Below are 72089 nucleotides of genomic sequence, written 5' to 3'. Positions count from 1 at the left end.
AAGGTTATGCTTCATCAAATCAGAATCAAGGGTTAATTAGGTTCAGTAAGAGGTGTTCTTGCATGTTTAAAGCTTCAAATTTTCGAATCTGTTAGAAAATAATTGTTGGAGATGAACAAAAGAGAATGGTTCAGATTTAGGGTTTTCTATTGAATCCGAAATTGAGCCTCCCACGCATTTCAGAAAATTGAGTCTTTTCTTTTATTTTAATTTTTTGCAGATACCATTTGCAGATACCTTGAGGATGTTCTGTATTGGATTCAACAAGAGGCGAGAGAAACAGGTCAAGAGAACCTGTAATGCTCAATCTAGCCAGATCCGACAGCTTGAGTTATATATTTCAATTTCAATGGTTTCTTATATTTTTCATATTATTCATTTGTGTAAATAGGTAACATCTGTACTTTGTTTTGTCAGATTCGTCGCAAGTTGGTTGAAGTCATGGTAAACCAGGCCTCCTCGTGTGATCTTAAAGAGTTGGTGGCAAAATTCATTCCTGAAATGATTGGAAAGGAGATTGAGAAGGCTACATCAAGCATTTATCTATTGCAGAATGTGTTTATTAGGAAGTTCAAGATCTTGAAGGCTCTAAAGTTTGATCTTGGAAAGTTGATGGAGGTATATCTCACTCTTGTTTTATGCTTTCTTAGAAGACGCTTTAACTTAAATATTTACGTGATTTATGGTATTTTTGGAGTGGCTGTTTTAGTTTCCGTACGACGAACTTTTTTTAGCACATATATATTATCTGGAAGTTTAGAAAATTTGAAGTTGTGAAAGAATAGACGGCCTCGTAACCTTGTAGAGAGCTTTCTGAATAATTATTTGAAAGTATCCAGTAAAATAGAAGTTTACGGAATGCACCTGAAGTTTAAAACTTCAGTTCTCACTCTGAACTCTCTGTGAAAGGTTGCAAAGCAAAGCTGATGTGTATGCGGTGATTGTTTTATTTTCTAGGTTCATGGTGACTACTCTGAGGATGTTGGTGTGAAGGTGGATAGGCCTGCTGAGGAAACAGTACCAGAGGCTGAAACTGAAGTTGTTGGAGCTTAGGTTCATGGTAACTTGTGCAATAACATTTTGATTAAGACAAGTAAGTTTAAGCAATAACAGTACATGAATGGTGATTGCTTTGTCAGTAAAACATTTCTAAGAGCCGGGTTCGATGTGAATGGTAAGAAACAATCCACCACTTGTGAAATCTACGTGAATGTATTACCTACATGCCGACATAAACTTGTAAGAGCTGAAGGAAGTGGTCACTGACCTGTGTTCTAGTTCTATGTGAATGCATTGTGAGAATATATTTGGCGATTAGCAACACTGAAAATAATCTAGTGTATTTGGTGAATAATTACATTGTAAATTGTTGAATTTTTGTTGTTTATTAAGCTAGTTCAAACTGGTGGAATATATTTGGTTCAATCCTTTAATGGGTGTGACTTGTCTTGTTCTAATTTTTAGCTGGAGCGATTGATCATGAAGTTCGTGGATCTCTTGCGTTTCCTATAATCAACCCTGAAGACCAATCTTGTCGCATTGTCCTTGAGCTTGTCACTGTGAAGGAGAAGCCTAATTTGATCCTGAGTTTGATAATGTTTGCCGCGCTCTTCAGGTCTGTTATGCTTTCCTGACATTTATGTATCTACTTTTTTTTCTTTGTAGTGATGTTTATCTTTATTTTGTCTGGGTCATTGATTTAAAGTCTATCCAATAACAGATTCTAGATTTATTAGGGTTAATCTACTAGTTGACTTGGAAAGATCAGGACTATAATTGTATTGGTCTGTCCTCGAGATAGTGAAAATATGGTGTCATTTGATTTGGCGTTTCACTAAGATCATTCTCCTATGTTCCTTTTGCAGAAAACTTGAAAAACTTTCCCCAGAACCAGCGCTTTCCCCGGAGGACAAACGCTGCTACATCTGGGCATCAAAGAAAGCCCTGCCGAGGCTGTCGTAGCAAAGAAAGCCTTGCACCTGCAGCCAAAAAGAAAGAAGAGCCCAGTGATGATAGCTCTGATGAGAGTGATTCCAAGGATCTTATTGTTTTAATGCAAAAAACTGATTAGGTATTTTCATTCAATTAAACATGAAGTGAGAGGGATAGTCTTGAAACTTTTGATGGACATGTATTTGAGGAGAGGTTTCTGAGGTTTGAAACCAAACATCTATATCACTGCCATTTTTTGAATGTGTGTTTAACACTGGCAGGTTAACTTGAATGAATGTAAATGTATTACACTGGTAGGTTAATGTGAAAGTGAATTATTTTCTGAAATTCCATTTCAGCTATGATCTTTTTTTTTTTCAAAATATTTTTATGCACACAACTTCTAACAAATGTTGTTACTTCAAATATTACAACGTTCTAGGGATTTTGTGTTAGATATTATGACTACACAAGACAAAGGTTGTGACAGAATGTTCTACAACTCTAGCAAGTGTAGTGACACTAGTATACACAATATTAATAGATGTTGTCTTTCAATTTTCAACTATACAAGCCAGATATTGTGAAAAGGTTTTCATTTACTTTACAACATAAGTTTGTGTTGTCCAAGATAGTTCGAAAATTCATACAAGTGTTGTGCAAATATTATTCATAATACTGGTAATTGTTGTTGTATATGTTTCTACGATATGCTACTTATGTTTTCCACGATTGTTCTACAATACAAGCAAGAGTTGTGTTAGTTATCAAAAAAAATCGAAAGAGAATCACAACATTGACAAACTATTGTCGAACCATGAATCACATCACCCTTTACAACACTTGTCATCCATTGTAGAAAAACTTGGACTTTCTACAATACCCCCGTTCCACAATGCATGAAATGGAGTTGTCGTAGGGGTACTGCAACTCTTATCTTGTGTCGTCAATGATGATTTTTCCCGTAGTGTCCACAACACTTTCATTTTCGCTCTTCGCCTTTTGTTCGTGAGGTCTGCAATTTCATATTAAACTTGCTTCACACAAACGAATCCATTTTGTCAGTTATATTGGATGATAGCCTATGAAATCATTTAATTTAGTGGTTAGAAAAACTAAGCACGAGGAACATCAATCATGCAGTGGTTGCTGCAATTCCTCGATGAGCAGAAGAATGAATTTTATTAGCTCTATAATCTGGCTTAAGTCAATCCCTCAATACGGCACTTAATCTATGTAGCTTATGTATCATCAAAGCGATCAGAATGTTTTCCTTTCATGACAAACGCTATCTATGAATTCCATATTTCAAAGAAATACAGGGGGAAGACGAAGAATAGTAAATATTTGTTACGATTACATTCTATCGTAAAAGAAAAAGTAAAAAGAAAAAACTACCTCAATAGTTTTCATCTCTTTGCAACTGTTTCCCTTCCAATATCAATCAACTAAGGAAACATCAAACATTTCTTCTTAGTGTTTAGGTGTAAATGTGACCATTCCATTGCAATAGTTTGTTTGACAGAAGATAATCTGACACCACCAAATGAAAATGAAAGTATGGAGTATGTTCTTCTTTTGAAAAATCTCTCATCAATGCTCTTTTTGGAAGAGAGAAAAACATTCTTGAAATATATGTTCTAAATATCATAGGGGCCAACCATCCTCAGAGAGGTGAGAGCGTGGATCGGGCGATCGTTTAGGAGTCGACTTAGCTGTTTGTTTTAGGTAGCTTCAATGAAGACCATCTTGTTTTCTCAGAGTGATGAAGATGGATGGAAGACGGTGAAGAGTAGGAAAACTTCTAGATCCGGTAACTCTCGTTCTTTTCTTAACAAAAATTGTGAACACATAAATCACGAAGCCATCCACGTGTTCACAAACAATATTCGCATACATCCTAATTCTGGAATTGTACGTCGTATGCGTAACGGGGATGATTATATCGATTCATCGACTCGAAGCCTTCGGGCTTGTCATTGTCTAGTCGAGTATTATCATAAATAATGTTCGTATAAAGGAATAAACCAAGAATCAAGTATAAATATAAAGCATATGAAGTTTAACGCTGAATGTAAGGTGCTGAAATGTAAATGAGACAGATTTACGTGGTTCATCACTAAGGCCTACATCCACGGGGTTGGTGTTTCACTATGTACTGAATGGTTACAAAGATAGTCGAATGACTTTAGAATATACATAGGTCGGCGGAAGTAGGGGGATTACCTACTCTTCCTATTTCTCTCTCCTATATTGTCCTATAATTGCTCTCCAAAATGGTCGACCTCTCCTCTCTTAGTGGAGAGGGGTATTTATAGGGTTGGAATGTGGGTCCCATTTCTGAGGTGCTGTTGTAATCTTATCTTCTTGTGCTTTGTGCCTACTACACATAGGTCTTCGGCATATGCCGCGGCCTGAGCTTAAATACGAAGGGTTGTCCTCGCCTCTTCCACGAGCTGATTGACACGTGTATATCTCTTTGGTATTTAATGCGGGTAGATGGATGTCTACTCGTGTCAGAAAAGTGTCTCTTTTTCTGGTCACATCTGTGTCAGCCAAACTTCCTCTCGGCCGTTGATCTGGGATCTTCCTCGGGATTGGGTGTGTTAACACCCAAGGGGTATTATCTGGTGCTCCTCTGAGCCATCATACCTCTGTGATCCTCTGTCCCTGACCGTCAGATCTGCTGACCGATGGAATCTTCTGATGAGATGCTTGCTATCAAGTTATGATGTCTCTCTTTGCATGCCTTCCACGTGTATTTTTCTGTACACGTGGTGGATGATGAATGGTGTACATACAAAAATGGTATCTGTTGTTGGATCGAAGCTAAGGGTTTTTCGTTTACAAAGGGGTATGGGAGTAAGTCTGGAAAGTTTCAAATTATTGAATCCAAGGTTGATAGGTTCTCTACTCTATGGGTTAATTAAAAGGGGTTATGTTGGTTTCGAAAGGGCTTATCATTGGAGATCACTAAATCATGGTCAAAATCTCAAATTTGGCAGTTCACCGATTCAGATGAGTGGTTAACAGTAACAAGGGGAAAAAACAATAATGGTGAATACATAAAATTATCTGGTCCTAATGCTTGGGGAATTCTATAGATATCTACTTCCCAGCAGGTGATATGGGGAATGGATGGAAACAAATTATAACAATTATCAATCAACTCAGTCCGATTCAGGAAGTTTCAATCCAGAAACCTCAGTCTTCACCATCGTCGGTTCATTTCCCAAACCCTCAATCTGTTTGGAATAAACTCATATTGGAGACTGAAGTGTTACCATTAAAAAGGAAAACTTGAATCATATGGTGGTTTTATCATATGATGCTAACATGGTATCTTGGGATTTAATTGGTAAGCATTTGGGTAAGTGTTTGGAGAAGAACGAGGTATTCTTTCTTCAGTCTTTCTCGAATTTTAAAGCTTTGTTCAAAGTTCCAAATTCAGAGATGAGGACTGAGCTTCTTTTAAAATCTGGTTGGAGTTTTAATGGGATTAAATTCAAATTCTTTCCATGGACATCAAAACTTAATATGTTGTCCGAGGAGGAAGTGCTTAAAATTCAGTCATGTTGGATAGAAGTCAGAGGAATTCCATTTTCTCTATGGAATCAAAAAACTTTTGAAACCATTGGATCAAAATGTGGTGGTCTCCTTGAAGTTTCAGAGGATACGAGAAATGGTTGGAATCTTTCTATGATGAAGCTCAAAGTACGCGGCCCGGTGGACAGTGTCCAAAAAATTGTAGAAGTTAATTTCAAATCTTTACCATTCAGGGCTTTGATTGAAAAGGCTAAAGATCAATCTTCAAATATCAATAACGGTCTGCAGCGTATAAAAGTCTTCAACCCGGTTTCCGGTGCAGGCATCCTTGATGGAGGGGTATCTTTGGATCCTGTAATATCTGCTGGTAAAGATGATAAGTCAGTGTCAGATGGCTCTGCAGACACGGGTAAACAACAACATCAGTCTGGTGCTGACAAAGGAAAGTCAAAAGCAAACTCGAATCAGTCACGAGATTCTTCAGACTCGTGTAGTCACAGTTTTTCCTACAGACCTAAAGAAAGACCATTAGTTGGCAATGAAGAAATTATTAACGGGAAAATTAGGGATGTGGGCTCTTCTACAAGGTCTTTGGGCCCAGAGCAGTGGGCTAAAGCTAAAAGTGGTGGAAAATTTCCCCCTGGTACTATTACGTCAATTTCAATGGGAAATACAAAAAAACTGGATTGTTATTCTTCAGATTCTCCGTCTGGATCTGAAATTCAGAACATGGTTCTTATCTCTGTGGTGAGTCAGGAATTCTTGCAGATGATTATACCTCTGATTCCTCCGTTGAACGTGAAAGGTTATACAATAGACTCAATCTGGAAGCTGCTAGGGATTCAATTGGTGAATGCATTGGATGTCCGTGTACTGCTCACAAATGCAATGTTAGGGATGTCTCGATTACCAATTCAGACTCGCAACCTAAATTGGTGGTATCCATTCCTTCTCCTTCTTCTTCCTCTCAGTCCAGTGATGGCAACTCTAGACACACCCCTCCTTTCTCTCCAACTGGTGAATTTTTCATGAAAGCTCTATCAGATTCTGAAAAAGAAGCAATGGTAATCTCTTACCTAGATTCTAAATATATACAACTTTTGAATTTATTAAGAAGGTTGGTGTGTCAATGCAATTGGGTTTACCACAGTCTGATTAAGAGTTTATAAAAATTTTGATGCATGCTGCCGTTCAGAACCCATCTGCTTTCAATTTCGAATGTAGGGAACAAGAGCAGGTGGCTCTAGATAATTGATAAGTTTTATTTTTTTCTTCAGGGTTCTGTCTTGTTTTTTTGTTTATCATGTTGAACATCATTTCATGGAATATAAAGAGTTTGAGAAACTCTAAAAGAAGAGGGGTTGTTAAGAGGTGGATTGTTGTTCATAATCCTGACATTATTGTCTTTCAAGAGACACCTTTAGAGTCTTGCTATGACTCTATAGTGTCTCAAATTTGGGGAGGGAGAGCTCATAATTTGGTTTCTTTGGACTCTATCGGTCGTTCTGGTGGGATACTTGTCATATGTAACCCTAATATAGTAAGTATGGAATCTCATATTGTAGGTACTTTTAGTATAAACATTCAGTTCAGAAATCTTATAGATAAATTCAATTGGTTATTTTCTGGTGTTTATGGCCCTTGTGAAGTTTTGGAAAGGCAAAGAATGTGGAATGAGTTGAATCTAATGCACACTATTTGGAGTCTACATTGGTGTATAGGGGGGATTTCAATGAAGTCAAATTGATGGATGAAAGAAAAGGTTGCTCTAATATTTCTAGAGGCATGAAGGATTTCTGCGATTTTTATGATGCTAATGAACTGATTGATATCCCCATTCATGGGGCTAAGTACACTTGGATTAAAAAAGAATCTCTCACCTCAATGAGTAAAATTGATAGATTCATGACAACAGCTGATTGGGATGATCATTTTCAGGGTATTTTGGTTAAAGCTTTAGGCAGGCCTTTTTCGGACCACAAACCAATTATTCTTACTTGTGATTTAGAGGATTGGGGAGCTCCTCCTTGGATATGTGAAAGCATGTGGCTGCTTGAACCAGGATTTCTAGATCTATTGGAGACTTGGTGGGTTTCGTTGGCTAATACTTTCACGGGGTCTTCCGGTTTTATTTTAGCGAAAAAATTACAAGCCTTGAAGGGTAAAATCAAGGAATGGAATAGAAATGTCTTCGGGAAAATTGATAGAAAGTGTGAACAGAACTATCTCCTTATTCAATGGTTGGACCAAAAAAATGATGATGAAGATATTTCAGAGTCTGAAGTTATAACACATGATAACCTGATGCTTGAGAGTGAAAAATTGGCTGACATGAAGGAACAATTCTGGAGGGATAGATCTAGAATCAAGTGGAATGAATATGGTGACCGAAATACTAGTTATTGTCACCGTATAGCAAAGATTCGAAGAAGAATAAATACATTTTGTAGTTTGAAAATTGACTCTGTCATAGTGAAAGACAAGAACCTGATTAAGAGCAGCATCCTAGACCACTTCAGCTCTCGGTTTAAGTTAACGGACAACACTAATATTTCTATTGGGGAGATGCATTTCAAAACTTTATCAGTCGAGGATGCAGTATGGCTAGAAAGGCCTATTCTTTTAGAGGAAGTGTTATCTGCCCTTAAACTTCTTGGTCAAAATCGAGCACCCGGTCCTGATGGTTTTCAGGTTGGTATTATTTTGAGGTGTTGGAACTTTATGAAGGATGACATTATGCGTGTAGTGAAGGACTTCGAAACTTCAGGAAAAATTGATTGGAGTCTTAATCCGACGTTCCTTTCTTTAAGTCCTAAGAAGCAGGTTGTTGAGGAGATTAAGGATCTGCGACCCATCAGCTTAACTAGCACCATCTATAAAGACATATCTAAGATTCTAGCTAAGCGTTTAAAGGATATTGAGGGATTGGTTGAAATATTGGGTTGCTCTTGCGATATTTTTCCAACTCAGTACCTTGGCATGCCTTTGGGGGACAAAACCAACTCCACTGCTAAATGGGATAGAATCATTGAGCTTTGCAAGGCCAGACTTGCCTCGTGGAAGCAAAAAACTCTTACAAGAGCTGGTAAGCTTACTCTTATCAAGAGTGTCCTCCAAAGCATTCCTATTTATTAGTTTTCTCTGTTCATGGCTCCCTCTAAGGTGATAAAATCTATTGAAAGAGTTATTAGAAATTTTTTATGGGATGAATCATCTGAAACTAAAAAGCATCATTGGGTAGGTTGGAGAAATGTGAGTAAGCCTCTCAAGGTGGGAGGTCTTGGTATTAGAAGTTTAAAGCACTTAAACAGATCTCTTCTTCAAAAATGGTGGTGGAGATTAGGTCGTGAATCTAAAGCTCTATGGTCGAGGGTGGTAGCATACAATATGGTTTTGTTAACTTAGGATGGAAAACTATGAAGCCTAAGGAAAAACATGGTGTTAGTCTCTGGAAGAATATTTATTCTACTGCCGATGACTTTTTCAATAATTGTCAGTTCAAGATAGGAAAAAGAGACAAAATAAGGCTATGGGAAGACAAATGGTGTGTTCAGGGTCCCTTATCTCTCCTCTGTCCTGTCCTCTTCAACCTTTCTAGTACCAAGAACAAGTCTATATCTCATACTTACATCTCCGGAGGTGCTGGATTAAATTGGGACTTAGGTCTGCATCACAGAAGAAGACTCTATGACAGTGAAATTGTTGAACTCTCTATTCTTATTTCGTTGCTTGAATCTATTGTGATATCTCCAAATCAGGAGGACCAACTTATTTGGCTTGGCGATAAAAATGATATCTATTCGGTAAAGGAGGCATATTTAAACTACTCGTAAGGTAATATCCCCGTCATTCCTTTTCCGAGTTCTAAGGTCTGGTCTAGAGCTTGGCCTCATAGGGTAGGATTTTTTCTTTGGCAAGTGTGTTTGAGTAGGTTTCCAACTTTAACTAATCTGCATCATAGACATTCTGCGCTAGACTCCCCTAACCGGTGTTACCTTTGTGGAAATGTTGAAGAAAATGAAGATCATTTGTTGTTACAGTGCCAGTCAACTTCTCGTGTTTGGAATTACTTCATCACTGCCATGGGGGTATTCATGTTATGCCCAATACTATTAGAGAGACTGTTGTGGGTTGGAAAAGTTATCCTCTTTCTACCCAAGGAAATCAACTTTGGAAACGTCTTCCGGCAGCAATTTCATGGGGTCTCTGGAAAGCTCGCAACGCTATAGCTTTTAATGATAAAACTTTCAAACTCCATGAAGTTATTCGCGACATCAAAATTGATGCGTTTAACTAGTCGAGAAGCCTTGACTGCTTCAAGGGAATTATCACTTCTAATGTAATTTTGGGTTGGGAACAATTCTTTTTAAACCCACATTGAGTTAGCTTTTGTTGTTGGGTTGTTTGTCTTTTTTTTTTCCTGGGATTCCTCTGTTTGTTTTCAGCTTGTAAGGGTTTCATTTTCTTTCTCTAGTCTCCTTGGCTAGTTGGTTTCTTGTATTCTTTCATTCTTTTATTACATCGTTCCTTCTTTGCCGAGCAAAAAAAAAAAATGTTATGATTGTAGTTATATATGGCATCTGATCAATTATTGGCTTGGCTTGAGCCGAGCTATGTCCACATATTTAATACTGAGGGCTTAGATACCGAACGGCTGGATCTGAAAATATCAATGATCAGAAATTTAAGTAAACTTAAGTCAAAGGATCCTTTCTCTTTATTTAATATATACAAGAAAAAGATAAAAGGTAAAAAAATTAATACTCGATGAAAAAATTCTCAATTCACAACACATATTTCCAGAGAAGAAAAACCTATTTCCACCAACAAGAGATTTGAAAAACTCTGAGTTTTGTTTGTTTTTATGTGCACCGTTGCTAATTCTCCATATATATTTTCTCGGTTAGAGAACAGCAGCGTATATATGTGTCATGCAGAAGCTTAATGCGAATGAAGACCTTTTTAGTCCGATTATATTGCCACACTTATGGTGTTCATTTTTATATATTGTCTATAATTTTGCATAAGCAGTGGAACTTTTATTAGTTAGTTTCTTTCCGAGAAAGTCCTGGAGGGCATTTTAAATTTTTGTTACACACCGAGTACTTGTACAATTGCACCTGTTTATATTTTAGCTTACTCCAATATCTCAGGAAATGCAAGCATCCATCATTATTTTTTATTATCTTATCTCATTTGATCCAGTTCGGAGTAAAATATAATTCTTAGGTAGACACATCATATTTATATCCCCTATGGGCACCAAATATCCACTAACTTCCCTGTAGTAGCCAGGAGTTTTGCTATACGGCGGAAGAAAATATTTTATAGGAGGAAAAAACGGTTCACCCAACAGTCCACACCAGTTAATCCAATAAAAAATTCCTCCCATAAGTTGTTTTTTTGTTCCCTCTTTATAGAAAATCTCCATAGCTAGCATGTAAAGAGTGTTGTAGCTACACAAAAGTGATTAAAAAGATCAAAATCAACAATTTCTGGGTAAAAAGACATCTAAAAGTTGATACTGTTTAAATGGACGAGAATGTAAAAATAGTCGGGATATAAACAGTTTCATCCTACCCATTTTCAAATACTTTTTCTTATTTTTAATTTATATCAGGATGCATCCAGTTTCATCCTCGCTCTTTTTTAAGTTTAAGCCAGGATGAATCCAGTTTCATTCTTACTATTTTTTTGGTGTCCATTTCACCCATATTAATTTTACTTGTCCATAGAACCATGTTTTAAAAATATTTGGACAAATGACTCATTTTCCGTTGTAGCTATGCTATTGTATGAAATATATGTAAATGAAACACATGACTACCCAATTACCCAAGAAGAGAGAGTAATTACATGTTCCCTTTAGCTTTGTGTATCCTAACAGGCAACATCCAGCAGATTAACCTTAGAGCATCTCCAACGAGACATTGTGAACTCCCCATCTTAAAGGTCACGTAGGGTTTATGTTCCTTTTCTTAAAAATGCATCTTCAACGGGAATTTCAAGACATCATGTGAGTATTATGTAGCAAGTGGTTTGATTCACATCGTCTAGTACATCCTCCGAGGTTTTCTTAGAGGATTTAGAAAACCTAATCATCATTATTTGTGGCTATAATTACATAGTCTGATAACTAATTTTAAATCCACTGGCTTAAATAGTTCCCCACAAAAATAAACATAATCATGGTTGGAAATGTTTTCTATTCACCTCCTTAAACTAAGGCACATCGGAAAAGAAGATCTTTTAAACACATCAGATTAGCATTGGAGGTGCTCTTAGTACTCCGGTATCACTTGACCTCAAAACCAAGGAAATCAGACCCGAGTGACACGTTTGGTGGTACTGTACGAGATGTGGCACCCCGGTCAACACTAAGATCATGAGTACGGACCAAAGAATTCCAACATTACAACAACTACAACCATTTTTCCATGCAAATAAAATAGACTGCACTATCCATGTGGCTTATTTACAGAATTAAAGAGCGTAGAATTTCCAGTGAGACATCATGAATCTGGAAAAATCTGGAAAGACGATTTTGTTAATAAAATCCTACACTGAGTACACAAAATACAAGAGTCCAATAGTTCACTTAGAGCAAGTCTTATGGTGGAATCCAACCTATTCCAAGTGTGGAAAAATCATGGAATGTCAAGTTTAATGGCTTCCAAGTTGGGGTTTTCCACAGAAAATCCAAGCAAGGTTCCACCGTTCCGTGGAAGGGTTCGTGGAATCCATCTGAACGAGATAAGAATAGCGTTAAACGCTATTAAAAATAGCGTGTGTTTTTTTTTGTCCGTAAATTTAGAATGAGTTGTTGAAATCTAACGACTGAGAAAAAAAACGCTATTCTAATAGCGTTTTTTTAGCGCTATTAAGAATAGCGTTTTCACTATTCCACCACTACACTTGCACTTCCATCCACGGTTCCAAATGCTGAGGTGGCGTGGAAGATGGAAGATGGAACTCTTCCACCATAAGACTTGCTCTTAAACACAAGAGGAATAATAAGCTCAACTAATTGTTACCCAATGGATGCAAGAATGAAAACACTAGCAACCTCTATCGAAGAGCATTCTTTCCACGCAAAACAATTATGTTAAGATTTCAGCGTATATAGTTTACTCCAACATCTTACGAATTTTTTCTGACCAGGCCTTACACGAGTGTGCTACAACTTTTTGTATTATCAAATCTCGGTCAGATTCAAGTATGATACAACTCTTAAGTAGTCAGTCTACTATAAACACCGATATATCCTATTTTGCAACAGATTTTCACTCAAACTTTGTGGTAGCATGTAGAATGTATTGTAACCTTCGTTATTGTATGAGACAGATGAAACACATGAGGACTAACTTAGAAGAGAGTAACTTCTCGTTGGTTTTGTGAATCTTACCACTTGCAGTACTATCATTTCTCATTTTTACCTCAAGTTAAAAACCAAGAAAAATTAGAAAATTCTTTAGTTTTGACATTTAACATGTTTTCCGGTATTGAACGAGATGTGCACCTCATCCATTGCAAAATGTCACCTATGGCGTAACGTTTTTCAGGTCTAGGTTGCATGGACGGATGGACCTTTAAGCTGGGTGTAGGTGTAGATAATCCACAGGGCTAGGTGGCAAGATCCTAAGCTGTGATACACCAAAGAACAAAGAGCCGCAAAGCACAAGATAGAACCAAACGGCGCAAAGAGCGAGGTATCACGTGGGTCGGACGTGATGGCCCAGTAGTTGTCAGATGTGACGTGACCCTTATCCTCTGACAGGTCGGGCGAACAATCAGAAAGCACTCGGTCAGACGAAGGAAGATGGTCAAACAAAGGAACGAGAAGAGAGAAGGGCGACATCGTGTTAACCAGACGATTAAGACTCGGCCTCGGGTGACGAACTACCGGTCAAACCAGAAATTCGGGCGAGCAGTGAAGGTCCGATAGGGAACAACTAAATTGATGTAATGTGACCAACATTGTAATTCTGTTGTATGTCGACCTTGGCCTATAAATATAAGGGCAGGTCGAGAGAGAGAGAGGCAGGTTAAAAGAGAGAGAAACAAGACACTACATTTGAGAGTTACACCATTTGAGAAGTAGAGAACACCTTGTAATCAAAGAAAATAAATAATAACATTCATCCTTTCACCCCGTGGACGTAGGCAATCATACCGAACCACGTATATCTTTGTGTCTATGTTTGTTGAACATATAGACTTAGTTTTAACTCATGTTCTATACCGTTGGATGTAGTGTGTGGTTTATGCCACTACATTCTGGCGTCGACTAAGGGGAACGTCTAAGTTCTCCGGATACCTTGGCTGCGTGTGCCAACAGAGACGATCCAAAAGCTCCTAAGAACACCTTGTGTGTTAGTTGATGCTATGGGATGAACTCTGTTTGGTAGGTTTGTTTATGTTTGCTTAGTTTTGAAGTTTGTTGATATGGTTGAGTTTTCATTGTTGAAGTCGTGTCGTTAGCAAGTATTTTCAGTTGGGTCAATTCCGAGCAGTCGGGTTGATAGGGAATCCTTCAAGAGCTCCCAGAAAACGCTGTAGCGTTTGGTCGAGGCCAGGGAAGGATCCTGATAACAGATCGACTAGCCATGCTCGGAGGCGAGTCTGTTTTCATGTTTCAATCTTCGTTTTCGTATTAGTTTTCGCACTTATCTCTGTATTTCAATCTTAGTTTTCGTCATACGAGTTCAACAATGGAATACCTCTAAAACTCCCAAATAACATCTTCGATGTGTGGTTGAAGTTGCTTGAGGTTCCATGTTGGCTTGTGAAATTTCCAAAGCAACAGCACGGCGAGATTATTGGTCGCTGGTGAAGGAATCCAAGGAATCAAGGGAAGACATCCCTTTGTAGTTCCAAGGGAGTGCATAAGTCTTAGTCCAGTTTTTTCCTTGGCGTGATGACCTCATAAAAGTACGAATTTGGACCTTTTACCCACAGAGAACTAGGTGTTAATGATTTGGAGTCTAGGGAATGTAGGACAAATTGTAGTTAATGCAGAGTCGTGGTACTGAAAGCGATGTAGCATGATACCCGTCTAAAAGGAGACACTTAGAGTCTGAACATGGCAAATTGACGAGGTCAGCATGGCAGAGTAGAGGGAATCGTACTTTTGAAACTCAGTTTTAGTGTCAGTCACCTTTTTCTTCTAAAACTGTACGTACTATAGAAACTTTTCAAAAACAGGGTCAAAGTAAGGTGTTGTCAGTTTTTACTGACGTAGGTAGGGACGACTCTCGGACTAACAGCACAATGTGTCTGATGGCTAGCACGTCAGGGATGGGAAGAACTCTGAGGAACCGCACGATCTCCAGCAACAACATGCAAGAAGGAGTAACTGGACAAGGCGAGGGAGTGAAGGGCATCCACCACCAGAGGAATCACGATCTGCTGCAAGGGGTATGCCAACTGTGGACGAGGAGATCGATCTTGGACGAGACAATGACCCATCGCCTCTGGAGCGAATCGCCTCGCCCCCAAGGAGGAATGATCAAATTGATGTACTTACCGCGTCAGACACGGAAGATGATGAGGAAGCATTAATCATGCATGCTCAGAGACGAAACATCAGACGACAAGCTGAGTATCAAGAAGCCCTCGGGCGAGAGCAAGAACGACTAAGGAGAGTACAACTAGGACGAGAAAAAACTATCGGAATCGATCCGGCGACATCGACTCAGATACCCCCCCCCCCCCCACACACACACACAGTACCACATCCACCACTTGTGATGACGGCACCACCCCCTTCCCATTTAGGCCATCCAAATGGTCACTCTATCCATGAGAGTACAGATCCAACACTACTCGCAATTCTAGAAAGCCAAAGAAGGCAAGAGGCGGCTTTAAGAGATCTTCAGCAGAGGAACCTAGCTCTAGAGTTCGAGAACTATCAGCTACGGAACTTAAGGTCGAGATCGAGAGGATCTTCTAGCCAAGGGACATCAGGACACCAAGGCCGAATCGGGCAGGTACCTCCTGCAGTAGGACCAAATAATTCCGGTCGATCAGGACCACCCCCAACACCACCTATCGGAAGATACGGTCCACCTGAGGATTCATCGACAGACGACGAAAGGCACGAGAGGAATAATTAACAGAGAAACACAAGGTCCGACAATGCGAATGAAGCCAAGCTAAGAGAGTTAGAGGAAAAGATAAGTAAGTTGTCAGGAACCGGGGAAGAAGATAAGCTCGCCGAGGTCATAAGCGAGGCCGAGAGGACCCCTTTCACCCAAGAGCTAGAACTAAGGGCCTTCCCTCCTAAGTGTACGCTCCCCACCTTCCCATCAAGGTTCGACGTCACGGGAGACGCAGTTGAGCATTTGAAGATGTACACAATGTCCCTAATACAATGGAAAAACCATGAGGTGGTAATGTGCAAGTTCTTCCCTGCAAGCTTGGAAGGTGAGGCAAGGAAATGGTTCTACAACCTCGCACCAGGAATAGTCGACAGTTATGAGACTCTAGTCGAAGCCTTCCTTGAAACATACATGCACAACAGCAGACCTCGGCCCAGGGTCAACAGGTTATTCACCTTGGCCTGACGGTTCATAAAACCTCTCAGATCATTGACCGATAGATGGAGAAATTTGTGTACAGATATTGGGAAAGTACCAGTCGACCAGCAGATATTCGGGTTCGAAAACGCATTGGGAGGTCGGATCCCATCTGGATAGCCATGTTACTAAAAACCACAAACATTGAAAGAAATGAGGAAAATGAAAAGAACATTTCATCGCCCTAGAAGAAATTAGGAAGAATCAAGGGATAGGGGAGTGCAAGAGGCTAGTGTGGCGCCCGAGTCGACATCGGACGATGTTCAAAGGCGCCCGAGAAGAGACCGAGCCCACCTACGGAGGAAATGGGAAGAAGGAATGGGTGGCTAAAGGAAAGAGGCCGAGGCACGAGGCGAGAACATACACCCCTTTGAATGCTCCACTAGAAGAAATCTTCAAAGAGGTCGAAAAAAGGAGTGACATCATATACCCAGCTTCAAGAGGGATACAGTTCGAGGAGACCAAGGATCACCCAGAATATTGCCATTATCGTCAATATCGAGGCCACTCTACAAATAACTATCGAGAAGTGAAAGACATCGTGCAACACCTTATTAGAGATGGTTATCTGAGACAGTTCGTCCGACACCCATCCCAGACGATTGCAGCGCCCGATGCACCCGTTCATCAGGTCCGGATCGACAGATCCACGCAGTTTGTCAACACGATTTCCCATTCCTCCACTCAAGCGTACAATCTGAATCCTGGAATCATGTCAAGGATCCACAAGAGAGATCATAATGGAAAGGAAATTTTCAGTGTAACAAAATCTTTGCCGATGGAACCCTGGATGATGCGACCCATCTTTTTCTCGGCTCAGGATGTCACGATGAACGACCAAGCTCACAGTGATCCCTTGGTTATCACCCTGCTGATTGAGGAATGTGGGGTAAAAAGGATACTAATAGATAGTTGGAGCTCAGTCGAAGTACTCTTCTACGATACGTTCTAAAGGATGGAGTTGTCAGATGATATACTCGTCCCATCGACATATCGTATCTACGGTTTTAATGGGACCATAACCATCCCGAAGGGCGAAGTAACTCTAAGGGTATCAGATGGAGGTGGTTACCTAGATACTTTAACCACATTCTGCGTGGTTGATGTCGCCTCGCCCTATGAAGCTATAATCGGAAGACCATGGATCGTGGGAATCAAAGGAGTGGCATCGTCCTATCATCAAAGGCTACGATTCCCAACGTACAAGGGGATAGATGAGGTCGTAGGAGATCCACAGGCAGCCCGACAGTGCATGCAGGTCGTTGCCCAGATAAATGAGGAGCGGCGAGCACGACAAAAGGGAGAGAAGAAAAAGGCTAAAGAATCCAAAGTCGCATAAGAACTGGAAAGAGTTATTTTGCAGGCGGTCATGACTTACGAAACACAAAGAAACGAGCCTTTATAGCAATTAAAGGAGACGGCACCGGTGAAGGAATCAAAACCAAACTTCTCCGCCGTGGAACCTACTCGGGAGATTAATTTGGGAACTGTAGAAGAACCAAGGGTAGTAAGGATCGGGTCCTTACTATCGGACGAACAAGTAAACCAGCTCGTGGCGGTGCTAAAGGAAAACATGGACGCATTCGCATGGAACATGCACGATATGGAGGGAATAGACCCGGAGGTATGATGTCACCATTTAAAGATCGACCCAAGATCCAAACCGGTCCGACAAAAGATGAGGCGAGTCGCGCCAGAATTACAGACGGCCGTCGAGAAGGAGCTAAAGAAGTTACATGAATCGGGAATAATTAGGAAATCGCACTACCCATAGTGGATATCTAACATGGTCGTGGTACCAAAGAGAAACGTAGGAGTCAGAATCTGCATCGACTTCAGCGACCTGAACAAAGCTTGTCCGAAGGACAGTTTCCCTCTCCCAAGTATCGATCAACTGGTGGAATCTATAGTGGGGTACGAGGCACTAACGTTGATGGACGGATACGCGGGGTATAAACAGATCCCACTGTCTACCGAGGATCAAGAAAACACATCCTTCTTCACACCAAGGGGCCTATACTGCTACACTAAGATGCCGTTTGGGCTGAAGAATGCAGGCGCCACATATCAGAGGTTGGTGGGCGACATGTTTGAAGACCAGATCCACAACACCATTGAGGTCTATGTCGACGATATGCTAGTAAAAATTCGCCTAGCCAAGAATTAAATCCGAGACCTGCGGGAAATTTTTCGAACGATGAGAGAATATAAAATGAAAGTTAACCCGACCAAGTGCGATTTTTGGGTCACATCGGGCAAATTTTTGGGATATATCATCACTCCAAAAGGGATAGAGGCATATCCCGAGAAAGTCATAGCTATACTCGAGATGCCGTCACCTGCTACAATAAAAGCGTCCAAAAGCTAAACGGAAGTATAGTAGCATTGGGGCGATTTTTGTCTCGTTCGTCGGACAAATGCAAGAACTTCTTTAGCACTCTCAAAAAGGGAGAGAAATTCAAATGGACGGACGCTTGTGAGGAGGCGTTCCAGAATATTAAGCTACATCTCGCAATCCTACCAGTATTACAAAGACCCGAGCCATCGGAGGTCCTCACGCTATATCTCGGCGCAACTTCATATGCTATCAGTGCAGTCTTAGTCTGAAATGAAGGGGGTGAGGAAAAACCTGTTTACTTCATCAGCAAAACATTAAGTCCCTCCGAGAAAAATTACACAAGGATGGAACAGATGATTTTAGCACTAGCTTTCTCCACTCTGAAGTTAAGAACATACTTACAAGCCCATCGGATCCGTGTGCTCACAAAATCACCTATTGAGGCGGTACTGGACAATGCAGGCCGATCTGGAAGGATCTCCAAATGTATGGGGGGCAAATTAAACAGTTCAATGTTTACTATGAAATGAGGACAGCAGTGAAGGCACAAGTAGTGGCAGATTTCTTGACAGATTTTCCACTAAGCGACGAAGATGAGGTCGAGGACATACCCGGAATGGAAGAAGATCGAGAAGACCCGACCGACTTACTCGAAGCAAGTAGCCCATCACGTTGGGAAGTATTCGTTGATGGAGCGTCGAACAAAGATGGATCGGGACTTGGGATAGTCTTTACCACACCAAAGGGACGAAAAATGGTTCATTCGTTTAGATTGGAATTTAAGGCGACAAACAACGTCACCGAGTACGAAGCTGCGATTCATTCCCTGAGATTAATCGTTGAGATGAGCCTACAATATGTAAGACTAACTAGCGACTCGCAGTTGGTGATCCAACAAATCACAGGCAAATACGCCATCCACGACCCGATTTTGCAGAAGTACTGGGAGCTCGCCCAATTCTATATCGACCAGATCCCCAACATCAAATTTCGGCACATATGCAGAAAAGATAATCGATACTCGGACGCATTGGCATATATTGCATCCCAGCTCACAGACTCAAGTGTGGAGGGTATTCGTATCATGAGACTCCTCACCCCATCTATACCAGAGACACCCGAGGTGCACGTCGACGTGGCTATCAACACGCCGATTCATTCGTACTTGGAGACAGGCGAGTTACCCAAGGGGAGACCCGAGATCAACAAATTGAAAAGCAAATCGGCCGCTTGCGAGCTAAGAGATGGAATCCTATACAGGAAATCATACCTGGGACCACTCTTAAGATGCTTAAGTAAGGAAGAAGACCATATCTTGAATGAACTACACTGTAGCCGGAAATCACAGCTCGGGATGAAGTATGTCAGCGAGAGCGAAAACGATGGGATACTTCTGGTCGTATATGAACGATGATGCAAAACAAATGGCGCAAGCTTGCGAAGAATGCCAGCGGTTTGGTAAGAAGATACATGCACCTTCAGTAACTCTAAACTCGGTAGTAAGCCCCTGGCCCTTCGCAAAGTGGGGGATCGATATCGTGGGACCATTATATGTAGGATCGGGGAAGAGAAAATGCTTAATAGTAGCGACGGATTTCTTCACTAAATCGGTGGAGCGGCGCCACTGAGACATATCCGTGACAAGGACGTCTTCAGGTTCATTTGGGAGCACATCATACGTCGTTCCGGAGTACCGGCGGCCATCATCTCGGATAATGGAAAAAAGCTCCAGGGAGAAAACATCGACTTACTATTTAACACCTACAACATCAGAAACAGCAAGGCTACCCCCATATACCCTCAAAGTAATGGGCAGGCCGAGATCACAAACAAAACTATCGCCGACAATATGAAGAAAAAATTAGATGGAGAATACGGTAACTGGTGCGAAGAACTCTACAATATTTTATGGTCCTATCGAACCACTCGAAGGGAAGCAACAGGGATATCACCTTTCATGCTGACCTATGGAACCGAAGCGATACTACCAACTGAAGCCATGATACCCACCACAAGAACTGAAGCCTGGAGGCGAAACATATCGGCAGATCTAATATTGGCCAAGCTCGATGACTTGGAGGAAACAAGGGAGATGGCGTTGCAAAAAATGGAGAATTACCAAAGGAGATTATAATACAACAAACGAGTTCGACCAAGAGAGTTTCAACCGGGGCAGTTAGTGTTGAAATATCTAGCCGATTAGGAACGTGACAAAAAGGGCGGTAAACTAGCGGCAATGTGGCGAGGAACATACACAATCGTGTATAAAGCTGGCGAGGGAGCTTATCGATTACTCAAACCAGACGGCAAACCCGAGTTAAAACCGTGGAACGCCTCAACATCTGAAACTCTATTACCCATGAGGGGTTCGAGGGAAACAGGTAAACATACTTGTCATTCATTTCTTTAAAACCGCGAGGGGTAGGAAATATGACATGAGCGACCAATGATCATTCGTACTCTGGGAAAAGCCAGTGAGGAAGTGCCGAGGTGACTTACACTCGAATGGTCATTCGTACTCGGGGCAAAGCCAGTGAGGAAGTGCTGAGGTGACTTACACTCAAATGGTCATTCGTACTCGGGGAAAATACAGTGTGGAAGTGCCGATGTGACTTACATTCGACTGGATATTCGATACTCGGGGCAGTGGCAGTGTGCAAGTGCCGAGGTAGCCTAAGGGTACTGGTGGTTGGAAGCCAGATACCAAAGGTTGTTAAGATACGATTTCTTCTCAGCTAGGTAACCTACTTACATTTGAAAGGTTACCCCCATCGCAGGTGGTCGTGACCACTTGCCCGAGTTGGTTGGTCGATAACCACTCGGGATTATCGGGCCTAGACCTAGGGCGACTATAACCCTTCCACTGAATCTAAAAGATAGTGATGAGATACCTCGGCTGGGACATGGAATCGGACCCGATGACCCTCCTTGTTGAGTGTGTTCGACAGAAAAGGCACTAATAACCAATACATGTGACATCAAATGCCGGTGCGTAACATAAACAACAAGATAAGGCTGAAATTGTCAAGAGAATTGTCAACACAATAGAAAAGGCGGAAATTGTCAAGGAAAATAGAAAAAGGAAAAACAAGATTGGCGACGCATCACCCCATTTAAAGAAATTATTCAAAGAAGCATGAGACAAGTGTTCAAACGAATTACAACCCGCAACAAAGGGCAAATTAATAGCGCAGCACTACAAAAGGCGTGATCAACTCCTGGGTGGAACAGCACCGACCCCTCCCTTCCTCTGAGCAACCTCGCTGCGCTTTTGCGCGATGTACTCGTTTACACCGGCCTTGATCGCCTCAACAATCTCGCTCTGATGAGCGTTTCTCTCGTCCACAATCTGCTGAAAAAGCTGCTCGGACCTCGACTCGGCGGCTTGGAGCTTAACCTTCGTCTCGCCTTCAGCCTTCTTCCACTGCTCCACCTCTTTCCCGAGGTTGTGCACATCTCGCTCCAGATCCTTAGCACGACCCTGCTCGGCTCAAACAAAACATTATAAGCATGTTAAACACGGAATATAACATAACACGGAGTAAAAACAACAAATTAACTTGGTCTTAAGGCCACCCCAGCATGCACTCGAGAGACCTGATAGGGTTGACAACACAGATTCTAACGACTCCACGGACTTGGACAACTCATCCTCGGCCTTAGAAAGCTTCAAAGTTAACTCATTATAGTATTGTTCATTGAATTTATTCGAAGGGCAATATTTCTTGTGATCGCTCCACTCGGCCCCCTGACGATTATAGGACAATTGTAGCATCGATAACTGGGCTTGGGTCCACTCTAGGTCACTGGACATCTTATCAAAACCCTTGGTCCTTTCAAGAAGATCTCGGTTGGACTGTTCGGCCACAGCTTTTTCCCTCAAAATTCGTCGCCGATCTTCATGAAGATCTCGATTTTGAATCCTAAGGGAACCATTTTGACTCTCCAGATTATCGGCCAGTAACATTTTATCACCAGCAATTCTTTGAAACATGCCCAAGCGAGCCCGTAAGTTATCTATATCCTAGGGGACATACTCAAACAGGCGATATCTGTCCAATTCCTCTTGAAGTTGCTGGATCTCGGCCTCCTGTCGGTCTATATTCCCATCCTTATTGGAAATTCGTTGTCGAAGATTCTCCACAAGATCTTTTTCGATATCCTATTTTCTCTTCATAAGCCTATACTCCGAAGAAGCGTCTAGATCTATACTAGATATTTCGGCTAGAAGAACAATAATTGACTCAGGACATTGGTACGAAGAACTCAATCAACACAACTATGTAAACAATATACCTTGTGCATCGGCGAGTTTGATCTCCAGATCACGAGATCGTTCCTTCTCCTGCTGAAGAGCAGCCTCCAACTTCCTAATCTCTTTTCGGCGGAGTGAAGCCTCCAACCTCGACCGATTCAACGCCTACAAATTCCATCCCAAGACGAGATTAGTAAGGCCCTATAACATCAAAATGAAGAGTTCAAACAAACCACTTACCAGCTTATCAAAGACCGGCACAATGTCATGATACAGGGGCACGACAGCAATCATCTGCTCATTAGTATAGGAGCCGAAATCCTCCGAGTGTAATGCGCCAAGAGAATCACACATAGGTCCCGATATGGTAAAGGATGTCTGAACACCCGAGGGAGACCCAACATCCGTCTGGGGCAGCTTTTGGAGCGATGTTTGGGTCGGCCCCTGAGCTCCAGGCTGCACGATAGGAGTCACAATAGCAGTTTCCACAGGAACCTCCCCTTCCTTCTGACCACCGGCATCCTCATCAAACAGTTGCTCGTCCCCGAATATATCGTCCTCATCATCTTGATCGGGAATGTCGATCACAACGTCCGAGCTTTTCAGCACCACTCCCTTTGCCGCCACCTTCCCCCGAGAAGGATTACGCCTTGGAACCAAACTTTCACTACCACGAGTGTCGGACCCTCCAACATCTTCATCCTCGCATCGAGGGAATTTCTGCACAAGGTTCAGCGTCTGAACATGTGAAGGCAAAAAACAGGGGCAAGTACATGTACTTAGAATAAAAGATATATGTTTGTTACCTTCCCCTGATCCTCCTCGACCTTGTGCTAGCACCCCTCTTCTTGTAAATAGAATCCGATTTGGTAGACTCGCCCTGAGGCTTAACCTACGACAAGAAAGTAATCAGTACCCCAAGCCGATACAGCAGGAATCAAAGAAAGTGGAAAGAAAGCAACATACCTTATCATCGTTAATCACCCAAAATGGATAAGGCTCTGCAGGAAATTGAGGAGGAGGAAAGCTACCATGCAAAATTTGGCCGCGAACAAGAAGTGGAACTCGGTCCCAGTATGGGTCATTGGTGTGGCGAGCACGCTTGTCGGAATCTTTACCAAGGGGATCAGCATCTAGCATCAATCTGTCAACATCCTCGGGCATAGATTTCTGACGGTGAGGGCTAGCAGCAAAACCAGCAAGGTCTCCATTGGTAGTTGTGCCGCTCTGGTAGTTCACGATAAAATTGGTAGAAGTGTAATCGGGAGCGTCTCCAGGCTTATAGGTCGACCAATCGGCCGTAGATCCTCGACCCTCGCCTCGGTCTCTCCACTCATTCATCAGACGGAAAGTGTTGCCATTCCAGTGAGTCAATGCCCGATACGTACGAAGCTGCGACAATACCTCATAGTAGAAAGGGCTGGGCAGGGTTGTATATAGGAAAGCGAAGGACAAGTTCCAACTGCCCACGAGTGACGATGACCGCCTCGGACGACTGCTCATGCTTATCGACATTGGTCTTCTTCAACACACCCGTTTGGCCCGAGACTAGGGTCACTTCATAGTTTTAAAGACCGAATTCTTCCTTCAACTGTTCAATAAACTCATCATCAGACAAGTCTTTGAAGACTCTCTTATCAGCCCTACATGAAAAAGAGGAATCATCAGAAAAAAGGGAATTTATAGCACGATAATCATGATGGGAAGGACTCTCAAGCCAAAATAGGGAATCAAGATAAACAACATCGCCCTCAGAGAAGGTATCACTCACACACCTTTTTTCAGTCATTGACGGAGAAGAAGTGGCCATGGCAGAAAGCGAACGGAGAGATACGAACGTTGGTGAAGAGAGAAGCAAAAGGAAGAACTAACCACGACTGTCGCAAACCTCACCAACAAAAACAGCAAAGTCGAAGACGGAGAAGATAAGAGAATCACCGGAATTAATGGCGTCGGTAAAGTGGGAGGAAAAGAAAAAAGAAGAACAACACTTGGTTTCTCTGAAAAATGGCGAGCAAAGAAAGAGAACATGAAGGTAGGTATTTATAGGGTGCAGTGCCTCAACCGACAACAACGGTTACAAGTCATAAAGAGAGAATTAGTGGGAGACTGCATGGCGGAATTCTCGGCATGCTCGAGGACGTGGGAAGGTGGAGCGATTTTCTTTCCCTCGTTCCAAGCACACGAGCGAAAGAAGGGGCATAAATGTAGGTGTAGATAATCCACAGGGCTAGGTGGCAGGATCCTAAGCTGTGATACACCAAAGAAAAAAGAGCGACGAAGCACAAGATAGAACCAAACGGCGCAAAGAGCGAGGTATCACGTGGGTCAGACGTGATGACCCAATAGTTGTCGGATGTGACGTGACCCTTATCCTCTGACAGGTCGGGCGAACAATCAGAAAGCACTCGGTTAGACGAAGGAAGATCGTCAAACAAAGGAACGAGAAGAAAGAAGGGCGACATCGTGTTAACCAGACTATTAAGACTCAACCTCGGGTGAAGAACTATCGGTCAAACCAGAAAGTCGGGCGAGCAGTGAAGGTCCGATAGGGAACAACTAAATTGATGTAATGTGACCAACATTGTAATTTTGTTGTATGTCGACCTTGGCCTATAAATATAAGTGCAGGTCGAGAGAGAGAGGCAGGTTAAAGAGAGAGAGAAACAAGACACTACATTTGAGAGTTTGAGAGTTACACCATTTGAGAAGGAGAGAACACCTTGTAATCAAAGAAAAGAAATAATAACATTCATCCTTTCACCCTGTGGAAGTAGGTAATCATACCGAACCACGTATATCTTTGTGTCTATGTTTGTTGAACATCTTGACTTAGTTTTAACTCATCTTCTATACCATTGGATGTAGTGTGTGGTTTATGCCACTACACTGGGTATTGCATTTTCTTTCCTCGCAAGAAGACTACACTTCTCCAAACGCACGTAAACAATCTAACTACTGATTTCCCGATGGCCTTTCTATTTAATAAAGATTAGTTTTTTTCGGAAAATGGGTCATTTGTCCAAATATTTTCAAATCACGATTCAAATGGACGAGTAAAAAATGGTTTGGGTGAAATGGCCAAAAAAAAATAGTAAGGATGAAACTGGCTTAAATTTAAAAAATAGCAAGGATGAAACTGGATACATCCTGTGTAAATTGAAAATAAGAAAAAAATATTTGAAAAGGGGCACGATGAAACTGGTTACATCCTGCCTATTTTTACGTTTTTGTCCATTTAAACAGTATCAAAATCTAACTGTACATTTCACCCAGGAATTATTGATTTTGATCTTTTTAACCAATTTTGTGTTCTTTTTTTGTTTTTTTTATACAAAATAAAGTGATTTGTAACCGGGTAAATAAAAATTGTGACTCATTTGTATACGCGTCTAAAAATAGCCAAACACAGACCACATACAAACACTACATTATTAATAGCCACCAAAAACAAATTGATTAATCAGTCATTATCATCATCGTATTAATTGTTACACCCTCCGGAGTCCAAAATCTGTTGGACCAGATGAGCCCTCACTGACTCAAGTGGGTCTAACAAAATTTTATTTAAATAAATTTATCAGATGAACCAATAATTCTTCACCTACTATGGGAACGTCCCTTGCAATGACTCAAAAACTGAGATCATCTAATCCATAACATTTATCAATTTTCTTTTTCAGATTTACCACCTAAATCGATCCATATATATTTCATTTTTTTATTTAAAAAATAAATATTTCATTTTTTTGTTTTTGTTTTTTTGGACTCAACTGGCTCATCTATATAGCCCATGTGGATCGGACTTATTGTGTCTGAAACTGACTCATCACATCTGGTTTAAAATTGTTAATTAGAAGAGTTACAATTTTTTTCTTAAAATATATGTGCACAGCGAACCAGGTACAAATAATCTCGGGTCATACGTATTATTAGTCGTGTCATATTTTGAGTCATACATACGATAAATGAAAAATCAAATACTCTGATATTTGAATCGTGCCAAGTCAGATTCAGAGTGCGAGTAAAACCCAAACAAACAAAGGGGTGTTACGTCTAAAGCGAAAGTCAAAAAATTTGAAATTAATCTGTTTTATTCAGTCGAAATCCAATGGCACTCCAACCCAAATTTTCCATATATGAGAGTAAACGTGTTGAAAATGAGCATCCCTTGACTATGGGGAATATAAAAGTGGAATTGTTATGTGGAAATTGGACTCGTATATACACATTCACAAACCTTCTCACAGTTTTACCTCAAACCAGTGACATTTTAGGTTTTTGATTTTAGAACTCAACGGCTGATAATATGGCAACAAAATCCGTCGTGTCAGAATAAGTGCTCAACATTTGGAATAGATTTTGGAAATGTATATCTAATGGTGGAAGAATTCCATCTTCGAAATTCCCTATAAAACGCTAATAAAATTGTCACTAAACGTTATTGAGATTACCAGTCACTCTAAGCCTTTAGATTTGTCTTGAAATATTTACATCAAGTGTTCATAGTTAGTGTTAATTTGAACATTGTTCAGTGGCAATCTGATTACTGTTTCCTAAGAGCAACTGTGGAATGTCAAGTCTAATGGATTCCAAGTTGGTGCCATCTACATTTTTTCCAAGCCATGTTCCATGATTCTGTGAAATGGTGTTTGAATCCAAAGAAAAGTGTGAAATGTCAAGTCTAATGTCAAGTTTATTCTAAATAGCGTGCTAAAAGACGAAAAACACTACCCTGGATAGCGTAAATCAAGGGCAGAAAGTCTATTTTTAATCTCAACCATGCAAATATTTTAGTCAAATACCATCGACCACGTCAAATGTCATTCTTTTAGCGTTAAACGTTGTTTGGATTAGCATTTCTATGATTTCATCATTAGACTTGAGCTTCCATGAACAATTCCAAATACTGAGTTGTATGATAAAAGGGAGGCCCTTTTAATCAGTCCATGAAATAACCAAAGATAAAATTCTTCCACCACAAAACTTGATCTAACAAATTGATCCATATTTCAATTTGCACTTCGCTTTTACTGTTTGTATTCCAAATTGTCTTCCATAAAATCCTGGAATATATCTTGGAAAAATATGCATGACCACAAACAACTTAAAAATCATCAAACTTGATATACCCCAACTTTCCCAAACATAGAATAACTTGGATTGTAGGATTAGAATCTCGCAGCAATAATGCCTCAGCGAAATTATCAACAACACAACAGCGTCGCAGAACAATTTCAGAAATGACATAATAAACGACGTCAGCTAAAATCATGAGAAAAATGTGATGATTATGCGAAGATAAGAGAGTTTGCGAGATTAACATTCGTAAGGTTGCGAGAATGTCGCAAGCCATATCCGAAAATAAAGGACAAATTAACTGTCATCCACTATGTATTTCCCTATAAAAAGTTGTTCAGTTGTAAAGGAAAGGGAGAGATCTTTTTCTGAGTGAGAAGCAAGTAAGTAGGAGAGAGAAAATCTAGAGCAGTGGTTATTCTTGATTCCTTTATCTTTTCTTGTAAGATTGTTCAAAGATTCATCAATAAAATTAAGATTGTTGATCTAAAATGAGTTGAATGTTAATAAAATCTTGTGAGGGGTGTAGTGTAGGATTTCCTGCAACTACGTAATGGCGCTAGAAACAGGGAGGATTAAAGATTGAAGATTATTCTAGAAAAAATTGAAGATTAATATTGATATTTGTGAAGATTTGGAGTGATTGATTAAGAATTTTACATAATCTCTTGCAATTCATTAATATTGAAGAGATGGCTAGAAGAAGAAGAAATACATCAGAACAACCAACTACTGTTAGAAAAAGCAAGAGAATTGCTGGAAGGGAAAGAAGTGAAATGAGAGAATCAACTAGAATGAGAACTAATGGAGAAAATTGAATTCAACCACCAGTTCAATAAACACTAATACAAAGAAAGAATACAGATTATGATAGGGTGAGTATACACACTTGACAATCAAATTCAGCTGAAGAAGTAGAAGAAGAGCAACAAACCAGAAACCATAGACAGGTAGAGAGAAATCAAGAAACAGATGAAGGAATAATTCATGGAGATGAGGAAATTGGACCGTTAGAAACATTGAGACGAAGAATACACGAAGAAAGAAGAGCTGAGGCAGAACAACATGCGAATTTAACAAGGCAAAATCACGAATTGAGGATGGAAAATATGAGACTACAGAGTAGAAGATCGAGAAGTATTATAAAATAATATTCAAGATCGACTAGAAGAGAAATGAGGCGAAACTCACCCACAAGTAATGCTGGAAACAATATTCAAGAATAAATATCAAATCCTAATGAAGAATATCGCGAAAATGGAGAAAGAACTGATGATCGTTACGTTCCAAAAAATGAAACTTTTGATGATAGGAAAAATAGTAGAAATCAAGAGAATGGACAACGTCAGGGACGAAATGATCAAGATAACGAAGGAAATCAAGAGGAAGGAAGGAGAATTTTACATGAAAGAGAAACTCAAAGAAATCAACAAACGATTGAAGAAGAAATTGAAAGACATCATGCTGAACAAGCACGCTTAATTTGCGAACGTGAAAGATTGAGAGCGGAAATGGAAGAACAAGAGCTTCAGGAAACAATTCGCCAGAACAATCACGACAACCGAGAAAGAAGACGAACACAAAATCGGAATAACGGTAATATCAATGAAGAGTATGATAGAATACAGAGGATGGCTGAAAGAAAGCGAATGGAATTAATAAGAAATGAACAAAATCATGAAGGGGAAAATGAGAGACATCATTATATGTGAATTCAAGATAGAGATGAAGAAGAGACTCGCAAAAGAAGACGAGGGTGAGGATAATGAAGAAGAAATGCAAAATTTCGCGAGAGGAGAAAGACATGAATGCAGAAGAAGGGAGGCGAAATTAAAAAGATCAATGGATCAAAATTCAGGTGTAAATAAACAAATCTTGAAAGAGTTAGAAGAAATGAGAGGAATGCTAAATAATAGAGGAGAAGTAGGCAGAAGACAATTGGATGAAGCTATAGAAGAAGCTGCGAAAACTCCATTTACAAGGGAAGTACAAATAGGAGGAATACCTCCGAAATGCAATTTTCCCGCATTAACCAGCATTTTTGATGGAACAACTTGTGCAATTCAACACATTAAATCCTATGTGAGGTGTATGCTGCAATGAGAAAATCATGATGCCGTATTATGCAAGTATTTCGCATCCAGCTTAACAGGGGAAGCGCTAAAATGGTTCGAAGGTCTACCAAAGAATACAATAACATCCTTCAATCATTTGCAGACTACATTCCTGTGGGCATATATAAGTAATAATTCTTCGCGACCTGGTATTGAAGACGTGTTTGGATTAAAACAAAGGATTGGCGAAAGTTTGAAGCACCTAACTAAAAGATGGAGGACTATGTGTAGAGAAATGACTGGCCGTGTAGATGAGAGATATCTTATCTTATCATTCATCAATGCTATGTTTGCAACTAACCTATTGTATATCCAAATTTTCAGAGTCAAGAATACGATCACAATGACTGAATTGCGAGAACTTCAAGAAGAATATATTGCTCTAGCGGAAAGGCAAAATGAAATGGAATCATACCCAGTTGCGAATACCAGTTCACAAATAGCGAATGCAAGCTTATTACACAATCTAATAAACACAGTGGCGAATACTTCGCAAGTACAACAAGAGATGGTGACAAGTAACAATCAACAGAAACTGGTGGCTATGGGAAGCCGAGATCAAGAGGAGTATGAAGGAGAAAGAAATTTCTACAATCGTGGTGGAAATAACAAGATTCAAAGACTCGATCAGCCACAAGAAACTTATGGAGGTCAAAGACAAAACTATAATAGAGAACAAGGAGGTCACAAGGTAGTATGGGAAGAAATCAAGATGCCACCTCTAAACGCAAGTGTGGAGAAAATATGGGAAACTATAATTTTGATGGAGAATATACCAACACCATGGAACATGGGAACGGAACCACCTCCAAACCACAGAAGTCATGAGTTTTGTTCTTATCATCATTTTCATGGACATACTACAAATGATTGCAGAAATGTAAAAAGAATTATTCTGAGAATGATAGATCAAGGAAAACTAAACCACTTTTTGGTAGGGCACCCATAATCTCAACCATTGACACCACCACCAGAACATCACAAAGTAAACACGATGAAAAAGAAGGAAACATTCTTCATAGAAGTTGGTGCAAAAGCAAAGAATCTATTCTGTCACTCTATCGTACATTCATACAAGACAATTGAAGATTTTCATGACAATGTTTTGAGTAGAGTGTTCGCAAGAGATAACGATGGAAGAGAAATTATGAATATTGAGAAAATCTCGCCACTAGAGGAATGGCAGAAACAGGTTATTTCTTTTACCGCAGAAGAAATCCCCGAAGGTGAAGAGGTACATGATAATCCATTGGTAGTAAAATTAGAAATTAATCCAAAACCGAAAGAAGATGAGGATGATGAAACTGAAGATTCATATGCAATTAATAGGATTCTAATCGATACTGGAAGCTCTGTAAACATCTTATTTTATCATACTTATAAAACTATGGGAGGAAGAGATAATGATCTTATACCATCAACATATAAGATATATGGTTTTAATGGTACAACCAACAAGCCTAAAGGGGAGATTAATATGCGAATTCCATTGAAGGGAATATCTTCTGAAATCCTATTCTGTGTCGTTAATGTAGAATCACCATACAATTCATTAATTGGTCGACCTTGGCTACATGGGATTCTAGGTGCAGCTTCAAATTTCCACCAGTGCATCAAATTCCCTCACCCCAGCGGTGTAGGAATCATAAAGGGAGATTGGGTTGAAGGAAAGAGGTGTTACGAAACTGAGATAGAATCTTGTGAAGGGAGAGCAAACAAGAAGGAAAATTGGCGACACAAAATCAAAGAGACACAAAGAAGTGAGAGGTTGATGATGGATGCAATCGATAGAAAAGAAGAAGAGATGTTGTGAAACTAATGCTAGCTCATAATAAAAAAATGGCGAACATATCACTACCAAAGAAACAGTAACACAAAATAACAAAGAAGCAGAGGATAGCAAAGGTAATGTATGAATGATTGATTTGTTGCGACACTCTCGCAATAAATAAAATTCTCAAAAGTACATTTTATTGAATGACAAAATTGAGATTGTGAAATGCAAATACAATATGATGATGTGCAAGAATCTCGCAGAGATAATGAATTCTACAAAAGATAATCGTAGAAGAATGATAAAAGAGAAAGGGGTGAACCTTTATGGCGTACACCCTAGTTCGCGAATACAATTTCGCAAGAGGCAAATGTAAGACCTAAAGTACTTCATATAAGGGGGTACCTGTTACATGGCTCAGGGAAAGGCTACACTTCCACCGGAACCTGAGTCATGGAATTTGGGGTCAATAAAACCCATCCGGGAGAGGCACCTCGGATTCTCAACTTAAGCATATGATTTAGGTTGGGCGACTAAGGTAATAAGGACTCTCCCAAGGAGTGCATAATCTGATCAAGGCGCCGAGGTACACGGTTGAGTCAAGAGTGCCAGGGGCGTTTGAAGCGTACCTTTCCATTCTTGACAAGTCTTAGCTTATACTGCACTCGGCCCGAAGAAAACCCCACTTAGGGTGCAGTCTCGTAACCATAATCCCTATAGGTAAAAGGGACAAGAGGCTGCGAAAACAACTGGTTCTTGTTAAGACCGGATGGGAGGAGCTAACCTTGTATGGTAGAAGTACGCCTCCTTGAAGGGGCAACCAGGAGGGAGATAAGGGCGGCACCCTCCATTAGGGAGCTGATAAGTGTCTTAAGACGCCAATGTCATGAGGCTTTTTACTCGCAAGGGTATTAAGGCTTGTCATATTTGTGCGACAATCCTGAAGAGGCAATAATACTAAAGAGAAAGATAAGACGAGATCAATGGGTCATTACATGAAAGTGTGAAGACGTCATGCGATTTCGTCGCAAGACGGCAATGTCATGGGGCTTTATTTTCGTAAGAATATTTAGGCCTGTCATATTGTCGCAATATTCCTGAAGAGGCAATAATACAAAAGAAAAAGTTAAGGCAAGATCAATGGGTTTTTGCATGAAAGTGCAAGAACGTCCTGCGATTTTGTCGCAATGACAAAAGGTGGCATAATAAGACCTTTAATTAGGAAGGCAAAATAAGACCACACAGGAATGAGATTTTGAAAATAATCGAAATTCACTTCCCATAAGATTGCGAAATTATAAATAAACAACTGCGAAGTTGAGGCACCAAAGAAGAAAAATCTGCAAAATCTCTCATTTGAGTACAAATAACAGAGGCAACTATGGGAACAAATGAAATTAGAAAATTTTATTTGTCTCCACATGATATATTTACACAAAAATTAAAAAATGAATGATTATATTGATTAACCATATTGCAAGGAAGAATTGTTTTAATGAATGCAAGTCAAAATGAAAGAAACTCATATATTAAGGAATATGGAAAACCAAAATAATTCGCAAATATACAGAAAGGAAGAATAAATGTACAAGTATTACAGAAAATTAAAGAAAGAAACAAAGACTACTTCTTAGTTGATCCTTCATCATCTTCATCAGACTTGTTCTTTTCTTCGTCTGTATCAGAATTTTCATCTCTACTAGAACCTTCATCACTATCAGATTCTTCATCATCAGCTTCGCTATCAGAAATAATCAGACTGGGAATGTTCTTTGGGATCTCCTCCAAGAGACAAGGACAATCAGAATGAGGAATACTATGGTCATCACAAACCATTTGAATAGTTTGATTGCGAAAATGCATAGCATCATTCTTGAAGTTCGCAACAGTGATCTTGATTTGATTCTTTAATCTAGAATACTTTTCGTTGCGAGAAGAAAGATTCTTTGCGAGTTCTACTTTTTCAGCTTCAAGTTCCTCAATCCTTTTGCGTTATCTACTTTCAGAATCTGCGAGCAAAAGACAATCAATTAATAACTTGATGAAAATTCATAAGAAACAAAAGATTAGTGTTGAAGAACAATTAATAACCTTCTCTTTCAGAAATCATATCTCTAATCAAGGATGTATGCTCAACTTGGAGACTAACATTTACACCTAAATCTTTTCTGGCATCGTCTAAGATTTTCACAGCCCAAGCAAATTCATCCTCATTACTTATAAGAAGACGAGAACGAATTTGGGTTTCTCTTTCATAGAGCTCGGTATTCTTGCGGTTAGCTTCATCTCGTTCAAGTTGAACTTCAAGAAGGGCCTCTTGGAATTTCGCCAAATCCTTAGCACCTTGATCAGAGATGCGATCCTTATCATCTATGAGACTGCTAATTTTGGTTCTCAACTCATTGATTTTCTCTTTAGAATTAATAAAGAGACGCTTAAATCGGTTGGCTAAGCCTAAACTAGATCTATGGTCAATTTCTAAGAGGCGAAATTTGGATCTTAGTTCATTCAAGGAAAGAGATGAAATTTTATCATTTGAGAAACTATTTAAAGATTTATTAAGACGCTCAAGAAGGGTATCATTATCCAAGGCGTTAGGAAATGAACGAAGAATGGTAGCTTCATCAGAAAGACCATAAATTTCTGTAAAAAAGATCAATTAAATAAGATAAAACAACAGGATGAATGAATGAAAGGAAAAAAGAAAAGAAACATACCATAGAGCTGATTATTAGCTTGATGAAGACTAGAGATTTTGTTCTTGTATGAAGAAGAATCAATTTCTAATTGTCTATTTTTCTCGCGAAGACATTTGACTTCGGCTTCCAGTTCCTCATTCTTTGTGCGAAATTGAAGATTCTTGTTTTTAAGATTTTCGCATCTCCTCTCTAGATCTGAGGCAACAAAAAAAGAAGCTTTTCCAGCCTGCGAGAAAATATAAAAAGTATTAAAATAGAAAGAGATTTTGATCTACAACAATGAAGAAGTAAAAGGATGAAAGCATACCAGACTATTGAGAGAATGCAGGAAATTGGGAGTCACTGATATAGAAACTCCACGAAGAGAACTATCACCATCCAGCAAAGGAACATCGCAAATTGTAGCGAGAGCTTTACAGGTGTTAGCGAATTGACTATCTCCCATTCCTTGCAAAGAATCAGAAAAGAGGCCAGAGAGCTTAGCATAGAAGATTCAGATGGAAAATCTTCATTTGCAGCAAGGTCATCATTATCCTCATCATCCTCGGAGTTTTCATGAGAAGGAATATTTGAAGAAGAAGAACATACTTTTCTTTTCTTTGAAAGATGAGCAGTTGGTTTTTCCCTGCGAAGAGCACCTTTGCCTTTATCACTAATCTTCGCAGCATTGGCAGACTCTTCTAATTCAGCAATAATCTTCACACAACAGATAGAAATAAGAAATAGAGGCAACATAATATTGTTTAAAATCATAAGAGAATATTTCTTACCTCATATGTATATGAGCGAAGAGCTAACAGGGTACTAGCTTTCCCAGTCCTATTATAACTATCTTTCAGTTTTTGGATCTGTAGAATGTCGCAAGAGTCAGCGAACAAAAGAATAAAGACAAATAAAGAAATATAAAATGAGCGAAGCTGGAAGAAACATACCTCTTTCTCCTTCTCGGGCCAAGAGAATACCCAAGGTTGATAAGTAGCGAGATTCTCAGGAAGAACATTTGACCCAGCAATGTAAGGTCCTTTTAGCATTAAGGGAAAAACACACCATTTATCATCTTTGGATTGGCGAGGAGTTGTGTTCTTACCAGAATGCCAATCAATATCTTGCATGAGTAGTTTAGCTTCATCAATGTTATCTTTCCTTTTCAAACGAATACCCCAGCGAGTATTCTCTTTCTTCATGGAGATTAATTCATAATTTTCAAAGAAACTCGCTACTGTGTATTTCTCAGCAATTATCTCCAGGTCTGCAAATTTAGGATCCCTAAGTTCTTTGGAGTACAGAGATCTTTTACCAGCATCATGGTTAGTGATAGACACATTTTTGTGTGTAATTTGATCTCAATACTATATTGTTGGCACTCGATTTTGTACTAATTTCGTTATTTTATGTCTTTGTAGGAAATTTTAGAGAAATAAGCCCTTGCGGCGAAATAGGCTCAAAAAGTAGTGTTTTACACCCCGGAGAAATGCACCGTAGGCACCCCAGAAATGCACCGGAAGCGTCCCAGAAATGTGCCGGAGGAATCCAGAAAAATTACTATTTCCACCCAAAATTACTATTTGCACCCCAACACTTTGGATAAGGGGCGACCTTCTTCCAAAATTCAAAATTTGTTTTGGCGGGAAATGTTTTTACTCTCTGGCAGAATTGTCGATTGATTTCTGATGGTATTCTAGGGAGATTCAATGGCTGAAATTTGGTAGGATGTTGTGATTTAGCCTAAGGAAGATATTGTGGGTATCGAATCTGATCGAATTTGTCTGGAAAACCTGTTTGATCCAACGAGTTGAAAACAAGGGCGTATTGCATGGGAGAATATTCTCCATTAAACTCGAGAAGATTTGGGACATTTTTCTCGCTCCAAGTAGTTTATACCATCCTGTTTAACCGAAACAGATATGGTAAGAGGTTTTAATTCGTGAAAATACTCTTGTGGTGTGATTATTCCCCGTATCTGCATGGAGAGTAAAACCGAATATATTTGATTGATTGATGAGATTTTGGATGATTGCGAGTATATATAAGGTCTTGGGGCATCAATGAGAGGGGGTCGAGAGTTGGGAGGAGAGAAGGAACGCTGCAGAATCGAGAACCATGATTTCTCTCTGCTGCTGCTGCCGCCATTGATGAAGATGAAGAACACGAAGAACGGACTCGCAGCAGCAGTCGTTTATCAACAGTGTCTAAGACGCACACTCGTGGGTCGTAGTTAGTCGTACAACAGCAGTTACCTTTTATCGTTCTTCTTGTAACAGCTGAACAGCGCCTTTGCAACAGTTATTTCTGTTGCGATTTTTCTGTTCAATTGTTTTACACCTTTTCATCATTTGTAAACCACTTTTTGAGCAATAAATAATTATTTTGAGAGCATTTTTACTATGATGAGCTAAAGCCCAACACTGGGACGACGGAGGAGGCCAAACTTCATACTTGGGGTAATTTCATTAATTATTTTTAAGACTTTTGCATTAATTTAAAATTGAAATATGATTTGAATTAATTGGTTGTTATTTAATTTGATGATGTATGCTTGGCTTAGGTGTTTTGATACATCATGCTTAGGACTTACAATCAATTTTTTGAAAATCTACTTTGGCAAAATAAGAGTCCATATAATTTATGTTTTGAGCGATTATTGTTGAGAATAAATCATTGAGCCCTATGTTATGAAAATTGGCCGAATCATTAGTCCCAGTACCTCTCTACCAATTTGTCAATATTTGTATATATTTATTTTCTAAAAAAATTATCCTTCACAAGTCCGAGAGTTTGAACCTCATTACTACAACCACGAAAAATATTAAATCAGTTAGCGAACTCTAGCATCAGACGGATGCAATCCCCACTCAATTGGAAGATAGCTCGCGAAAATCCCGAGTGAGCGAGAATTTCATAGAACAGAGGAATATCTGGGTCATAAAGAGGAATGGGGAGACCTGTGAGAATCTGACCTAGCGAAATTATGATTGATTGATCATCACAATATTGATCAGAGAAAAGTTTGATAGAAAGAATTGACTTGGCACTTTCACCAGGAATGGTAGAAAGTGTGAAACCTTTCTCAGCAAGATCTTTTTGGATGTATTTTAAATTTTTCTCATGTCTATGGCCACTTGGAGGCATATTTGAATATAGAGTATGGGAATGAATAAAAAGTAAGAAGATTAAACAGGAAAGGATTACAATAGCAGAACTTGCAGTAGAACAACAGAGTTGCAGAGGTGAGAGAATAAAAAGAGAAGAGAAAGTAAAAAGAAAGTGGAAAGAAGAGTAAGAAGAGTATATAAAGAAGATTTTTTACTCGAAGAAATAAACACCATTAAGACGAAAAGACGTGAGCGGTTGAAAAGCAGCGGTTACAGAAGACGCGTCAAGAAACAGATGGAAGAAAGAATACGTGTGATAAATGCAGAATATGAAGAGATGAACAACTGCGGCATTTCTCACATCATTCTCTACTTTGCAGAGAATATATGAGAAGAGGCAAGATGTAGGATCAGAATCTCGCAGCAATAATGCCTCAGCGAAATTACCAACAACACAACACAACACAACATCGTCGCAGAACAATTTCAGAAATGACATAATAAACGACGTCAGCTAAAATCAGGAGAAAAATGTGATGATTCTGCGAAGATAAGAGAGTTTGCGAGATTAATATTCGTAAGGTTGCGAGAATGTCGCAAGCCATATCCGAAAATAAAGGACAAATTAGCTGTCATCCACTATGTATTTCCCTATAAATAGTTGTTCAGTTGTAAAGGAAAAGGAGAGATCTTTTTCTGAGTGAGAAGCAAGTAAGTAGGAGAAAGAAAATCTAGAGCAGTGGTTATTCTTGATTCCTTTATCTTTTCTTGTAAGATTGTTCAAAAATTTATCAATAAAATTAAGATTGTTGATCTAAAATGAGTTGAATGTTAATAAAATCTTGTGAGGGGTGTAGTGTAGGATTTCCTGCAACTACATGGATTCAACGGTGCTCTAGCATCACCAAGTTACTACTAAAAATGTTTTTATCAAAAAGTTAGAGCCTGTTTTCAAAAACAGTTTTCCGCTGTTTTAAAAACATACCCTTTTTTCCTTGTTTTCATTTTCTAAAAATTGTTTGGTAAACTGTTTTTGAAAACAAGGAAAATCAACTAAATCGGATCAAATGTAAAGATTCGTCTAAGAGATAGTGATATTAGTCATGACTCACTTGTAGTCATTCCTCCGATCTCTTACTTTTTTCTGAAAAGAAAAAAAGAACCAAGAAAAGAAAAAAGAGAAAACACAGAAAACAATAATTTGTTGTTTTCATTTTTTGTTTTCAAAAACAGAAAATAGAAAACATTTTCGGAATATGTCCCTACCAAACGCGTTTTCTCGTGTGTTTTCTGTTTTCTCTGTTTTTAAAAACAGAAAACTGTTTTTGAAAATATACCAAACAGGCTCTTATTCTTCCGTAGGAAAATGGAAAGCGAATCCGTATCCTCACGAGGCCGGCACATCTCTAAACCGACACTCCCCCAATTTGTTTGTAAACACTTCCTCTTTCCGTACAAACAAACAAACGCTCCTTTTCCACTTTTTTTTCCTGACCTCAACCGTGAGTGTTTACTACGCACCACTCACTCTCTCTCTCCTCTTATTCTCACACAGAACCCAACCGTTTCTCTGTCACTCTCTAACCTACACCCCAACTCTGCGTATCATACGCACTCTCTCCCCTCTTTCACCTCTGCAATGAGGGATTCTTCTTCTGCTCTTGCTTCTTCATTAAATCTTCTTCTTCTTTTATTTGTATTTCTGTTTTGTTTTGTGAGTAACTCAGTTTCGTTTCTTGAAGAGACTGAGTTAGATCGGTTTGCAGAAACGATTTTTCCCCATGCTAATAGTGATGAGATAATTAATAATATTAATGTAAATAATGTTGTTGATGATGATGAGAAGAAGAAGAATGTTACTAAAGAAGATAGTATTGCGGATATGCTTGATCGTGCTTTGTCTAATGAATTCCCTGATAATGAATCCACCACTGGAGGTTCGTTTTTCTTCTTATCTCAGATCTCAAATTTTAGTTTCCTTCTCAATACTCTGAATGCACAGTAGTTGATTGCTGTTAGAGAGTTAGAGTGAGAAATTATTTGGTGAAATTTTATAGTTTGCAAAATGCACTTTCATAGAAATGGGAATTTTACTGGATTTAGTTAGGTTTTTGCAATTGGATGAGGAATTTAATGTAATTCAACCTATTTTCTGTTTATTACTGGGGAGATTTAGTGAATAAGTTTTACATGATTAGTAGTTGTCGAGTGTGTTAATTGGATTTGATCTTGAAATGTTATTTGCATTGGCGAATCGATTTAGGTTTGGAAAAGTTATGCATCAGTAGGTGTAGTGTGCCTATTGGATGTGATTTTGATATGTTATTTGAAATGGTGAATTGAGTTAGGTGTCTGTTAGTATTGTGGAACAATTAGTATTGATTGTATTGGAAATGCTAGTACTTTAGAACTTGGATCATTATGCTGGGAGATTTTCAAATGAGCTAGTTTTTTCAATGTAGTAGTTAATCACTGTTAGCTACACATCAGCAGCTGTTGCTGCTATTTGGATTGTGGATTTTGTGATGTTTGATTTGCATTGATGGATTCATTTGTATCACGGTTGAATTACTAATGATTTTGATTTTTTTTCTTCTAGATAACTTTCTTGTGTTATGATTCTAAGTTTCTATTTTTAGTTCTCCTAATGAAAGGAGTTTGGTTGTATTGTAGTTTCTCTATGATGCTAATTTTCCACTGTTCTTTTTTATTTGTAGAAACTGATGCTGGGAGCTTCAATAACAGTGTTGCTGACCAAAATGTCGGTTACCTTGCGATAAAGCTATTTATAATCTGTGTGTGCATAGACATTAGTATAGAGAGCATTATTTGAGGTGATTCTGTTCCATGATTTAGCTCTCTCCTCAGCCCTCACCTTTTGTGTAAACATCAGATGAAATATGCCATTCATTAATCCTTAAACTTCTGGAATTGAATTTTAGATATCAAAATCTAATTAGTGTACAAAATTTTCTGAAGGATATGGTTCACGTAGAAAAAATCAGTATTGTCTTTTGGAAGATAGTTATGATTGTTAAGTTGTTAGAGTGGAGGTAGTCTTGATTTATGTTTCCTTGACAGATCACCTAAACGGTTTCAAATGTTGAAGTTATTCTAATATGAGCAAGAATTACTGACACTCATAAAAATAACGTGTCAATGATACCGAAATTTCCCAGGTCATAGATTGGGTTCCATTTGTTGGTCTGCTGAATGATAAACTGTACCTTTCAGTACTGCAATTGGAACTGCCATGTATTTTGTTGGTTAAATATATGAGATGTATATGTATATGTATATCCTTTCCCAATTTCAGTTTTGCATATTAGTTATACATCGGACACCGTATCTTTGCTGAATTCGTTTTCTTTTTGTTATTGCTCAACAGGCAGTTTTGGAAACTGTAGCAAGAGTGAAACCTAAGAAAAATGAGACTAAATTGAAGTATGTGCATCTATCATGCAAATAAGTAGATGCTAGCAGTTGTTTTGCAGTTGAATTTGTTTTTGTTAGTACTAGAAAGCTGATCTAAGTTGTATTAGCTCTTCATATTATTGGACTAATATCGACATCCTTTCCTATTAATGTTAGGTCATTTCATATTCACGACATCCTCAATTTGGATGAGAATCGAGCAGAAGAGACTCCAACGTTGATAGATGATAAGGTTTGTTCTCCTTGTTGTAGTGGACACCATTATAAAATGTAATTAATGATTTTCAATAGCTTAGTTTTGAAATAATTTGGATATGTACCAACTTCATCGATCAGATCCTGATGTATGTGTTGAAATTGTAATTTCAGAATAATGTCTTTATAATATCTAGTACGAAATCAAAATATCCTGTGCTACAATTGGATTTGAGGTAATTCTACTGAAGTGTAAAATGTCATTATCTTTGTAGCACATAGCCAAGTAACTCTTTGCTGAATGCTCTACCAACTATTTCCAATTGCTTCCCTTTCAGATTGATATCAGATCTTGTCGTTGTCATTGTGTCTGCAACTTGTGGAGGAATTGCATTTGCTTGTGCTGGACAGCCGGTGGGAACATTATTATGCACAAAGCTTTGCTCGTGATGATTCTTATTTTGTAGCTTTAGTTTGGATGTAACCTTGTTATCTCTTAAACGATCCTGCAACTCCTGAAATTGTGGCAGGTTATCACGGGGTATCTGTTAGCAGGATCTCTTGTAGGACCTGGAGGTTTGAACTTTATTAGCGAAATTGTGCAAGTAAGTTGCTTTCCTAGTGGTTCAACTGATAAAAGCATGATATATGAAGTTTTTTATTCTATTTCTTTGGATTCAATTGTATCCTATTTTGCTGAATACTGAGAAGAAAGTGAATCTCTAACATTAAAGTAAAATATTGAGAAGAAATTGAATCTCTCTTTCTGGTAATCTGTTTTGAGTAATGATTAAATAAACAGAGGCGCATACTTTGTTCCGTATTTTAGTATCTCAGTGTATAGCTATGGGCCAACTACCAGTCTACCAGAATGTTAGTTTATTAATTTTTGGCACAATCTGACTTTCATAAGCATTTACTATCTTTGTGGTTTGAAGTTCAACTTAGCAGATACTGTCAAATGTTACTATCCATTTTCTTATTGAGAGTTTGTGCTTGTAGGTCGAGACAGTTGCTCAATTTGGTGTAATTTTCCTTCTTTTCGCGTTGGGACTAGAGTTCTCCGCGGCCAAGGTTGGCTTACGCTATAACAAATGCATTTGCATCTTTGATATTTTCAATCCATAACTTTGTACATGGATTTCTGACGAGATGTCTTCTCTTAAAATTTGCAGCTTCGAGTTGTTCGAGCTGTTGCGGTGCTTGGAGGCTTACTCCAAATTTTCTTATTTATGTCCTTAGCTGGCGTAACAGCCTCGGTATGTTCAGTGACTCTGAAAACATATCAGATGAGATAATTATCATAATATATCAGTTAAATTGTTTGAAATTCTTTTCAATGCATTATCATTTTCCTGTAATCATAACTTTTAAGTTTAAAATTTTATTTTTGACTCCGTCCAATTGCAGAACATCCTGCTATTTGTAGGCTAAAGTTGATTATACATTTTGATTGGCGTCGTGATTTTGATTTTGTCGTTATCTTGATATGATGAAGAAGCATGTGTACTACCAGACTCCTTATCTTGTCCTCTTTTCATTTATTTTAATTGGTCATTTGGAGTTTCCGCTTTTTAAAGTTTAATATGCTATTAGTTAGATGTAATGTACTCTTGTTCTCCTTCATCCTTACGTAGTTGCCCTTTAATTGATATCTGCCAAGTTTCTGTCCTATAGCTTTGTTATAGATTCTCAGTGGTTGTGGTTTGCATGATTATATAGTTTCCTGGCTATTTTCTCAGTTGCAACAACATAGCTGTTATAAATTTAACAATTAAGTTAGTGTATCAAACTTCTGGCTTAGAAATCCTAAATGATCCGACCAAACATACTATCCTTCTCAGATTTCTTACTGTTGTTTTCATATGTCTTCAGCTATGCGGTGGCAGAGCTTCGGAGGGGGTTTTCGTTGGTGTTTTGTTGTCAATGTCGTCAACAGCTGTGGTAAGTCTCTGATACTTCTTAAGGATAGTCTAAATCATAACTTTGATTCACATATTCAGTGTCAGATAAAGTGTTGAGAAAGAGTTCATACTAATTTGTTTTCATTCATTTTGGCCGTGTCTTTTTCGTGTAGCTTGTTTGTCGTTTCGTATTACACTCTTAAATGACTCCTGCTTCAGTTTATAATTAGATGGCTTAGCACTTGATTTTAAGCTTTGTTATCTTGGTCCCTGAGTTCTTTTAATTCAAAATTGAGATTCACCACGTAAATGGAACTTCCTAGCAGTGCTGATGAAACCAAAATCAAATATTCTTCCTAGTCTACTATCCATTGAACTACATATGTTGTTTGTTTTGCCAACCAGTATCAGTATCCTCTGATGTGATTTTGACATGTCCAAATTCTGACATGCCAATCAGTATCAGTATCATTTGTTTTGCATTATGCTCGGAAATTTCTCACTCTCCCGTCTTCATCCTCAGGTTTTGAAGTTTTTGATGGAAAGAAATAGTATCAATGCACTTCATGGTCAAGTTACTGTTGGAACCCTTATTCTTCAGGTGTTTTGACACTTTTAATTATCTCTTATGATGAACTTCATCTTAGAAATTCATCTGTTTCCTTTCTACTTTATATATGGCATGTTGGAAAAATTGAGTTTATCTTTTTACTTGTGCTTTCACTTGATAAATACTGGATTTCTTGCTCATGCTGGACTTTGCATCCCAAATTTCTTCTTCTTCTTCTTCCTTTTTATTTTTTGATGAACTTCTTAATTTCCAGGATTGTGCTGTCGGTTTATTGTTTGCGCTGCTTCCAGTGCTGGGTGGTACTTCTGGGGTCCTTCAAGGAGTTATCTCCATGACTAAGTCGTAAGTGAACACCCTTCCACCTCATATTTGCAATGTGCTTGTTAAATAATATTTTCATGTGCGCAATTGTTCGTCTTTGTTCTTTCAACCAGGTTGGTGACCTTGCTTACGTTTTTAGCCATTTTGTCAATATTATCTCGTACATGTGTGCCTTGGTTTCTTAAGCTGATGATAAGCTTGTCATCACAGGTATGAGTTGTGCATTCAACGTGTTAGATATCCCGATTTAAATTTATTAGCTGTCTTTTGAAGTTAATAACTCCTTACCTTAGGTCCCAGTTACTCTATTTACGCTGCTTCCTAATGGTAGCTTCTTTATGTGCAGACCAACGAGCTTTATCAATTGGCTGCAGTCGCATTCTGTTTGCTTGTTGCTTGGGTTAGTTCCACTCACTAGCATTCTTTTAATTATTTGTTTGCACTCGCTACAAGTTTTACATCTAGGAGGGGCTATCTGAAATCAAATTCCATTCACAACCGCATGTTTGATAGCTTGTTTAAGGACTGAGGTCATTTAATCATGTGATTGCCTATGAAGTCTAATCTGGGACTATTATGCTGGTTTCAGTGCAGTGACAAGTTGGGGCTAAGTCTTGAACTTGGTTCATTTGCTGCCGGTGTTATGATTTCAACAACCGATCTTGCACAGCATACACTTGAACAAGTAAGATCAACTTGTTATATTTCCCAGAGGTTTTAAGCTTATAAGCCTCCTTTCTTCTGTCTGTATGAGAGTTGTTCTTGTACTTGAGTATTTTTAGAATTTGAGATGTCACTTACATGATTTGTGTTTACATTTTTGGAAGAACTATTTGAATGCGTTAAGTGTCATGAAATGTTGTCTCATCATCTTTGTATTATTTGGCAGGTTGAACCAATTCGAAACTTCTTTGCTGCTCTTTTCCTTGCTAGCATAGGAATGCTTATCCATGTTCATTTCCTCTGGAATCATGTTGATATTTTACTAGCTTCAGTTATACTTGTGATCATTATTAAAACTGTCGTGACTACCCTAGTCATTAAAGGTTTTGGCTATAGCAACAAGACTTCACTACTGGTAAGCTATATCTCCATTGCTTTAGTCCCCCCTACTTATGAGCTGTTTTTGCAATTCTATGTTCTTGTTTACTCAAAGGCCTTAGTTCGTTCCTATTCGTAGGTTGGGATGTCCCTGGCACAGATTGGAGAATTTGCTTTTGTTCTTCTCAGCCGCGCTTCAAACATTCATTTGGTCGAGGTATTTGTTGCCTCATGGTCGTTGATTCTTAGATTAGTTAGAAAGAAGTCTGAGGGTAAATTTTCGCAATTCTGCTGGAACCTAACTTTGATTCTTGTAATTTTCCAGGGCAAGCTATATTTGCTCCTTCTAGGAACAACAGCTCTTAGTTTGGTAAGTTTATTGTTCTCATGCACAATTCTACTGACCACCGTCAAATGAACGGCCAGGAGCTTATGCCATTTACATAAGGATCAAATCAGATTTTAGCTGTTTCCTCCAATTTTAGTTCTAGTTCCCTAGCTAGACCAAGTTAACTGATGGGAATCAGCTGAAAATTTTTGATTCTGTTTTCCTTGGATCTGACATGATTGAGACTTGAGAGGTGACCAGAAACCAATAATCCAAGTTCTGGTCCACCCCGAGTATTTAAAGATTCTGTACCGAGGCATCAGTGCAGTGCCTGTAAAGATCTGATCTCCAGTTCCTCTTTAGATCTAATACTCCAGGTTGAAACTGATCATCTGAGATTTAATACACAGGTGACAACTCCTTTGCTTTTCAAGTTGATTCCTGCTGTTGTACATCTAGGAGTGCTGCTGCGCTGGTTCTCTCCTGATATCACTCAAAACGATGTAAGTCTTCCGTACCAATCAGAATAGCTTGTACTCCATTCTCTTGTTATTACATTCCAATTTTAAAGAGCTATTGTTAATTCATGTTTTTTCTGGTTATGTTCTTTTTTAGATTGGGTATAAAAGCGATATCCTTCGAAATGACAGTGCTAAGAGAATTACATTAATGGTCCATAGCGCTCACGACTCATGAAATATAAAAACATGAACAAGAAATGATGCTTATGCTGGACTTCATTATACGGCTTCATAATACACTCTAAAAGGCTGCCGTAAAATCCGAGAGGGAGGTTATATTTGAGTCAGCCTTTTTTACAGAACTCGAGAACTTCTCTAATCTCATCTCTGTCGTATATAAGGTTCAAGGAGGGGACACAAGAAATACAGTAAACGCTCAAACTTCCAACAAAAAAAGAAGAAGTGAGAGCTTATAGATGAAAGAAGGCTTGTGATGATGGGATCTAAACCCGAAGCACCAATCTCTCTGAGGTGAAGTCATCATACTAATTTTCTGCTTAACCAATTTTGTGTAAAATAGATTCTAGCGTGTAATTTAATTCTTTTATTTATTGTTTGTTGTAGTTTCTTTTTTATACTGACGCTGTTGTGAAAGTCCTACAGAGTAGGAAAATTACGAGGTTTTGTTCATTTGAAGATCAAGCTGTAAATCTATTTCTTCACTTCACATCTCAAAATGACACTGACAAATAAGAAAACTACTTTTACCTTTACTGTCCAGCGTTGACACACTTCTGCCCACCTGTTGTTTCATTCTTCCACGCTACTACTGCCCTCCCCTGAAATGTTTTTCTAGACAGGAGGGTTTCAATAGCTTTTGTAATCTCCTCAACTATTGGGCCCAAGATTTTGCCTGGATCAGCTATTATTCTCAAATTGTACTGTGGTTTGGAAAATTTGTTGTATGCAACATTGTATTATTATAGGATTGTATTTAAATTTCATTACGACATAGGTTATCTGTTACCTAGTGAAACATATAGAAGTGATCATATTGAGTATCAGAAAAGATTTTGTAAGTAGATCAATTGCAGTTCAATTGACAATAAAGTATGTATAGTCTTCTTCATAGGTTTTCTTAATTCTTGCCAGCTTCTTCCAACTCTCTTAACCCACCAACCTTCTGCTCGATTTCTTCAATCAACTCCTCACGCCACAATGCTGCTCTTGACGATTCCTCAATGTCTTCTTGCTGCACAAGTATAACCCCACAGTCTAAAGTTCACCAGTAAAACTGAATTTGGCATCTAATCCGAAATTTATAATTTTGTATGTGTATAAGTTAAACGCAATTTGCAAAAGAAGTACTTGTAGTGATGCAAACTTAAATTGCTCTCCTAGATCATGTACTCCAAAACTATTTTAAAACACAACAAGAACTGGCATCAGCACTAACCTTTTCGTAGACCCAATGTCCGGTACCATCTCCGCCATCTCCCCTATAATGTTCCGAATCATAATATGGATCCTAATTGGAAGGAAAGAAAACCGTATCCACATTTATCGTCTGGTACTAGTTGATGACTTGAGAAACACACGATAAGTATATTAAGAGGTATAGCTTACTTTCATGGCTCCAAAGAAACAACATCCCCAACAAGTGAACATGATGTATGCTGTATCTGCAAGAACAGACAGATGAGTCAGACGCCGGCATGTGGAGGTAGTAGACTGAAAAAGAATATTACTACTTACAAACATTCTTGATGGTTGCATCATTAAGGTGAAAAACAGACTTGTGGGTTATCATGTCTCTCTGTCCTTCCATATGTTCAACTAATACTGCCATTATTGGCCAGCAATCTGGAAAAGCATTCACTTTACATAGAGATCCTCTTTTAGAGCTGCTCATTTTCATTCCCTACACATGTTATGTCCAAATTTAACGATATTAAGTAGCTACTTATTGTAGAAATGTTGATTAATTCATTGTATAGCTAAAGTTTTGTCGAACTTATTACCTGATTAGAAGAGATTTTGCTGATCAACCTAGAGTTTAATCCGATATTGCAGTGCTGCCAAAAGCCAAGAGGACAATTCAATTATGATTTTAGTAGCACAAGCAATGCCCAATTCTAGAATGATGTTAGCATAAAAATAAAAAGAACATTGCCCATAAATTGTTACTCATTTTACCGATTTGGAAAATGGGCTCCTTTCCACTGTTTGGAAAGAAGAAGGTATTGTGGTCATGTTGTCGAATCCAAGTACATGTTCAGCCATTTTTGTGAACGCAAGCTCAATGAAAAAGAAGAAGAAAGCAGCTGTTAATGTTTGAATGTGTTTTATTGCTTATTACACAGTGCAGATAAGATAAGAAGACTGTTGTGGTCTTCACATGTTACGGTAATTTCAATTGGAAAAATGTCAAAGTAATTTATGGTTAACTATATGGTCCCTTTTGTCCTATCATTCATGCTATGTTTTTTTTTGATCAGAAAAAAAATTACATTCATGCTATGTTCACATGTGCAGAAAGCTTCAGAATTTGTTGCATATATTGTTTGCATTGTCTTGGGAAAATGTGTGCCTCTCAGTACCTGCAAGTAGATGATATGGGCAGGAATTGACAACTTGTGATGTGCTTTGGGTATCTGCTGTGTACGCCTGCATCACAACCTAATTATTTCTTTTTGCTATTGTGCACTTATGGAGAAGTTGTTTGTTACAGCAAAAGCAAAAAGCTAGCTGGTGGCAATGCACCAGAGAGTTGGTACAAACGGGTCCAAGGATTTCGGAATTTATCATAATGATCAAATTATATCTAGTCTTGTTTCCACTTGACAAGTCATTTTAGATACACTACATGACCCCCACAATCATCTCCTAGTTTCTTCTCCCATCAGGGACGGAGGCATGTGAGCGCAAATGGGTGCGCTTGCACCTACTGAAATTTCAAATTTAATAAGATTAGGCTTGGTTTTTCTGTAATAATAGAGTCTTGTGGGTGCAAATATAAATCGCATAATTGAAGTCTTACCATTTCTAAGAGGTCAAAGTTAAACTGATAATTTTTATTATTAGCTTAGTTTTCTTTATCTTCCCGTGTTACCGACATTATCTCTTTGCAGACTACAACAAAAGAAAAAAGAGAACCTTCTCTTCTCTGTAACTGTGTATCTCTTCCGCATGAGATTATTAGCTGATGATACTGATCACAAATCAGTTAAAGGTGACGCTTAAGGTACATTCATCACCATGATTTCTTTTTTATTCTAATTTTAATTCAGAAATATATACGATCATTTAGTTCGATTTGGATATTTTCAAGCTAGGGTTTTTATTTTTTTCTTAATCAAAAGCAAAATTCGTCTTCTCTATAACTATAATCACAGTTCACATAACTAGAGTGAGATTCGTTAAAATACTCATTAATCCATAAGTAATCAGACCCTTGTCTTTTATTTGAATTTTTAGGGTTTTCTCAGTATTTTTTTTTTTAATTCATATTGTTTTTAATTGAAGCATCAATCTTTTGTTTTGTTTGCTTTTGTAGATTTTGTTTATTTACAATGTTCTAATTGAAGCATCAATGTAGGTTTATGCAACCAATTCCGTGATCTATGAAAACTCAATTGTCGATGGAGAGGTATTACAAAAGGAAGGCGACAGTTGATTTATCATGGCCTTCAAAACGAGGTGGTGGCAGTACAAATGAACTTGGTGAACTTGCTTCTTCTTTACAAACTGAAGTACAAGAAATGGGGGAGGCTGTAGGTTGGTACTTGCGTATACAATGTCAAATGGGGAAGATGATATAACATAGATTAATTAGCATTAGGTTGGGTTTACATGAATGATTTATTTTCTCCATCTTTTGGGCAGACTTATGGTTATGGATCTTTTGATTTTTGCAGTTGATGTAATTACAGATGTATATTGTCTATCAGACAAATCAACTACAAGATCCTTTTTTTGTTAATATATATAATACTTTTTGGAAAAGAGATGTTACGTCTAATTTACATTTTGCCTATGTGGGATGAGTTCATCTATTTTGGCGAAAATGGTAAGCTTTACATTTCTGTATATAAATATATTAGTTGGAATAAGTTTGCTTGCTAGCTCGTTTGACAGTCATGCTTTTGAACTCCTTCTGTCTTTGTTGCAGGTATCTCAACCCTGGATCCAAAGGATAAAGTTCGCATATGCAAAGCATAGTCCAGTCCTGTAATTTGCTTTCTTGAGGAGGAAGTTGTGTTAAAAATGCTTTTGGAACTTCATATATATCTTGATGGTTGTGTCCGAATACTAAATTGCAGTGGAACTTGTACGAAGGTAAAAAAATTTAAACAGACGATTTTGATTCAGTTAAAAAAAAATTGTGAATATTAGAAATTTTTTTTCGACCCCACAACCTTTAAGTCCTGGCTCCGTCCCTGTCTCCCATGATGTGGCTTCTATCTAAACTGTTCATCTATGAATGATGAATCTGTTAAAGGCCGTAATGGGTCTCCGCTAAACAATCATGGACCAAGACCTTTGCAACGTATCATGAAGAAAAGGGTAGTGGGAAAATTGTTTGGGGCATGTAGCATAAAAAGGGGAGTGGGAAAATTGTTTGGGGCATGTAGCATTTTGGTATCCTAGGTAGAGGTTATGTGCATCAAGTGATGAAGTCCAGTACTCCACTGTAACTGTACACAGGATGTATCCTTTTAAGTAGATAACATTTGCCACGTGTCAAAATGCTAGGTTATCTTAGGTTGGCTAGAATTTGTGTAGTATATTTCTTCAAATTTCTTCCCCAGCGTCTTATCAACAAAATTTTTTTGAGTTCTATCCAACCATGGCTAGTTTGGCTAAATCCATGGTTGTTTGCTACACTCAGAAATCCCATGGAAATCAATCGACACCCATTCCCCGATTAATAACCAACAAAGAAACCTCTAATGGGAGACGGAAACTAATCTCAACCATCTTAACAACTTCATTGGCAATTGGTGTTGGTGGTGGATTACAAGTGACGCCTATGGCCTTAGCTGAAGCTTGGGGTACGAGGTCATTTATCAAGGAAAGGTTTTTCGAACCGGGACTCTCTCCGGAAGATGCAGTGGCAAGAATTAGACAAACTGCTGAGGGCTTACATAGTATAAGAGAAATGCTTGATACTATGTCATGGAGGTATGTTATCTTTTACATTAGACTCAAACAAGCTTATCTTTCTCAGGATCTTAAGAATGCTATGACGACCTTGCCGGAGAGAAGTCGAAAGGCATACGTGAACAAAGCAAATGAATTGGTGGATAACATGGCTGAGGTGCGTTTCTAATTTTGAACTTGTATTTATTAGCAAGACGCTCTAATTAACTGATAAGCTAATGGGCCATAGAGAGTAGAGATATTGTTTTAACTTTGTTTTACGTCTCTTTTTTTGTGTTGTGCAGTTTGATACCTATGTTCGAACACCGAAAGTGTATGAATCGTACCTTTACTACGAGAAGACAATGAAATCACTAGATGATCTTGTAGAATTGCTAGCCTAGGCGCATATACCCAAGGAAATCAAAGATGGATTGGTTGTTCTTTGTGCGTCGATTTCTAAGTTCTTTAATTTGATTTACTCTGCTAAGAACTTTAAATATAATGGTTATTTTCATGTAAATATCATAATATGTTAACAAGAAGAACCAAATACCCAAAATGTTTGTATAATCTTCTGAAGTTTTGAATAATTAAGCTCAAGTGCATGTATGTTTAAATCTTCTGATTTAATGTCAACGGCTTTCAAGGTTGTCATAGTTTCTGATGTAAGTTTTTGATAAAACTCCCCTTTTTGTATCGAGCACATCTCTCTTGTTGTTCTTCTCAATATTAATAACCCGTTACCTAAAGCATGATTTACCAATATCGTTACCATAAGTTGATACTAGCTCTCGTTACTGTCTTTTTGTTTATAACAACTACGATGACAATTTTCTCCGCTCCCGCCATTATTGTTATTCGCGAAAGAAATTGTTCTTTATAGTTTACTTTAACATCTCAATTTCTTTTTTTTTTTCCCTCTTTTGTAGTACCTCAGTTTACAGCTTAACTTGAGTTCAGTTGTTTGGCAGGAAGAAATACATCATCTATCACTATAGCTATTTTTTATCTCTCTTTAATCTATCGGAGATGCCAAGTTTCATGGCAAATTAATTTCTTCTATCATGTAAAATGTGTTTTGCGAGTTCCATTTTATGTGACACACTTAAACCAAGGCTTGGGATGCCAATTTTGTCCTGTCATCTTAACATAACCAACAAGCCATCTTCAGTAGTTGTTTTGGGCCGGCATACCACATTTTAAGCTTACAGTTATTGGTCTAAATCATAAAACATTTGGCCCAGCTATTCCTGGTGACTATGCATTACTTCTATTACAGACCGACCCCTTATTAACTCCTGGTGGATTGTAAAACTGTAAATTCTCGAATCAAAGTCAAACACTCCACTTTTTTAAGGGCATCATTTGTCAAATTGGTCAAATTGGTACATGATAATTTGGTAAACAAAGCGGATCCATTGACGCGGTTAAATTCAAATTATCTCAAAAGTTTGATGTTATTTTTTTTGTATGATGGTAAACATGCCTTTAAATCTCCTACTTTATAGTTTGTAGGTTGTTTAAGAATACCAAAAAATCATCATGAAGATGTGTAATAGAAAATAAAGAACAAAAGGTTTTACGAATAAAAGATAAACAAACACACATGAATTTCTTCATTTGTATGAATTTCTCCGTAGCACTTATTATTAATTAATGTAGTTATTATTCTTTATAGTTTACTCCGGCATCTCAATTTGTTTGCTAACCTTTTTATGTGGTACCCTGTAAGCTTGTATTCAGTTTGTTTCAGAACATGAACTTGTTTATGTAATTAGGAAGCAACTATCATCACCAGTCATTTTTTATATATCGTAGATTTTTGTGAGAGGAGAGATGTCAATATTCATGAAAAAACTTATTTCTCCGATCCTATAAAGTGTACTGTTTCATTTTATGTGACACATAAAACAAGAATGAGATGTCATTGTTTTTTGGTTTTACCTATTTCTTATCCACAGTTTTCCTAAATCCCATACCAACTACGTACACAACTGAAATTCCATGTGACTCTTTTTATATTTAGGTAAGTAAAACTCACTCTAAATTCTAATAATCTTTGATCATCAAAGTTAATTTAAAATCTAATCACCATCTCCATGACTAAGTTAATCAAGTTTGGAAATTAATCTGCAAATCATTATCTTTACCAGGTGAGATCGGATTCCCAACTTTCCTTTATTTCCTTGAAGAAAGAATTCATTGATATGAAAATTGTTAAACTTGGGGGTACTAGATCTAATTAAAACCTAATTGAATTAAAGAATATCAAATCAAAACATCATGTTTCACTAGGTATTAAAAAGTAACCAGTTCCAAACTTCTGATTCTTTTACGCTTAGTTTCTGTTGCATCAATATAAAATTAAAAGTCGAATAAAAAGCAAAACCAATTTTTTAATTAGTTCTAATATAAACCTTTAACAGATCATGCTTATAGATATTACTGGATATAGTGGTAATATATGCCTTGGTGCTATTATGAGTTACAGAGGTTTCAATAATGATATAGTTAGGTTGAGATTGAGAGAGGAAAAAGGAAGACGGTGGGTGTTGATAATCGGGTGAGTTATGTTTACCCGTTATAGAAAGAGTTATAGAGAATTTAATTATTGTTTTTGGAATATGATTTAGGAAAAATTGGGGATGGGAAATATGTAAAGTCAACTAATTCCCAGTGATCACTTAGTCCTTCAAGATGCCGGGTCGAACATTAGCATAAAAGACTGGATTCATAAGTGGCTTGTTAACTCTATTTCTAACGATATAATTTGTGCTTTATTTACTACTGGATGGAGTATATGGACAGAAAGATGCTACAGAGTTTTTCAAAATAAACTGTTGAAATCACATTGTCACTGTTAGATGGTCTATGCGACTATGTAATGAAACCATGTCTCATCTCAACAGAAACATCTCAAGCATCCAGTCGTTCAATTGTATTAATTCTGAACCACCTAATAATGCAGAATTACCAAATGGTTGTCATATCATCTATTGTGATGCTTCTTATGACAAAGATACTGATAAATATGGAATTTGTATTGTTTGTATTGATTTAACATGTATCTACGTACAAAGGGTGCAGAATACCCATGGATTAACTGGAAGTGTGGAAGAGGCAGAAAGTCCGGCAGTTTTTGAAGCTATCAAGTGGAGTAAATCCATAAATCTATCTTCCATCAGTATCAGAAGTGACTCGAGTAATGCCATTTCCTATTTGAATAAAACTAGTGACCAGATTAGCTTGTCTGCTTGCTCCATTTTAGATGATTGTTTAGCCTTAGTTAACAACATCTACTTCTCTAAATTCGAATATATCAGGAGTGACTTAAATTCATTGGCTGACAAAGCAGTTAAATACAGTAGAAGGCAGAGTTTAACAGGTTTTTGGGAAGTTGACTATCCTCATTTATTGAACCAAAATTTGTATCCTTTTGTTTTAGTATTGAATGAATTTTCTTAGCAAAAAAAAAAAATTGGTAAAGTCAACTTCATCAAACAGACAGGCCATCTTTCAATCTAGCAATCATTTTGGATCGACATATAAAGTTTTAAGCATACGGTGATTGAGATCATTAAAAAAAATGGCCCATGTGTTCCGTCCACTAATATTGTGTTATTCACACTGTGTATTGATTTATTAAGCCTGTTCTAAGAAATAATTCATAGTTTATCATTTTTGCGCTGGCTGGATGTGGCAAACACAACTAGCCAAGTGACATATATAAATCAAGCAAGAGCTTGTGAAGACAGTACGAGAGACTGAAGATTGAGTAACTGATGTGCACGATGTAAACCAAAAACATTTTTAACTCCTCTACTGAATTGAGTTATACATATGAAATGTTTATAAATCCGATCACTGAGAATGTGGACTTAGGAAATTCAGACATAGGGGATTGTATTGATAAGGAAATAATGCTTGAACCGACTCCTTTAGTTGTGTTGCCTCCGGAACCTCTCATCTCTGAAGAAGATTTTGAAAATGAAGTTAATCTCATGATGGTGGATTCGATGGACTCTATGAATGCTGATCCTCCTTCTGCTCATAACCTTGTAAGTTTTTTCTCTGATTCTTTTTTATATTTTTAATTTAGGATTTTCTTTTTGTTCTATTTCACTGTGTTATTTTAAGTCATGAAGTTTCTTTGCTGGAACATGAATGGGTGCTGTTTTGATAAGAAATGGTTGCATTTAGCTAATATATTTAGGAAAAACAAAATTGATGCTATTTGTCTTATTGAAACCATGGTAGATATAGAAACTGTTAGAAAATACACACACCATTTTCCGTATGACTCTTGGTATATTATTCTTGTTGAAGGAAAATATGGGGGTATTGCTTTAGGTTATTTTGCTAAGTCTTCCATAGAAATATTAAATAGATCTTTTAATATGATTCATGTTTTGTGTGATGTTACTCCTGGGATTAAAAATTGCATTATGACTTTTATCTATGGAGCTCTCAATAACATTGGAATAAAGAATTAATGGAATTTTCTTAACAACATGAATATATCTAATAAAGGACCTTGGTTACTTCTAGGGGATTTTAATTTCATTCTAAATGCTTCTGAAAAACAGGGTGGTAATCTGAATAATTCCTTCCCTCCTAATTTTGTTAGAAGAAGTCTAGTAGAAATGAAGATGAATGAAGTTTATTCTTTTGGAAATCCTTATACTTGGTGTAATAGGAGATTTAAAAATCATGATGAGTTGATTTTTGAAAAACTTGATAGGGGTTTTGTTAATGATGATTGGTTCTCATTTCTTCCGCATACTCGCATAACAAATCTTTCTAGAGTTTACTCAGACCACATCCCCATTTTGCTTAAGTGTTTTCACTTTTAACAACATCTTAATATTCCTTATAAATTCTTTAAATGCTAGCAGCTAAATCCTGAGTTCAAAGGAGTTCTTATTAATTCTTGGTCTAAAAAAGTTAATGGTTCTCCGAGTTACATTATGGCTGGTAAACTAAAAAATCTTAAGTATGATCTTAGTAGTTGGAATATTATTTCTTTTGGTCATATTAAAAATATAATTAATAAGTTGAATGCTGAGATTGAAAAACTGCAGAGTGCGCAGTATACCCCTGATATTGGTAGTTTTATTCTGAACTATTAAAATCAGCTTGATTATTGGTATGAAATAGAAAATAGCTTCTATAAGAAAAAAGCTAGGATAGATTATTTTACACAGTATGATAGGAACACAAGTTTTTCCATTACACTTTAAAGCTGAGAAGTATGTATAACACTATACATACTATCAAAGATGATCATGGTAATTGGTTGGATAGTAGGGATCAAGTTGTAGATCTGCTTACTAAACATTTTAAGAAGATGTATACAACTTCAAATCCAAGTAGCTCTGATATTCAAGATGCTCTGTGTAATATTCAACCAATTGTTACGGATGACATGAATGTGTCTTTAATTGCAATACCTACTGTTGATGAAATTTATAGTACTGTGAAGAATATGGATCCCTGGAAATCTCGAGGACCAGATGGTTATCCGGCTGGGTTTTTTCGTGATAATTGGAATGAAGTTTCAACTGAAGTCATATTGCATGTTCAAAATTTTTTCAAAAATAAATTTCTTCTTAGACAAATGAACCACTCTTTTATTACATTAATTCCTAAAATAAAAAATCCATCTACTCCCCATGAATTCAGACCCATTAGCTTATCAAATACCATATATAAAATCATTTCAAAAATATTAACTAATAAGTTGAAGCCTTGGATGGATTCAATTATATCACCTTATCAATCGGATTTTGTTTCCAATAGACAAATTCAAGACAATATTATCATCACTCATGAAATTCTGCATTCTTTTAAGAAGAGAAAGAAAAAAGTTAAAAATGGGCACATGGCTATTAAGCTTGATCTTTCTAAAGCAATTGATAGGTTAGAATGGTCTTTTATCATTTCTGTTTTAAGAAGCTAGGTTTTTCTGATGACTGGTGCCATATGATCTTTCAATGTATCAACACTGTTTCCTACACAGTTTTGGTTAATGGTGCTCCAGGGGATTTGTTCTTTCCTTAAAGGGGTATTCGGCAAGGGGATTGTCTTTATCCATATATCTTTATAATGTGTATGGAGGTCTTGTCACAACTTCTTATTAAGGCTGAAAAGGATAATCTCATACAAGGTTTTAGAGTAAATAGTAGCAGTCCTTCTATATCGCATTTGTTCTTTGTTGACGATTGTATGTTGTTTTCTAAAGAATCTTTGTCTTATGCTAGAAAACTTATGAAAGTCATAGATACTTTTGCTAAGGCCTCCGGGCAAGCTATAAACTTGGAAAAATCTGGTTTCATCATAAGTGCAAAAACTCATCATAAGCATATTAAACTTCTGGCTAAGACCCTTAAGATTAAGTATTTGAGTAATTCTGAGAAGTATCTTGGTACCCCTCTTTTTGTTGATAGAGATAAGAGTAAATCCTTTCATTTTATCATAGAAAATTTCAATAATAGATTAAGCAGTTATAAAAGAACTAATCTTAATATTGCTGGTAGAACTGTGGTAGTTAAACATGTTCTCTCTAGTCTTGCTACTTATCATATGTCTTGCTTTCCCTTACCTAAAAAGATCACTTAGAAGATTGATGCTATTCAGAGAACCTTCTGGTGGTCTAAAAAGAATCCCAGGTATGCTGCTTATTTTCGCTCTTAGGATGATATTAGTAAGTCTAAAAACTGTGGTGGACTTGCTATTAGGAATTCTTATGTTACTAATAGAGTTTTTATTAGTAAGTTAGGCTGGAGATTAGTGCAAAATCCAGATAATTTGCTCTCGATTTTCTTAAAAGATAAATACTATCATAACCAGAATTTGTTAAAAATTGATAAGGCAGCAGATGGTACCTCTTGGATTTGGAGAGGTATTGTTAAGGGTTTATTGTTTATTAGAGCCAATATAATTAAAAAAGTAAATGATGGTGCTACTAAAAATATATGGAATGATATTTGGTTACCGTATACAAACTCTCCTCTGGTTTCTAATAATCCAATTTACAAAGATTATAATTATGTTAAGGATATGATAGATAAGAAGAATAATTGTTGAAATGTATCTTTGCTGAATGATTTATTTGTGCCTGAAGATGTTAAAAGGATTAGATCTATTAGTATTAATCTGAATCAAGCTGATAAAATTATGTGGGCTGATACTCTTAATGGTTTGTTTACGATAAAATCTGCATATAAAGCGTATGTGAATGAGATTTATTCAAGTGAAGATTGTTTGTTCTGGAAGAAAGTGTGGAGTTTGGAATCTCTTCCAAATATTAGGTTTTTCATATGGAAAATATTTTCTTATATGCTTCCAGTAAACTCGTTACTAAGTTTTTATAATCCATTGGTTGATGATACTTGTACCCTATGTAGGAATGTTGTTGAAACTGCCCTGCATCTCTTTGTTAAGTTCCCTATTGCTTATCATATTTGGTTTGGATTATCTTTTCAGTATTTAATTTCAAATGATTTGCAAGACTTAGATGATTACTTCCTGTCCTGGTTTAGTAATGAACATGGAAATTCCCCTTATGAGGTCAGTTGGCCAAGTATTGTTGTTGTTATTATGTGGTGCATTTGGAAACTTAGATGTGATGTGATTTTCAGAAATATTTCTATAGATATGGATAGAGCTATTCTAGATTTTAGGAGAATGCTGGATTCATATTTAAGCTTAGAGTTCATGATAAAGTTATAAAACTGAAGAAAAAGTGTGGCAGAATGGAGGTAGACCATATTATGTTTATTGATGGATCTTTTAAAGAATTTAATATGGGTCTGGGTATTCTTTGGTGTGATGTTACAGGCACAGTAAGAGGCACCAGAGCAGACTTTGGACTGTCTCCTGATGCAGTTGGAGCTGAAGCTGAAAAAGCGGGGGTCTAACAACACCGCCCAATAATTCGATTAGCAATCTGTATGGACTAACTCCGAAATACTTTACTAGAGAATCAACTAGACAGTCAGACTCAATCTAGATAAAAGTATCTCAAGGAGTTAATATCTCTCTCTTGATTTGATTTTTACTCAAGCTAAAAACAATAATGAGTCTTTATCAAATACAAGGAATAACTTGGACGGTACCAAAGACCAATGTCCAAGGATCAATCAATATCAATCAACAACCAAAGGTTGGATTTCCAATTGATGATCACGAACGCACAACATGTATTATTTCAATTATATAAAATATAATGCGGAAAAGAAATAACACAGACACCTGAAATTTTGTTAAAGAGGAAACCGCAAATGCAGAAAAACCCCGGGACCTAGTCCAGATTGAATACACACTGTATTAAGCCGCTACAGACACTAGCCTACTCCAAGCTAACTTCAGACTGGATTATAGTTGAACCCCAATCAGTCTCCCACCGATCCAAGGTACAGTTGTACTCCTACGCGTCTGATCCCAGTAGGATACTACGCACTTGATTCCTTAGCTGATATCACCCACAACCAAGAGTTGCTGCAACCCAAAATCACAGACTTGATAATAAACAGATTTGTCTCACACAGAAAAGTCTATCAAAGGATAAATTTATCTCCCACAGATAAACCCTAGGTTTTGTTCCGCCTTAAGATATAAAATCAAGGTGAACAGGAAACAATTGGTAATCCGGTCTAATATTCCCGGAGAACAACCTAGATTAATCAATCACCTCTCTACAATCCTTCCTGACTACACAGGCGGTTTGTCGAGGAATCACAAACAGTGAGACGAAGATGTTTATGACTTCTTTATCATGCCTATCAGAGAACTCTCACGATCTCAAGCCAATTAATCGATTGTACTCGTACGATAGAAGATGCAATATCAGATCACACAACTACAACAAAAGTAGTATCGGTCTGGCTTCACAATCCCAATGAAGTCTTTAAGTCGTTAACCTGATTTTAGAGAAGAAAAGGTTAATGGAGATCGACTCTAGCGGGTGCACTAGTAGCACACAGACGTGTGGGGATTAGTTTTGCACAATGCTAGATGTCTCCTTTATATAGCCTTCAAATCAGGATTGTGCCTTAGTTACAAAGCAATCCTTATTCACCGTTAGATGAAAACCTAATTTAGATTCAAGCTAATATTTCTCAACCGTTAGATCGAAAACTTATCTTGTCACACACATTTTGGTAAACGTTTACTGGGTTCGTGAGAACCATGCCCAAACGTGTACTTGTATGTTGATTCAACATAGTAACCCAAAAAGGTCAACCATGTGAGCATTTCATATTAACCTTGTTCTTCTCCACCATAACTAATTCAATTGACTCAAATGAACTAGTTAAAGAGTTGTTCAATTTCAATGAGATCTTATGTAACTACACAAGACACAATTGAAACAAAGATGATTTGATTCGATTGAATCGTCTCACCACGGTTTGCATAAAACATTCCTTAGTAATTTAATGTTTCTTGTTCAGAGCACATATTTAGATCATAACCTCTTAAGTTCACAAACAAGTTCGCGGACTTAAGTTAATTGGTTGAGTTTTCCAAACTCAGCAGAAATTCTCGGAAAGAGAACTTCCGCCAGTTCGCGGACTGAGTTCACGGACTTAGCACACAAACGAGTTTTGGAAAATACAGCAGAAATTCTCGGTCGATAACTTCCAACAGTTCGCGGACGTGGCAAGCCAATTCCACAATCCACCCGATTTCTCTTGATCGACAAAGTTCAAAAACTTCGGTTCAAGGAATACATGGTTATGTAATCTAAAGTCTCATTTCAATCATTGAGACATTCTCAGAGGACGCTATGTAGTCGTTATTCACAGACCGATTCACGTCAGAGTAATTCTCAAAGTGATTGAAACTTTTCATGACTTTCGTCACTAGGTGAAGATAAACTTGATCAAAGCGAAACTCTTTACCAACACACGATTTTGAGATAAAAGATAAGCAATGGATGCTCAGCTCGAAATGTCAAATGTGTATGATCTAGTCTATATAGCATACGACTTTTGTCTCATAAGAAGTAGGAGATAGAATAGATAGACTTTTGAGTGATAGATAAATTCAAGTCTCCACATACCTTTTTGTTGATGAAGTTCCACGGTTCCTTGTATAGATCTTATTCGTTGTATGATGAATCGCCATGAAGTCCTTGAGCTCAACTACACTTTTCTATCCTAGTCCGAGACTTAGCTATGTAGGCTAGAAATCAAGACTCATAGTATTTATCACTAACATTGACAAACATGCTTGAGATAGCAACACATGCGAGGTCGACCGAGCTATGCTCTAATAATCTACCCCTTTGTCAATTTTAGTGTCAAAACTATTAATACATATGGAATACAAAAAGGATAAACTTTAGTGGCTCATATTATAGTATAATCTTCAACGTTCCCTGAAATCTTCGTTCTTCCAAGTACTCCAATGATCCCAAAGGTTGTAAGTTTAGCATCACCGTTGTTGAAGATCCGTAGCTATAACAATGAGAGAAATCGAGATTCTCGATCATTATTATACAGTGTCATAGTATTATTATGTAATATCAAAGTCCAATTGTATCACGACTTTAACAATAATACTACAGTGATATGTATCACTCCCCCTTAGTCAATACTCCATCTCGATCATGGAAACCACTCCCCCTTACACATTGATCCGAAAACCATATGTATTTGTAGTGTGAACTACATTATTTCTCCTCCTTTTTGTCAATAAAATTGGCAAAGGTACAAGGACGGGATCATAATGAAATTTCCACAAGAGACATTTCATAGACTAAAATAAAAATACATACCAACTTAATTTATATGCAATCATAAAGCCGAAGCTAAATGCATTCATCAAGGAGTTTTAAGATACAAGATAACCCCTATAAAATTCCACAGCCGCACACCCCGCAAGATATTACCATTAAGCACAATTTCAAAAGAACTCTCCCCCGTTTGATGTCATTCCCGAAAGAACAACAAGAGCGACCTTAATTTCAAAAGAAAGGAAGGATTTTTTAATTGTACACCAAAAATCATAGGAATGATTTTCTATATCCAAAGCTCAACCAAATTAATCACAAGTAAACCCATGATTAATTCAATTGAAAACGCAACTAAATCAAAACACAAAAGTGATCAATTTAATTGAAAGTGCTCAACATAAGTAAACTTACGGAGCTATGACTAAGGTAATCATACGGAGATGACTAACTTAATCGTTCACATACTCAACATAAGGAAAACCTTACGGAATATACGACTACATTAACCGATAGAACATGATTAGTATAGTTGTTCATATACTCAACACAAGAATTTGTGGAATATATGAAAACTAAACTAGATTAATTACAAGAGAACCTATAATTAATCTAACTGGAACACAAACAACCAAACTAATCACCAAAGTAATCAATTTAATTATTTTGGGCTCAACGTAAGAGAACTTATGGAACCCCGACTAAGTTCATCATAGAATATGATAACCTTAACCGTACATGTACTCGATATAAGAAAGAAAAGTTATGGAGTACAAACTAAATAACCAAACTAGTTGATTAATTTAGTTCCTAATGCTCGACATATATCATCTTATGGAACAACCAACAAAGTCAAGGTAAATCGACTTAGTTGTAAGGTGCTCAACATAAGACAACCAATGGAACCTTCACGGTAAAACATAATAAAATGGATCAATGAAGATCAATACCGTGGATAACATACAAGGATCTATTTTATTTTCCATCATAACAATATAATAGACTTTATCCTTGTCAAACAAAAGATATCATCCTATTTTCCATCAAATACATGACTGCATAGGCATAACTTTTGTATATGTCAAAAGTCCATTCGTCCTTTCATCAATACGAATACCGATTCATGAACGACTTTACTTTTGACCGCAATATGGGACCTTCAAGTTCACGGACGTAAATAATACATATCCCATAAACAAATTGCAATATCACAAAATCATAAAGATCAATACTGCAATAAACATCATCCTCCAAATATTTTTAGAATTTAATACCAATAAACCTAAAAAATAACATAAGAAGATGAAAATAAAATAGCTATGTGTAGTCACAATCATCGCTATTCAAAGCACTAGTTATTCTTCCAACTAATCCAAAAAGAAGACATTCTAGGCGACAAATGCCTTTGAGAAATTCAGCATCATTCTCGAAATCCTTGTTGTCAACAACCATTGAAACATACGGTTCACGAAGATAGGAGTTTATATCAACGAACTGTCTTGGTTGATTATGTCGTACCAGGGCTCTCTGAATTTCTAAGGACTTTTGTAGTTGCAGTAAATCCTACACTACACTCTTCATGTGATTTCATTATTAATCAACTCATTTTAAGTTTGTATTCTTAATTTTATTGATTAATCTTTGGATGTTCTTACAAGAAAAGATATAGAATTCAAGAATGATCTTTGCTCTAAACTTTCTCTCTCCTATTTATTTGTTTCTTACTCAAAAAAGATCTCACTTCTCTTTACAATTCGAACGACTATTTATAAGGAAATACATAGTGGATGACAGCTAATCTGTCCCTTATTTTCGGGTATGGTTTGCGACATTCTCGCAACCTTACAGATGTTAATTTCTCAAACTCTCTAATTTTCGCAGGATTATCATATCTTTCTCGTGATCTTAGCTGACGTCATTTATTCTATCATTTCTGAAATTGTTTTGCGACGCTGTTGTACTGTGTCACTGATAATTTCGCTGAAATATTATCATTGCGAGATTCTGATCCTACATCTTGCCTCTTCTCATATCTTCTCTGCAAAGTAGAGAATGATGTGAGAAATGCCGCAGCTGTTCATCTTTTCATATTCTACATTTATCACACGTACTCTCTCTTCAATTTATTTCTTGACACGTCTTCTGTAACCGCTGCTTTTTAATCGCTCACATCTTTTCGTCTTAATGGTGTTTATTTCTTCGAGTAAAAAATCTCCTTTATATACTCTTCTTACCCCCTTTTTCCACTTTTCTTTTTTACTTTCTCTTTTATTTTTATTATCTCATCTCTGCAACTCTGTTATTCTTCTGCAAATTCTGTTGCTGTAGTTTTTTCTTCCTTCAATCCTTTTACTTTCTATTGTTATAGTAATGAAAGTGGTAGTAAAAGTTCGTTGCTCGGACTTGTAAAGATTTAAAAATAAAAATATATACACAATATTTGTCACAATGGGCGAGAGGTACTGGGACTAATGATTCGGCCAATTGTCATAACATAGGGCTCAATGATTTATTCTCAACAATAATCGCTCAAAACATAAATTATATGGACTCTTATTTTGCCAAAGTAGCTTTTCAAAAAATTGATTGTAAGTCCTAAGCATGATGTATCAAAACACCTAAGCCAAGCATACATCATCAAATTAAATAACAACCAATTAATTCAAATCATATTTCAATTTTAAATTAATGCAAAATTCTTAAAAAGAATTAATGAAATTACCCCAAGTATGAAGTTTGGCCTCCTCCGTCGTCCCAGTGTTGGGTTTTAACTCATCATAGTAAAAATGCTCTCAAAATAATTATTTATTGCTCAAAAAGTGGTTTACAAATGATGAAAAGGTGTAAAACAATTGAACAGAAAAATCGCAACAGAAATAACTGTTGCAAAGGCGCTGTTCAGCTGTTACAAGAAGAACGATAAATGATAACTGATGTTGTACGACGAACTACGACCCACGAGTGTGCGTCTTAGACACTGTTGATAAACGACTGCTGCTGCAAGTCCGTTCTTCGTGTTCTTCATCTTCATCAATGGCAGCAGCAGCAACAGAGAGAAATCATGGTTCTCGATTCTGCAGCGTTCCTTCTCTCCTCCCAACTCTCGACAGCCCTTCTACTCGACCCAAGTAGTTAATTTATACCCAACAGCAGCATTTAATCCCTCGCAATAACTCCATATAATCCTTCATTATTCGGTTTAAAGAAAAATATTCTAAGAATATTTTCTTTCCTGTTTTGTTTGATCACGCGCCTGCAGCTGAAAAATCACCTTAATTGTCTTCTAAACGGTCCAAAAGTGTGCTAGAGTCCTCCATGCATCATCATAACACGTCTGAATCCCTCAAAAATCCTCTCAAACCCGTGACTGCCCTGTTCTCTGATGATGACTTGTTTAGCCGATTCTAGCCAAATTCGATCGACCAGAACGCTTGCAATAGGTTTATATATATTCTAGGAACAATCTCACACAGTTTCAGCCATTTAATCACCCTAAAACACCATCAAAATTGGATCGAAAATTCTGCCAGTTGAAAGGAAGCTTTTCCCGCCAATTTTGATTTTTCAAATAAAGAAGATGACCTCCCCCTAATCCTGTACGGGTGTCCCTTTAGCAATTTGGGCTGAAATAGTAATTCTTGGGTGGAAATAGTAATTTTTCTGAGTTCCTCCGGGACATTTCTGGGACGTTTCCGGTGCATTTCTGGGGTGCCTTTAATACTTTATCCTGGGGTGTAAAACACCGCTTTTCGAGCCAATTTTGCCGCAAAAGCTTATTTCTTTAAAAATACCTACAAAGACATAAAATAACAAAATAAATACAAAATCAAGCACTAACAATACATACAATTGAGACAAATTAGACACATAAATGTGTCTATCAAACACCCCCAAACTTATTATTTGCTAGTCCTCGAGCAAAATTTATTCTTGAAAAGTGACCGAGTTAATCTCGGGTGGGTTTATCAGAGGTGTACCCACAAAAACCAATACTCCAGTCCCTAGATATCTACACAGAACCTTGGAAAGCACTAAAGAACCTCCTTGGTTGGCATACAATTATTGACTCTAAGAGGAAGAACCCTGATGCGAAATTCCAATTGCTGTACACGAGTTTGCACTCAACCATACTAAAATTCATATAAGTGACAGAGCTCTACTAAGATAGTTTCACGATGGACATCATACTAGGAGTCAGACTAATCACATGAAAAGATTAAGAAGATGGAAAGAAAAATGTAGATCGTTGAAAAGTGAACGGTGTTTCCCATATCTGTCTGAAGGACTCTGCCAAGATGAACCTAACCTAAATGACTGAGATACCGGTCTGACTAATATTAACACACTGGCATATACAAGGGAACCAGTGGTCAACAACTTAAATCTAGATCAACAAACTGGCAAATACAAGGGAACCAGCAGTTGACTACACGAAACAATAACCATTTTTTTTAACGGCATGAATAGATCTTTTTGATCCAAGCGCATGCTTCTTGTCAGCATATTACACGATAGTTCCCACGGGTCCTGCATTCCACGCTTTCTTAGGCGACGAAAACAGGGAGAACACACGCATATTGCTATCCAAGTGTTAATACTTATTCCGATTGGTCTAACTGGTCCGGTCTTTTCATTTTTTTTTTTTTTTTGGAAAAGGTAACTCAGTCACTCTATTTCACCCTAGCAAAGATAACAACTTGAATCGTGTGCCCCACCAAATCACTTGAAACAAAATAAAACTAAAAATAGAAAGTGAAAAGGACTCGACAAGATATGGCGAAACTATCATGTTATTCCTAACACCTGAGCTCTGAGCTTTTATGAATAGACTCTATAGATGTTTCCATATAGTCAGATTGGTTCCTCAACTCCTAAAACAAAAATGTTTCCATCCACTTAGATTGGTTAGTGCTATCCTTAATAGGCGTAAATTTCTAGGCTCTGGAGTTTATTTATTATGCAACTAAAAAGTTTCTCCCATACCCCCAAACTTAAATCTAACATTGTCCTCAATGTTCTAAAGATGAAATTAAAAGAATGAACAAGGAGAGACAGGGAAAGATATTACCGTGTTGCATGAGATTGGGTTACCTCCCAAGAAGTGCTAAGTTTAAAGTCTTCAGCCAGACGTTGGAAAGGTTTAGTCAACTCGAACCGTATAACAGTAGCCGGAATAACTGCGGGTCTTTAAAACCAAAAAGAGCTGACAAAAGGAAACTGCAGTGAACCAACGAAATGAACAACACTAGCATGCCCTTACCTAGTTTCCTGGTAACTATCGCTAATTGTGGTTCAGGTTTAGGTTCTATGAAAGGGTCTAAATATAATATTTTCATTGGTTGCGTTTCTTCATAGGTTATATCCAAATTATTAGGTCATAGAGTCTGGAAAAACTCAAATAAGAACTTGGAGTCACAAAGTAATAACCTAAATAATTTCGGATCCTCTAAGTCAATCAGATATGACTTACAAAATTGACCACAGTGAGAATAGTGGTCATTCTTAAGAAAATGTGTCGATTCTATTAACCTAAAGTACTTAGGCTTAGTCTCAGAACTTAGTATTCGACTCATTTGAAACGTTCCCACAGTTGGAAGAAAACTATTTGGTGGGAAAACAAAGTCAATCTGGGTATCATAGCCTAGATAAACCACATCAACCATAGGATGGGTTTCTAATAACTGAACTCCTTCATGGACATCATTAGGTTCGGGAAAACGAGTATGAAGGTAATCTTGTAAAATGGTTGAGGCACATATGTCAAGTCCCAAGTGAGGGACCTTTTTAAGAGTTAAAGTTAAGGCACTAGGAAGGTGATAATCACCCCCAAACTTAGAGTTTTCAGTGTCTCTAGCTAGACTAGTCAAAATCTCCCTAATTTCTGGATCATTAGATTCTTGAAAATGGTCAATTGATTCTCCTAAGTTATTATCAGGTGGTGCATCTTTACTCATATTTAAAATCTCTACGAGTTCATGTTCTTCGTCTAAGACTAATGTTTCTAAATCGCTAGACTCTAAAACAATATTCTCAGAATAAACTCGTTCCTCTAGACCATTATCGGCTTCGTAATCCTCGTCTAAAACTGTGGTATCTCTAGTCAAATCCTCGTCCTTTTGAATAGGTGAATAATTATTAAAATTATTTGGATTTGAACTAGAAATAACATTATCATTATAAGGCTCAATTGGAGAAACAAATTCCTGATTACTCTGCCTACATATTTCAGATTCTTCATCATCACTATCCTCATCATCATGATACAATTTTTGAAATTCAAGAATTCTCAATCTTTGTTCCAAACTACATGGTCTTTGTTTATAATATTTCTCATAGATCGTTAGAGGTGATTCCTCAATAAAAGTTGGAGTATCCATATATCGCTGCCCACGCATATATTCACCAAGAGTCATTTTCGAAGACGTCTCTTGATAACGAGAATTTCTAGACATATATTCTCGCAACGTCATCGCAGGTGGCATCTCCTCAAAAGGACTCATCACCGAAGAAATATAAACTACAAAGGGATTCTATAAAATCACAAACAAGGCCGACTCGACTCCACCAAAGCAAACCTAAAGATTTCTAGCAAACAAAAAGCATGATGGCTCCACTTAGATTGTTTCTAGACCAGCTTCTATCTTTCGAAAGGGAATTCGTTGAAATTTGAGAAAACCCCTATGGAATCAATCCGAGTCAAAGTAAGTTGAGTTGAGGCGAGGGAAGCTCAGTGGAGCTTTGATACCCAAGGCCTCACCGCTATCACAAGGCGGCGCAGTCACGCATTCAACTCACAGAAACCATCATGAACTTTGGAGTGTGCTTAAAGAGAAACCAATATTTTTCGAACGAGTTTCCTATTAAGCTCGTTACCCTATCGGTCTCGTTCTATTCCAAATTTTAAGCTTGGGTTCGCGTTAGGTTTCGTTTTCCTAAGACGGGCAAGAAGGGAGCGGTGATGAAATCCGAACCCTTATCTTGTATTGGCCAGGCCTTGCCCTTTACTAGGAATTTAAAAACAGTCCAAATTCGTCCTCAATCAATGAATCACCTTAAGGAATACAATAACTCTCTTACAGGAGATTCGCGAGTGTTTCGATGGACTTACCTCCCGTACCAGACGGGGATGAACCGTTGTCGTCGACTCGGGTCACGACTCCTATGCCGTGTGCAAACCCGAGGGGCCGAGACGATATAGTAATCGTCGTCCTTCCCTGCACACAGTTTATATAATAAATTTTTTTTTTTTAATAATAATACCCTTCCGTAGGGTTAAAAAAAATAAAGTCCAATTGTTTAAAGTCCAAAGTCCAAAATAAATAAAATAAAAAAAAATTACAGTTTTCCTCACACACTCAAAAAAATTAAAAATTAAATCCTAAAATTGTCCTTTTTTTTTCTTCTCTTTTCGCTTTAAGCTTTTTCCTCTCCAAGTCCTTAGTTTTCACTTTGAACCTGAAAAATAAAGTCAAAAATAAACGTAAAAAGGAACAAACAATTCTAAAAAAAAAAATAATAAACCTAAAAAAAATTCTACCTAAGCACAAATCCGCGTCGGCGGCGCCAAAATCACCTTAATTGTCTTCTAAACGGTCCAAAAGTGTGCTAGAGTCCTCCATGCATCATCATAACACGGCCGAATCCCTCAAAAATCCTCTCAAACCCGTGACTGCCCTGTTCTCTGATGATGACTTGTTTAGCCGATTCTAGCCAAATTCGATCGACCAGAACGCTTGCAATAGGTTTATATATATTCTAGGAACAATCTCACCAAGTTTCAGCCATTTATTCACCCTAAAACACCTTCAAAATTGGATCGAAAATTCTGCCAGTTGAAAGGAAGCTTTTCCCGCCAATTTTGATTTTTCAAATAAAGAAGATGACCTCCCCCTAATCCTGTACGGGTGTCCCTTTAGCAATTTGGGCTGAAATAGTAATTCTTGGGTGGAAATAGTAATTTTTCTGAGTTCCTCCGGGACATTTCTGGGACGTTTCCGGTGCATTTCTGGGGTGCCTTTAATACTTTATCCTGGGGTGTAAAACACCGCTTTTCGAGCCAATTTTGCCGCAAAAGCTTATTTCTTTAAAAATACCTACAAAGACATAAAATAACAAAATAAATACAAAATCAAGCACTAACAATACATACAATTGAGAAAAATTAGACACATAAATGTGTCTATCATCTATACATTCCCATAATCTATATTCAAACATGGCTCTAAGTGGTCATAGATATGAGAAGAATTTACAAGATGTCCAAAAAGATCTTGCTGATAAAGGTTTCACACTCTCCACCATTCCTGGTGAGAATGCCAAATCAATTCTTTCTGTCAAGATTTTCTCTGATCAATATTGTGATGATCAATTAATCATAATTTCGCTAGGTCAGATTCTCGCAGGTCTCCCTATTCCTCTTTATAACCCAGATCTTCCTTTATTTTATGAAATTCTCGCTCATTCGGGATTTTCGCGAGCCATCTTCCTACTGAGTGGAGATTGCATCCGTCTGATGCTAGAGTTCGCTAATCGTGGTGCTAGTAGAGGATCTCTGTACTCCAAAGAACTTAGGGATCCTAAATTCGCATACCTAGAGAAGTATACAATGGCGAATTTCTTTGAGAACTATGAACTTATCTCCATGAAGAAAGAGAATGCTCGCTGGGGTATTCGCTTAAAAAGGAAAGATAATATTGATGAAGCCAAAATTCTTATGCAAGATATTGATTGGCATTGTGGTAAAAACACAACTCCTCTCCAATCCAAAGATGATAAATGGTGTGTTTTTACTTTAATGCTAAAAGGACCCTACATTGGTGGGTCAAATATTCTTCCTGCGAATCTCGCTGCTTATCAACCTTGGGTTTTCTCTTGGCCCGAGAAGGAGAAAGAGGTATGTTTCTCCCCTTTAACTCATTTTATATTTCTTTATTTATTTTTACTATTCTGTTCGCTAACTCTTGCGACATTCGCAGATCCAAAAACTGAAGGATAGTTATAACAGGACAGGGAAATCTAGTACTCTGTTAGCTCTTCGCTCATACACAAATGAGGTAAGAAATTTTCTGTTATGATTTTAAATAGTACTGTTACTTCCATGCTTCCATTTCTTATTTCTATCTGTGTGTGAAGATTATTGCTAAAGTAGAAGAATCTGCTGATGTTGCGAAGATTGTTGATAAAGGTAAAGGTGCTCTTCGCAGGGAAAAATCAATTGTTCCTCCTCCAAAGAAAAGGAAAGTTCGTTCTTCTTCCCCTTCAAATATTCCTCCTCACGAAAATTCTGAAAGTGATAAGGGTGATGAGGACAACGATGATATCGCTGCAAGTGAAGATTCTCCACCTGAATCTTCTATGGCTAAGTTATCTGGCCTCTTTTTTGATTCTATACAAGGAATGGGAGATAGCAAATTCGCAGATACCTGCAAAGCTCTCTCTACCCTTTGCGATGTTCCTTTACTGGGTGGTGATAGCTCTCTTCGTGGAGTTTCTAGATCAGTGACTCCCGATTTTTTGCATTCTCTCAATAGTCTGGTATATTTTTATCCTTTTACTTTCTTCATTATTATAATTCAAAATTTCTTTCTATATTAATATTTTTTATATTTTTTCGCAGGATCGAAAAGCTTCTTTTGCTGTTGCCTCAGATCTAGAGAGAAGACGTGAAAATCTTGAAAAGAAAAATCTTCAATTTCGCAAAAAGAATGAAGAATTGGAAGCTGAAGTTAAAAATCTTCGCGAGAAAAACAGACAATTAGAAATTGATTCTCCCTCGTATAAAAATAAAATTTCTGGTCTTCAGTAAGCTAATAATCAACTTTACGCTATGTTACTTTTCTCTTTTCTTTTTATTCGTTCATTCTGTTGTTTTATCTTATTTAAACGATACTTTTTGCAGACATTTATGGTCTTTCTGATGAATCTACCCTTCTTCGTTCATTTCCTAATGCCTTGGATAATGATACCCTTATTGAGCGTCTTAACAATTCCTTAAATAGCTTCTCAAATGATAGAATTTCTTCTTCTCTAAATGAGCTTAGATCTAAATTTCGCCTCTTAGAAATTGATCATAGATCTAGTTTAGGCTTAGCCAACGATTTAAGCGTCTCCTTCTTGATTCTAAAGAGAAAACCAATGAGTTAAGAACCAAAATTAGCGGTCTCATAGATGATAAGGATCGATCTCTGATCAAGGTGCCAAGGCTTTGGCGAAATTCCAAGAGGCTCTCTTGAAGTTCAACTTGAACGAGATGAAGCTAACCGCAAGAATATCGAACTCTGCGAAAGGGAAAATCAAATTCGTTCTCGTCTTCTTATAAGTAGTGAGGATGAATTTGTTTGGGCTGCGAAAATCTTAGATGATGCTAGAAAAGATTTAGGTGTAAATGTTAGTCTCCAAGTTGAGCATACAACCTTGATTAGAGATATGATTTCTGACAGAGAAGGTTACTAACTGCTCTTCTTTACTAATTTTTGCTTCTTATGAATTCTCATCAAGTTAATAATTGATTGTCTTTTGCTCGCAGATTCTGAAAATAATATCGTGAA

The 72089-nt window shown here is 37.6% G+C and overlaps 5 protein-coding genes across 5 annotated transcripts in view; 4 read left to right on the top strand and 1 right to left on the bottom strand.

The window, feature by feature from the left end:
• The window catches only part of LOC113316339 (40S ribosomal protein S3a-like), a 12946-nt gene extending 11887 nt beyond the window's left edge, over positions 1-1059 (top strand). Inside the window, exons 3-5 of the mRNA XM_026564541.1 lie at positions 221-352; positions 418-618; positions 958-1059. Coding sequence (XP_026420326.1) covers positions 221-352; positions 418-618; positions 958-1053 — 429 coding nt within the window. The 3' untranslated portion in view covers positions 1054-1059. The remainder of the gene's footprint in view (positions 1-220; positions 353-417; positions 619-957) is intronic.
• Positions 1060-17010: 15951 nt separating this feature from the next.
• On the top strand, positions 17011-17394 carry LOC113316338. Its single transcript, XM_026564540.1, has one exon. The coding sequence runs from the start codon at positions 17011-17013 to the stop codon at positions 17392-17394; it is 384 nt and encodes a 127-aa protein (XP_026420325.1).
• Positions 17395-38930: 21536 nt separating this feature from the next.
• LOC113317378 (K(+) efflux antiporter 4-like) lies at positions 38931-46355 on the top strand. Its single transcript, XM_026565495.1, has 20 exons — positions 38931-39343; positions 40124-40167; positions 40795-40850; positions 40998-41073; positions 41211-41272; positions 41375-41450; positions 41567-41641; positions 42039-42110; positions 42212-42295; positions 42912-42980; positions 43464-43541; positions 43765-43853; positions 43946-44042; positions 44179-44232; positions 44422-44517; positions 44722-44910; positions 45013-45090; positions 45199-45243; positions 45612-45704; positions 45817-46355. Exons 1-20 carry the CDS (start codon positions 39046-39048, stop codon positions 45895-45897), a joined length of 1812 nt encoding a protein of 603 aa, XP_026421280.1. The 5' UTR covers positions 38931-39045; the 3' UTR covers positions 45898-46355.
• A 264-nt stretch (positions 46356-46619) lies between these two features.
• Positions 46620-48018, bottom strand: LOC113317380 (photosynthetic NDH subunit of subcomplex B 4, chloroplastic-like). Its single transcript, XM_026565497.1, has 6 exons — positions 47859-48018; positions 47684-47737; positions 47418-47583; positions 47289-47344; positions 47119-47190; positions 46620-46914 (listed from the first exon to the last, which is right to left on the bottom strand). The coding sequence occupies exons 1-6, from the start codon at positions 47943-47945 to the stop codon at positions 46801-46803; spliced, it is 549 nt and encodes a 182-aa protein (XP_026421282.1). The 5' UTR covers positions 47946-48018; the 3' UTR covers positions 46620-46800.
• A 2456-nt stretch (positions 48019-50474) lies between these two features.
• LOC113317379 (photosynthetic NDH subunit of lumenal location 2, chloroplastic-like) lies at positions 50475-51463 on the top strand. The gene is made up of 2 exons (XM_026565496.1): positions 50475-50982; positions 51110-51463. The coding sequence occupies exons 1-2, from the start codon at positions 50512-50514 to the stop codon at positions 51206-51208; spliced, it is 570 nt and encodes a 189-aa protein (XP_026421281.1). The 5' UTR covers positions 50475-50511; the 3' UTR covers positions 51209-51463.
• The last annotated feature ends 20626 nt before the right edge of the window (positions 51464-72089 follow it).

Source organism: Papaver somniferum, chromosome 10 (genome assembly GCF_003573695.1).
Source record: "Papaver somniferum cultivar HN1 chromosome 10, ASM357369v1, whole genome shotgun sequence".
Taxonomy (NCBI): Eukaryota; Viridiplantae; Streptophyta; class Magnoliopsida; order Ranunculales; family Papaveraceae; genus Papaver; species Papaver somniferum.
The sequence above is the reverse complement of the archived record's forward strand: the minus strand, read 5'-3'. Positions and strand labels throughout refer to the sequence as shown.

Coding starts and splice junctions, on each gene's coding strand:
- LOC113317378 (XM_026565495.1), top strand. CDS start 39,046: ATGAGGGATTCTTCTTCTGCTCTTGCTTCTTCATTAAATCTTCTTCTT. Junction 45,244..45,611: donor GAACAACAGCTCTTAGTTTG/GTAAGTTTATTG, acceptor TTTAATACACAG/GTGACAACTCCTTTGCTTTT. Junction 45,705..45,816: donor CTGATATCACTCAAAACGAT/GTAAGTCTTCCG, acceptor GTTCTTTTTTAG/ATTGGGTATAAAAGCGATAT.
- LOC113317379 (XM_026565496.1), top strand. CDS start 50,512: ATGGCTAGTTTGGCTAAATCCATGGTTGTTTGCTACACTCAGAAATCC. Junction 50,983..51,109: donor TGGTGGATAACATGGCTGAG/GTGCGTTTCTAA, acceptor TGTGTTGTGCAG/TTTGATACCTATGTTCGAAC.
- LOC113316338 (XM_026564540.1), top strand. CDS start 17,011: ATGGAGTTGTCAGATGATATACTCGTCCCATCGACATATCGTATCTAC.
- LOC113317380 (XM_026565497.1), bottom strand. CDS start 47,945: ATGGCTGAACATGTACTTGGATTCGACAACATGACCACAATACCTTCT. Junction 47,738..47,858: donor GGAGCCCATTTTCCAAATCG/GTAAAATGAGTA, acceptor GGCTTTTGGCAG/CACTGCAATATCGGATTAAA. Junction 47,191..47,288: donor GTTTCTTTGGAGCCATGAAA/GTAAGCTATACC, acceptor CCTTCCAATTAG/GATCCATATTATGATTCGGA.